Here is a 72,089-nt window from a genome sequence, read left to right as displayed (position 1 = left end):
TCGGATAGCTTCGTTAGGTGATTTGGGACTTAGGAGTGTGTCCGAAATATTTTTGTGATTACCGGTGTAGAATTAAGCTTGAATTGGCAAAGTTAGTATTTTGGCGAATTCCGGTTGATAGGTGAGATTTTGATTCGAGGGTCGGAATGGAATTTTGAGAGTTGTTGTAGCTTCGTTATGTCATTTTGGACTTGTCTGCAAAATTTGAGGTCATTCGGACGTGGTTTGGTTGGGTTTTGTTTTTATCAAAAATGGAATTTGGAAGTTCGTGAGATTCATAGGCTTGAATCCGATGATGATTTGATGTTTTGATGTTATTTTTGTAAGATAGTTTGTTATTGGCAAGTTGGAAGTGGGATTCTTCCCACATCGGAAGAAAGAAGTTCCGTGCCTGTTATGTGAAACACCTTCGAGACCGACCTTACTCGTACCGTGCCTGTTAGCCTCGGAACTGATCATTATGAAATAGCACTCAACAGGCACGAGATTGACACAACAGGCACGAGATTGACTCAACAGGCACGAGACTGACTCAACAGGCACGAGATTGACTCAACAGGCACGAGATCCTAAAGTTAATTATTTTTAACAGAAAAATCAAATTTATTTGAATTTTAAATTCAAAGTTCGAATAAATAGTCGTGTCTGTTTGTGAAACAAGACATCTTTTCTGAAAGGGTCTGTTGGTTGCCTATAAATACACAAGAATTCCAACGAAGTGGAAATAGAAAATCACAAGTGTTATTGCAGGCTTTGTTGTATCCTGAAGAGAATCGTTTTGTATTTTCCCTAAATTAGTATACAGGTGATAACTCTTTAAGGACAGTCAATTTTCACGCCTCAAAGCCAATTTTGTTTATATTTTCTAACAATCTTAAAGAGTTATTCTGCTATGGAGAAATTGATGTCTGTTGTTGAGAATCCGAAGGAGTTCATCAAACTTGATCGCTTTGATGGAACAAACTTTACTCGTTGGAGAGACAAGATGATATTCTTGTTGTCCGCTCTCAATATCTACTATGTTCTTGATTCTGCCTTGCCTCTGATGCCTGATCCCACAGCAGAAGATTCTGACGTAGTCAAGGAAGAAAGGAAGAAACGAGAACATGATGAACTGTTGTGTCGCGGCCATATTCTGAATACTTTGACAGATCGACTCTACGATCTTTACTGCAATCTGAAGTCGCCAAGAGAGATTCGGACTGCTCTACAAACTGCATACCAGAATGAAAAATGAGGTATTGACAAATTCCTGGCTCTACAGTACTTTGAATTTAAAATATTTGATACTAGGCCTATAATGGATCAGATTCATGAACTGCAAATCTTAGTATCAAAACTAAGTGATCTTGAAGTTAAAATTCCTGATGCACTTCAAATAGGTGCTATTCTTTCGAAATTGCCTTCCTCTTGGAATGACTATAGAAAGAAAATCCTACATTCTATGGATAAAATGACTGTGGAACAATTTCGTACTCACATTCAAATTGAAAGTGAGACTCGTGCTCGTGATGCTATTAGTCAGCCTTCGAGTTACGCAGTCAATTTTGTCAGTCAGAATGGTTCAGGAAGTGGGAACAAACATCTGAAAGTTTCCAAAAAGTCTTCTTTTAAAAAAAGAGAAAGAACTTTAGTTGTCAAAGAAAGGCTTCAAGATAGTTATTGAGTCTGATCATGTAATAGTGTCTAAGAATGGAGTTTTTGTTGGAAAAGGCTATAACTGTAACGGCATGTTCAAATTGAGTATTAATGAAATAAATTATGTTTCTGCTTACATCGTTGAGTCTGATTCTTGTTTATGGCATGCTAGACTAGGACATTTAAATTTTGGCTCCTTGAATTATATGTCCAAAAATGATTATATCTCATGTAAAACTCAACATATAAAATGTGAAATTTGCATACAAGCAAAGATGACAAAGAAACCATTTCGTAAAGTTGAAAGATCCACAAAACTATTAGATTTAATACATTCAGACTTGTGTGAATTAAATGGAGAATTAACTAGAGGAGGCAAAAGATATTTTATTACTTTTATAGATGACTTCTGTAGATTTACATATGTTTACCTACTTAGAACTAAGGACGAAGCTTTTCAAAAGTTTAAAGAATACAAGTCTGTTGTGGAAAATCAAAGGAGTAAGAAAATTAAAATTATTCGAAGTGATAGAGGCGGAGAATATTTTCCTAATGAATTTAATAAGTTCTGTGAAGAGCATGGCCTAATACATCAAATGAGTGCCCCTTATACCCCTCAACAAAATGGGTTAGCGGAAAGAAAAAAAATAGAACTTTGGTGGATATGGTTAATGCTATGTTACTTAATGCACATTTACCACATAATTTATGGGGTGAAGCACTACTAACTGCATGTTATATTTTAAATAGAGTGCCTTCAAAAAGTATGCATATTTCGCCTTATGAGCTTTGGAATGGTAGAAAACTAAATTTAAATTATTTTAAAGTGTGGGGGTGTATATTCTATTATAGAGTACTTGACCATCAAAGAACAAAATTGGGTCCTAGAGGAATTAAAAGTGTTTTTGTAGAATATGCACAACACTCCAAAGCTTATAGACTGCTAGATCTAGAATCTAATGTCATTATAGAATCTATACATGTTGAATTTATTGAAAATAGATTTATAAATGACAATGTTAATGAAATGACTGAAATAAATGGAAAAGAAGCACAATGGCTGAGGAATATGTTACTTGATATAAAGTTGTGGCCACAACCTATGCCAGCCATTTTCATATTCTGTGATAGTGAGACTACAATGTGTATTGCTCACAATAAAATATACAATGGGAAATCGAGACATATAAGCTTGAGACATTCTTATATAAGAGAATTAATTACAAATGGAGCTATAGCTATAATATATGTGAGATCAAATAAGAATTTGGCTGATCCACTTACGAAGCCATTAGGTAGAGATGTAGTACAACAAACTTGTGGAGGGATGGGGCTGAGACCCTTAAATTAAATACAAGGAATAGGAACCTCACTTTGAGTTAGTATACACTCTAACAATATAAGTTCAATAGGTAATAACAAGTTACTTGTATTGTTTAAGCACTGATCTCCTCTTTAGGAGCCCTAATTCTATTGTACTACTTACTGTTATGTGAGGAGTTAAGGAGTTGTTAAATGCTTGTTATAACAGGGGCATAAAGACAAACTCCAAAGTGCATACTGTTACATGAAGAGGTTGATTAATCTTAATGGAATTATTAATGTCTGGAGTAACATGGACATATTAACTAATTCCACCTATATGAATATTGAAGTGGTGCCATTTCTAGCAAGATTTAAAGGGTTGATCTTGCAAATATTCATGAATTCAGGATGAGCACATGGCCGTAAACGTGCTAAAGCGAATACTGGATTTTCTAAGCTACTAGATAACACTGTGTGTGTGGTACTTTTGGTTTTGGCACAAGGAGTTGTGGTTCAAATCTTAAGATACCATTAACTTCGTCAAAACTTTAATATACTTACACTAAAGGAAAGTTCAAATCTGTAAACGATACTTTCAATTATTCACAAGTGTTATGAAGCGAAATAACAAACTAGTAGGGGATTGTAAGATAGTTTGTTATTGGCAAGTTGGAAGTGTGATTTTTCCCACATTGGAAGAAAGACGTTTCGTGCATGTTATGTGAAACACCTTCGAGACCGACCTTACTCGTACCGTGCCTGTTAGTCTCGGAACTGATCATTATGAAATAGCACTCAACAGGCACGAGATTGACTCAACAGGCACGAGATTGACTCAACAGGCACGAGACTGACTCAACAGGCACGAGATTGACTCAACAGGCACGAGATCCTAAAGTTAATTATTTTTAACAGAAAAATCAAATTTATTTGAATTTTAAATTCAAAGTTCGAATAAATAGTCGTGTCTGTTTGTGAAACAAGACATCTTTTCTAAAAGGGTCTGTTGGTTGCCTATAAATACACAAGAATTCCAACGAAATGGAAATAGAAAATCACAAGTGTTATTGCAGGCTTTGTTGTATCCTGAAGAGAATCGTTTTGTATTTTCCCTAAATTAGTATACAGGCGATAACTCTTTAAGGACAGTCGATTTTCACACCTCAAAGCCAATTTTGTTTATTATTTTCTAACAATTTTGGGTGTTTCGAAGGTTGGGACAAGTTTGAATGATATTGTGAGACATGTTGATATAATTGGTTAAGGTCCCGAGGGACTCGGGTGGATTTCGGAAGGTTAACGGAATGAAATTCGGACAAAAAAGAAAAGAAAACGCTGCAGAAATTTCTGCTGCAATTTTCTGCAGAAGGTCTTTGGACTGCAATCGTGGAGCGTACTTCGGAGGCCTATATCTTTTAATCTCCAAGGAATTTTGAGATGGTTCAAAAACAAAAGTTGTAGCCCTTCATGTCTAGTTTCCAGAAAGCTAAAGAAATCATAATTTGGATATCTGTAGAGAATGTTACGGTCGATTGAATATGACTAGTGGAGCTCATTCTCCAGAATTTTCTGATTTCGAGGAGCCTACTTTAGAAGCTCATATCTCGGGATATATAAAGAGTTATATGGTGTACAACCTATCAAATTAAAGATCCTCGAGTCTAGTTTCTAAATTATCAAACCGTTTGTCATTTGGATATTTATACAAAACGTTATGGATGTTTAAACAGAAGGTATCCGACAAGGAAAATTTTTAATAGGATGTACAACTTGTATAGCAAAAGTGCAAGGTACAACTCGACGAAGCACAGACAGATTCTTTTAAACACGGATTTGGCTTATTTCTTTCATTTCTTTCATTTGGCTTGGATTATTTTGGAGAGAATTTCAAAGGGGATTTCATCAAGCATCAAAGGTGAGTTGTTTCTACTTATTTCCAAGTTAAATACATGGATTAGAGCTGAAAACTCAAGTAATTTATGGACAAAAATGGTGGTTTAGGGCTTGAAACTTAAGAGAATTAAATGGTGATTTGAGGGGTCAAATGAACTCCGATTTTTGTGAATTTGGTATGTATAGACTCGTGGAGAGATAAGGGTCGTATTGATGTAAAAATTTCTGAATTTCGAGACCTGGGCCCGGGGCTCGAGTTTTGCTAATTTCGTGATTTTTGACATTTTTCGAGTCTTTTCGATTGGGTTATATTCCCTTAGCCTATTGTAATGTATTCATTTTGGCTTTGACTAGATTCGACGCGCGAAGAGGTCAATTCAAGAGGAAAGGGCATTGCGGACTAGTCTACGGCAGGTTAGAGGTGAGTAATAGATGTAAATGTTGTTCTGAGGGTTTGAAACCCCGGACTTTCACATCGTAATGCTATATTTAGGCGTGACACGTACTCCATGGTGAGTGCGGGGTCGGATACTATTGGGGATTGTGACTTGGTCCATCCCGTGTGATGTTTATACTATACTGGTGATTGATACACACACTTTATTGATATTACTGGGCTTGATGCCATGTTTGGGGCCTTGTGCCGACTTGAAAAATCCTTCGAGGATTTACATTACTGCTTAGCATGATTTGCATATCATTTAATTTCAGTCCAAGGTTTTAAATGCTGCCTTGCAAACTCAGCCATAATTCTAAGTGTTGAAAACTTAAATGACATTTTAAATGTATTTCGGGCTGGGAACTTCTACTTTGTAAATGCCCAAGGGGCTTACTATATTATTTTCTGGACGGATTATAAAGTGACTTGAAATAGTGGAAACAATGACACTGTATGTTATACTTGAAACAATGGTAACAATGACATTGTAATATATACTTGGAACAATGGTAACAATGGCACTGTGTGATATAAATTGGTCAGGTAACAATGGCTGACCAGTCAGGTAACAATGACTGACCAAGATATTGCGCTTGGGCTGTAGGAGCCCCTCCGGAGTCTGTACACACCCCCAGTGAGCGCCGTCGACGATAAATAAATATGGATGGCTCGGGCTGCACGCCGCAGTAGGTACTGGAATGTACCATCATATGCATTGCATTGCATTCATCTATTTGCCTTTATACTGTTGTTTAGCTGTTCAGTTCCATATGTTGTTGTATATTTAGATTTTAGCTTACTTTGTGTATTTACTGGATTTTCTTATCTTCGGACTGTAGTTACTTTTACTACTCACTGGGTCGGAGTACTCACTTTACTCCCTGCACCTTGTGTGAAGATCCAGGGCAGTCTCAGGCATAGTAGATCCAGTTGATCAACGGATTCCAGCATTTCGGGAGTATCAAGGTAGCTGCACAGCGTTCACAGCATTGATTTCTTCCCTCCTATCCTATCCTTTTTATTTCTGCATTATCAGACTTTGGATACACTATGTATTAGGGTGATATTTTGTATTCTAGAGGCTCATATTCATGACACCGGGTCCTAGAGAGATCATGTCGTGTATTTTGTTAAACTCTTCAGTACTTTAATCGTGAATTAATTGATATTTCCATCCGCTATTTTTGACAAATTGGGTTAAGTATGACTGATAGTCGGGCTTGCCTAGTAGTGTGTTGGGCGCCATCACGACCGGGATTTGGGTCGTAACAGAGTTGGTATCAGAGCCTAGGTTACTTGGTCTCACGAGTCATGAGCCGGTTTAGTAGAGTCACGCGGATCGGTATGGAGACGTCTGTACTTATCCTCGGGAGGCTGCAGAACCTTTAGGAAAATTTCATATTCTTGGAATTCTTATCGTGCGACTTTGTTGATCCCAAAAAAACCTGAATTTTGCTGTTCTATTATCTCGCAGGTGGCGAGAACACGAGCTAATGGATAGGACAAACGACCACCATTGCCACCTACTGAGGCCACCAGAGGCCGTGGATGCGGTCGTGGTCGAGGCAGAGCCGCAGGGGCAGCACCTGTTGACCCACCAGTTGCCCCGACACAGGATCAGGCTCTAGCTGTAGAGACTCCAGCAGCACATGCTCAGGCACCAGCTGTGCCTATTATTATTTCGGGTCTTCAGGAGGCATTAGCACAGATCTTATCAGTTTGCACTAGCCTGGCTCAGGCAGTTTCAGCTACCACTGCAGCAGCTACTTCACAGGCAGGGGGAGGCAGTCAGACCCCCGCTGCTCGCACACCTGAGCCGGTAGTGCAGGGATTACAGACCCCAGAGGCACCACCAGTACATCAGGTTGCCCCAGTTCAGCCGGTTGCCCCGGTTCAGGAGGTTATGGTCCCAGTTATGCCAGACGATGAGCAGCGTCGTCTTGAGAGATTCAGCAGACTTGCACCTCCTCCTTTCAGTGGTGCTCAGGGCGAGTATGCCCAAGGTTTTCTTGACAAGTGTAGACGCATGCTGCGGATAGCAGGGATCTTGGAGACTAGCGGTGTATCCTTTACTACTTTTCAGTTCTCAAGTGCAGCCTTCACTTGGTGGGAAGCATATGAGCGGCGTAGGCCGGTAGGTTCAGCGCCCTTGTCATGGCAAGAGTTCTCCACTCTCTTTCTGGAGAAGTGGGTACCGCGATCTCAGAGAGAGGAGCGGCGCAGGCAGTTTGAGTATCTTCGTCAGGGAGATATGACCGTATCTCAGTACGAGGTGAGGTTTTCAGAGTTAGCTCGTTATGCTCCGTGGATAGTCCCGACTGATCGGGAAAGGATTAGGAGGTTCGTGGATGGGCTCATTTATCCCATCCGTATCCTGATGGCTCGAGAGAGGATTCTGAGCCATACTTTTGAGGATGCAGTCGATATTTCCCGAGATATTAAGGCAGATCGTCGTCAGGAGAGAGAGGAGCGGGAGGCTAAAAGGCCTCGTGGATCAGGTAGTTTTAGTGGTGCTCCGTCTAGGATCCAGTTTCAGCAGAGCAGGGGTCGTTCTTATAGGCCTCATCAGTCAGCTCGTTCCGAGTATCGAGGGGCATCTTCAGGTCGTGGTCATCATGGATTTCAGCAGGGTCAGTCTTCTTTGGGTGCCCTTCCAGCACAGAGTCCATCATATGCTCCTTCAGTCTAGGGTTCTTCGGCGCCGAGTGCATCAGCTAGTCACTTTGGTGCGAGGGGTTCCCATCAGTTCCCTTATCCAGCGTTGGGTAGTTGTTACGAGTGTGGAGAGTTTGGTCACATGAAGAGGCATTGTCCTCGGCTTCGTGGCAGTCAGGCTCAGCAGAGGGGCCAGTCCTCATCTTCTGCACCATTTACTTCAGCACCCACTCAGTCAGCTAGGGGTGAGGGTCAGGCAACTAGAGGTCGCCCCAGAGGGGGAGGTCGATCGGGCGGTGGTCAGGCTCGGTTTTATGCTATCCCAGATAGGACAGATGCTCTTGCGTCAGATGCTGTTATCACAGGTATTATCTCAATCTGCCACACAAATGCCTCTGTCTTATTTGATCCCGGATCCACATATTCTTATGTGTCTTTATATTTTGCTCGTCATTTGTGTATACACCGGGAGTCTCTTGCTTTACCTGTTCATATGTCTACCCCGGTGGGCGATACTGTTATTGTGGATCGTGTGTATCGGTCGTGTATTGTGACTATTAGGGGTCTAGAGACCCGAGTTGATCTATTGTTGTTGAGCATGGTAGATTTTGATGTTATTCTGGGCATGGATTGGCTATCTCCGTGTCATGCTATTCTAGACTGTCATGCTAAGACAGTTACTTTGGCTATTCCGGGTGTTCCGAGGATCGAGTGGCGTGGTATGACTGATTATGTTCCTAGTAGAGTAATTTCTTTCTTGAAAGACCAACGTATGGTTGGGAAAGGCTGTTTATCATATTTGGCCTTCGTGCGTGATGTGGGAGATGAGACTTCCAGTATTGATTCTGTCCCAGTTGTGAGGGACTTTCCTGATGTATTTCCTGCAGACCTGTCTGGCATGCCGCCGGACCGGGATATTGATTTTAGTATTGACCTGGTGCCGGGCACTAAGCCCATTTCTATTCCTCCATACCGCATGGCACCAGTGGAGCTAAAAGAATTGAAAGAGCAGCTTCAGGAACTCCTAGAAAAAGGGTTTATTCGGCCTAGTGTGTCCCCGTGGGGTGCACCTGTGTTATTTGTGAAAAAGAAAGATGGAACAATGAGAATGTGCATTGATTATAGGCAGTTGAACAAGGTAACAGTGAAAAACAAGTATCCTTTGCCTCGCATTGATGACTTATTTGATTAGCTTCAGGGAGCGAGGGTGTTTTCTAAGATCGACCTTTGTTCGGGTTATCACCAGTTGAAGATCAGGGATTCAGATATTCCTAAGACTGCCTTCAGGACTATATATGGCCACTATGAGTTTCTAGTCATGTCTTTTGGGCTGACCAATGCCCTAGCAACGTTCATGCATCTAATGAACAGTGTATTTCGGTCGTATCTGGATTCTTTGTCATTGTATTCATTGATGATATTCTGGTATACTCGCGTAGCCAAGAGGAGAACGCCCGGCATTTGCGTGTAGTGTTGCAGAGATTGAGCGAGGAGAAACTTTATGCTAAATTCTCCAAGTGTGAGTTTTGGCTAAGTTCTGTGGCATTCTTGGGACACATAGTGTCCAACGAGGGTATTCGGGTTGATCCAAGGAAGATAGAAGCAGTGCAGAGTTGGTCTAGACCGTCCTCAGCCATAGGGATCCGGAGTTTTCTTGGGCTGGCAGGCTATTATCGCCGGTTTGTTCAGGGGTTTTCATCCATCGCATCGCCCTTGACCAAGTTGACTCAGAAAGGTGCTCCATTTGTATGGTCAGACGAGTGCGAGGAGAGCTTTCAGAAGCTCAAGTCACTTTTGACCACAGCTCCAGTGTTGGTGTTACCATCAGCTGCAGGTTCAAACACGGTATATTGCGATGCTTCCAGAGTTGGGATTGATTGTGTGCTAATGCATGAGGGTAGAGTTATCGCTTATGCTTCTCGTCAGTTGAAGCCCCATGAGAAGAACTATCATGTTCATGATTTAGAGTTGACTACTATTGTTCATGCCTTGAAGATTTGGAGGCACTATTTGTACGACGTATCTTGTGAGGTATTCACTGATCATCGCAGTTTTCAGCATTTATTTAAGCAAAAAGATCTTAATTTGATGTAGCGGAGATGGCTTGAGTTGCTTAAAGACTATGATATTACTATTCTGTATCATCTGGGTAAGGCCAATGTAGTGGCCGATGCTTTGAGCCGAAAGACAATTAGTATGGGGAGTTTGGCTTACATTCCAGTTGGGGAGAGACCTCTTGCAGTTGATGTTCAGGCTTTGGCCAATCAGATGGTGCGGCTTGATATTTCTGAGCCTAGCCGAGTGTTGGCGAGTGTGATTTCTCGATCTTCCTTATATGATCGCATCAGAGAGCACCCGTATGATGATCCACATTTGCTTGACCTTAGATATCGGGTTCGGCGAGGTGATGCCAGAGATTTGGCTATAGGTGATGATGGTGTATTGAGGATGCAGGGCCGTATTTGTGTGCCCGATATTGATGGGCTTAGAGATTTGATTCTTGAGGAGGTCCACAGTTCGCAGTATTCCATCCATCCGGGTGCCGCGAAGATGTATCAGGACTTGAGACAGCATTACTGGTGGAGGAGAATGAAGAAAGACACTGTGGTATATGTGGCTCGGTGTCTCAACTGTCAGTAGGTGAAATATGAGCATCAGAGGCCGGGCGGTTTGCTACAGCAGATGGTTATTCCTAAGTGGAAATGGGAGAGAGTTACTATGGACTTCGTGACTGGTCTTCCTCGGACTTTGGAAGTTCGATTCGATTTGAGTCGTTGTGGATCGACTGACTAAGTCAGCGTATTTCATTCCAGTATGTACTACATACTCCTCGGAGCGGCTGGCGAGAATCTTTATTCAGGAGATTGTGCGGTTGCATGGTGTTCCAGTTTCCATCATTTCGGATAGAGGTACTCAGTTCACTTCTCAGTTTTGGAGGACTTTTCATCACGAGTTGGGTACTCAGGTGGAGCTGAGTTCAGCATTTCATCCTCAGACGGACGGACAGTCTGAGCGTACTATTCAGATATTGGAGGATATGTTGCGTTCTTGTGTGATTGATTTTGGAGGTTCTTGGGTTGAATTTTTACCACTTGCAGAGTTTGCCTACAACAACAGCTATCAGCCCAGTATTCAGATGGCACCGTATGAGGCCTTATATGGGAGGCGGTGTAGATCTCCAGTTGGTTGGTTCGAGCCCGGCGAGGCTAGGTTGTTGGGGACGGATTTGGTCCAGGATGCCTTAGAAAAGGTGAAGGTGATTCAGGAAAGACTTCGCATAGCTCAGTCGTGTCAGAAGAGTTATGCAGACCGGAAGGTCAGGGATGTGTCATTCAAGGCGGGTGAGAAGGTTTTGCTGAAGGTTTCACCCATGAAGGGTGTTATGAGATTTGGAAAGAAAGGAAAGCTAAGTCCGCGATTTATTGGACCTTTTGAAATACTTAGGAAGGTTGGAGAGGTGGCCTATATGCTTGCCTTGCCACCTAGTTTGTCGGGTGTTCACCCGGTATTCCATGTTTCTATGCACCGAAAGTATGTTGGGGACCCATCTCATATATTGGATTTCAGTACAGTACAACTAGGGGAAGATTTAACTTATGATGTGGAGCCAGTGGCTATTTTGGGTCGACAGGTTCGAAAATTGAGGTCGAAAGATATAGCATCAGTGAAAGTACAGTGGAGAGATCGGCCCGTGGAGGAGGCTACTTGGGAGACCGAGCAAGAGATGAGGAGCAGATACCCACACCTATTTGAAACTCCAGGTATGTTTCTTAACTCGCTCGAGGACGAGCGTTTGTTTTAGTTGTGGAGAATGTGACGACCCGACCCGTCGTCTCCTGTAATTCCGTCCCGTATTTCCCGTTATATGCTTATTCATGCTTCAATATGTGTACATGGTGAATTTAAGTCAATTCGGATCGAGTTTGGTAGAAATTGGGACAAATAGTCTCTTTAATGAAGAATTAGTTTGGAAAAGTCAACCGGAAGTTGACTTGTGAGTTAGAGGTCTCGGAATTGATTTCCGATGATTCGGTTAGTTTTGGGGGATGATTTAAGAATTGGTAGCGCGATCGGAAGTGAATTCGGATGTCCGGAGGTCATTTTGAAGTCATTTGGCTAAGTATAGAAATTTGAAGGTTTTTGAGAAAACTTCGACCGGAAGTGGAAATTTTGATATCGGAGTCAGAATGCGAATCCGAAAGTTGGGTCAAGTCCGTAATGTCGAATGTGACTTGTGTGCAAAATTTGAAGTCATTCCGGAATGATTTTGGTAAGGTTTGAGACACTTAGTCTCTTTTAATGAAGCTTAAGTTGGAAAAGTCAACCGAATATTGACTTATGTGTTAGAGAGCTCGAAATATGAATTTTATGGTTCGGATAGGTTCGTTAGGTGATTTGGGACTTAGGAGTGTGTCCGGAATATTTTTGTGATTACCGGTGTAGAATTAAGCTTGAATTGGCAAAGTTAGTATTTTGGCGAATTCCGGTTGATAGGTGAGATTTTGATCCGAGGGTCGGAATGGAATTTTGAGAGTTGTTGTAGCTTCGTTATGTCATTTTGGACTTGTATGCAAAATTTGAGGTCATTCGGACGTGGTTTGGTTGGGTTTTTGATCAAAAATGGAATTTGGAAGTTCGTGAGATTCATAGGCTTGAATCCGATGATGATTTGATGTTTTGATTTTATTTTGGGTGTTTCGAAGGTTGGGACAAGTTTGAATGATATTGTGGGACATGTTGATATAATTGGTTAAGGTCCCGAGGGCCTCGGGTGGATTTCGGAAGGTTAACGGAATGAAATTCGGACCAAAAAGAAAAGAAAAAGCTGCAGAAATTTCTGCTGCAATTTTCTGGTGAAGGTCTTTGGACTGCAATCGTGGAGCGTTCTTCGGAGGCCTATATCTTTTGATCTAGAAGGAATTTTGAGATGGTTCAAAAATGAAAGTGGTAGCCCTTCATGTCTAGTTTCCATAAAGCTAAAGAAATCGTAATTTGGACATCTGTAGAGAATGTTACTGTCAATTGAATATGACTGGTGGAGCTCGTTCTCCAGAATTTTCTGATTTCGGGGAGCCTACTTTAAAAACTCATATCTCGGGATATATAAAGAGTTATATGGTGTACAACCTATCAAATTAAAGATCTTCGAGTCTAGTTTCTAAATTATCAAACCGTTTGTCATTTGCATATTTATACAAGACGTTATGGGTGTTTAAATAGAAGGTGTCCGACAAGGAAATTTTTTAATAGGATGTACAACTTGTATAGCAAAAGTGCAAGGTACAACTCGACGAAGCACGGGCAGATTCTTTTAAACACGGATTTGGCTTATTTCTTTCATTTCTTTCATTTGGCTTGGATTATTTTGGAGAGAATTTCAAGAGGGATTTCATCAAGCATCAAAGGTGAGTTGTTTCTACTTATTTCCAAGTTAAATACATGGATTAGAGCTGAAAACTCAAGTAATTTATGGACAAAAATGGTGGTTTAGGGTTTGAAACTTAAGAGAATTAAATGGTGATTTGAGGGGTCAAATGAACTCCGATTTTTGTGAATTTGGTATGTATAGACTCGTGGCGAGATAAGGGTCGTATTGATGTAAAAATTTCTGAATTTCGAGACGTGGGCCCGGGGCTCGAGTTTTGCTAATTTCATGATTTTCGACATTTTTTCGAGTCTTTTCGATTGGGTTATATTCCCTTAGCCTATTGTAACGTATTTGTTGTGGTTTTGACTAGATTCGACGCGCGAAGAGGTCAATTCAAGAGGAAAGGGCATTGCGGACTAGTCTACGGCCGGTTAGAGGTGAGTAATAGATGTAAATGCTGTTCTGAGGGTTTGAAACCCCGGACTTTCACATCGTAACGCTATATTGAGGCGTGACACGCACTCCATGGTGAGTGCGGGGTCGGATACTATTGGGGATTGTGACTTGGTCCATCCCGTGTGATGTTTATACTATACTGGTGATTGATACACATACTTCATTGATATTACTGGGCTTGATGCCATGTTTGGGGCCTTGTGCCGATTTGTAAAATCCTTCGAGGATTTACATTACTGCTTAGCATGATTTGCATATCATTTAATTTCAGTCCAAGGTTTTAAATGCTGCCTTGCAAACTCAGCCATAATTCTAAGTGTTGAAAACTTAAATGACATTTTAAATGTATTTCGGGCTGGGAACTTCTACTTTGTAAATGCCCAAGGGGCTTACTATATTATTTTCTGGACGGATTATAAAGTGACTTGAAACAGTGGCAACAATGACACCGTATGTTATACTTGAAACAGTGGTAACAATGACACTGTAATATATACTTGGAACAGTGGTAACAATGACACTGTAATATATACTTGGAACAGTGGTAACAATGGCACTGTGTGATATAAATTGGTCAGGTAACAATGGCTGACCGGTCAGGTAACAATGACTAACCAAGATATTGCGCTTGGGCTGTAGGAGCCCCTCCGGAGTCTGTACACACCCCCAGTGATCGTCGTCGACGATAAATAGATTTGGATGGCTCGGGCTGCACGCCGCAGTGGGTACTGGAATGTACCATCATATGCATTGCATTGCATTCATGTATTTGCCTTTATACTTTTGTTTAGATGTTCAGTTCCATATGTTGTTGTATATTTAGATTTTAGCTTACTTTGTGTATTTACTGGATTTTCTTATCTTCGGACTGTAGTTACTTTTACTACTCACTGGGTCGGAGTACTCACTTTACTCCCTGCACCTTGTGTGCAGATCCAGGGCAGTCTCAGGCATAGTAGATCCAGTTGATCAACGGATTCCAACATTTCGGGAGTATCAAGGTAGCTGCACAGCGTTCACAGCATTGATTTCTTCCCTCATATCCTATCCTTTTTATTTCTGCATTATCAGACTTTGGATACACTATGTATTAGGGTGATATTTTGTATTCTAGAGGCACATATTCGTGACACCGGGTCCTAGAGAGATCATGTTGTGTATTTTGTTAAACTCTTCAGTACTTTGATCGTGAATTAATTGATATTTCCATCCGCTATTTTTGACAAATTGGGTTAAGTGTGACTAATAGTCGGGCTTGCATAGTAGTGTGTTGGGCGCCATCACGATCGGGATTTGGGTCGTGACACATATCTTTTCATCTTTTGGGACATCTCCGGCTGTAGAAGATTTCCTGATTATACGAGGCATACGGATAGCCATGGGCGTTTGGTTCAATATAGATGAGCAAAGAAGGAAAAGAAAAACAACTAATACCTCAAAAGCAGAAAAAAGCTTTGAATACTTTTAAAGTTTTGCTGAGAGCTATGGTGGTAGACACCTCTTTGAATGTGTTTATATAGGCCAACTAGCAACTCAAAGAATCATGCTGATAGTGAAGAGTTATTTAGTGGTCACCCCCGGAAGACAATAGCATCTGAAGTAACATGGTTTTGTCTTCCAACTATTTGTCAAATTATTCATATCTTTAGTCTATAATAGATCAAGACATCAGGCCCTACCTTTTGTCTGAAGTTGGAACATAGCATTCATCACAATCTAATTGCCAAATAAGAGATGTAACCTAGTTGTGACTATTCACTTCCAAATATATACGTACACATTTCTTGTCATTGACACGATGGAATAACCAATAGAACAAAGGAAAGTCGGATGTTTCACTTTCTTCCTAGCTCGATCATGAACCTAATCCAGAATATTTGGCTGCTCTCATTGTTGAGGGTCAAAATTGTCCCACATCAGTTGGGGAGTGAATTGGGTGGGAATTTCACCCTATAAAAGGAGGCCTAATGTTTAGGATTTAAACACACCTCTCATTTGCCTTCTTATCTTCTTAAGGCATTTGTATTTTCTCTCTTTAATATTATTTCACTTGTATTTTTGGAGTGGAATAAAATATTGGTTGTGTCCGAGGATATAAGCAAAATTGGCCGAACCTCGTAAATTCTGGTGTTCCTTTTATTGTTGCTTTATTGTCTTATTTATTATTTAGTGACTGCCATAATTTTTGTTATAGTAGTTGTGACTTATTCACACTATATATATTTGGCTTCCGCAACAATTGGTATCAGAGCCAAGGTAATGTCCAAGTATGCTCTGTGGTTGTAGCATAGTCTGATCTTCCACATCAGAAAAGATTTATCTTAGTAACTGAGTCAAGGTTCTATCTGAGTATGCTTTGTGGTTGCAGCTTAGTCTGATCTTCCACACCAGATAGGAAATAATTTTGATTTGTGTCGTCATCTATTAAATAATATTTGTGTCAAAGATGGGAGACAATAAATAAGAAGAATCTATATCAAGTACAACAATACGTCATCATTGGCATCTTCGCTTATGACAATAATTGTGTCAAATGCGAAATTTGCGGTAGAAATTTTTAACGGGTCAGGACATTTTGGGATGTGGCAAGATGAGGTTCTAGATGTCCTTTTTCAACAAGGGCTAGATCTTGCCATTGAAGAAAAAAGACCAGATATTATTGGAGAAGAAGATTGGAGAATTATCAACCATGTTGCTTGCGGTACCATTTGATCCTACCTTGCTAGAGAGCAGAAATATCCATACACAAAGGAAACTTCTGCAAGTAAATTATGGAAAGCATTGGAGGATAAATTTTTGAAGAAAAATAGTCAAAATAAATTGTATATGAAGAAGAAACTGTTTCGCTTCACCAATATTCCTGGTACCACGATGAATGAACATATCACCAGTTTCAATAAGTTGGTCACAAATTTGCAAAATATGGATGCAACTTTTAATGATGGTGTCTTGGCCTTGATGTTATTGAGGTCACTTCCTGATGAGTACGAGCACCTTGAAACTACTCTACTCCATGGGAATGACGAAATTTCTCTTAGAGAAGTATGTTCGACTTTGTACAGCTATGAACAAAGAAAGAGAGAAAAACAGAAGGGCGAAGAAGGAGAAGCACTGGTTGTGAAGGGTCGTCCTCAAAATCAAACGAGGACAAAGAAAGGAAGATCCAAGTCAAGATCTAGACCCAGCAAAGATGAATGTGCCTTTTGTCTAGAAAAAGGGCACTGGAAGAAAGACTGTCCGAAGTTAAAGAATAAGGCCAAACATAACAATGGAAAGGCCATTATGGATTCAAATGTATCTGATGATGATGATTCAGACTTCTCATTAGTTACAATAGATCCATCAACATCATTAGATATATGGTTAATGGACTCTGCTTGTAGCTATCATATATGTCCCAACAGGGACTGGTTCGTGGATTTTCAAGAAGGAGAATATGGAGTCATCCACACAGCGGATAACAACCCTCTTACCACATATGGCATTTGTTTAATATGGTTAAGGAACCATGATGGAATGATTAGAACATTAACAGATGTTCGATATGTACTGGGTATGAAGAAAAATCTCATATCTGTGGGAGCCCTAGAATCAAAAGGGTTCAAAATCATTGCAGAAAATGTAGTGATGAGAGTATGCTCCGGTGCACTAGTGGTAATGAAAGCCAATCAGAAGAACAATAACATGTACCATTATCGTAGTGGTACAGTTATTGGGATAACGACAGTAACATCCAGTGACGAAAAAGAGGCAGAAGCAACCAGGCTATGGCACAGGCGCTTGGGACATGCTGGAGGAAAATCCTTGAAAACTTTATTAGATCAAGGATTGTTAAAAGGAGTAAAGGTTTGCAACTTGGAGTTTTGCGAGCATTATGTCAAAGGGAAACAGACAAGGGTTAAATTTGGTACAGCGATCCATAATACTAAAGGCATATTAGATTATGTACACTCTAATGTTTGGGGTCCTTCCAAAACACCTTCATTGGGTGGGAAGCACTATTTTCTAACCTTTGTTGATGATTTTTTCCGAAGAGTGTGGGTGTATACAATGAAGAGCAAAGATGAAGTGTTGGAAATTTTTCTCAAATGGAAAATGACGGTGGAGAATCAAACAGGCAGGAGGATCAAGTGTATTCGCACAGACAATGGAGGTGAATACAAAAATGATCATTTTAATAAGGTCTAAAAATAATGGCATCGTCCGACACTTCACTGTCAGACATACACCACAACAGAATGGAGTGACAGAACGTATGAACCGGACCTTGCTGGAGAAGGTACGATGTATGTTGTCCAATGCTGGCTTGGGCAAAGAATTTTGGGCTGAGGCAGTTACATATGCATGCCACCTCATTAATCGCTTACCATCTGCTGTTATTGATGGCAAAACACCATTTGAAAAATGGTATGAAAAGCCTGCTGTAGATTTTGACTTTTTGCACGTGTTTGGCTCAACTGCATATTATCATGTGACAGAGTCAAAATTAGATCCAAGGGCAAAGAAAGCTATTTTTATGGTGATTACTTCTGGATTCAAAGGATATCGCTTATGGTGTCCTATGACAAAGAAAGTAATATTCAGTAGAGATGTTACCTTTGATGAATCTACTATGGTAAATAAGGTAACAGAAGATACCAAAAAAAATGAGGGTGTTTCTAAGCAGGTGGAGTTTGAGGGAAAATTTATTTTTCCTACACAAGAAGCAGAGGAGGAAACAAATGAAGATTATCCTCTGGAAGAAGATCCAGTAGAGAGGGAGATTCCAACTCAGGAACCTCAACAACAACTTGAATCAATTGCAACTAGCAGGCCAAAAAGGACAATAACAAAACTTGTTCGTCTTATAGAGACAGTTGATTGTGCCGCCTCAATTGTAGCTGATGATGTTCCTACCACTTATAAAGACGCAGTCCAAAGTTCAAAAGAAGATAAGTGAAGGATTTCCAAGAATGATGAAATACAATCCCTTCATCAGAATCATACATGGAGGTTGGCCAATCTCCCGAAGGGAAAGAAAGCAATTGGGTGCAAATGGGTATTTGCAAAGAAAGAAGGATTTCCTAACCAAGAAGTTGTTCGCTACAAAGCAAGATTGGTGGCCAAAGGATATGATCAAAAGGAGGAAATTTATTACAATGAAGTATTTTCTCCAGTTGTAAAACATTCCTCCATTAGAATTATGTTGGCTTTGGTAGCACAGTTGGATTTGGAACTAGTTTTGATGGATGTAAAAATTGCATTTTTACATAGAAACTTGGAGGAGGAAATCTACATGACTCAGCCAGAAGGATTCAAAGTTGCTGGAAAAGAAAATATGGTGTGCAAACTTGAAAAATTATTGTACGGATTGAAACAATCTTCTAGACAATGGTACAAGCGATTTGACGAGTTTATGTTGTGGTAAGGGTACAAGAGAAGAAAATACGATCATTGTGTGTATTTGCGCAAGCTTAAAGATGGTTCATTTGTATATATTCTCCTATATATTGATGATATATTGGTAGCTTAAGAATTTGGAAGAAATTGATAAGTTGAAGATTCAACTGAAAAAGGAGTTCGAGATGAAGGATCTGGGTGAGGCAAAGAAAATTCTTGGCATGGAGATAATAAGAGATAGACTTTCAAAGAAACTCTGTTAATCTCAAAAGGAATATTTGAAGAGAGTACTACAATGTTTTGGCATAGATGAGAAGACTAAGCCAGTTAGTACTCTACTTGTTCCCCATTTTAAGCTAAGTACTACTATGTCGCCAAAAGATGAAGCTGAACAGGAGTATATGTCAAGGTTACCATACGCAAATGTTGTTGGTAACTTGATGTATGCAATGGTCTGTACGAGACCTGACACTTCACAAGCTGTTAGAGTTATTAGCAGATATATGCATAATCCAGGAAAGGAGCATTGGCAAACTGTGAAGTGGATTCTATGGTATATTCATGATACTGTAGATGTTGGGTTAGTTTTTGAGCAGGAAGGCAATCAGTCCGTATTTGGATATTGTGACTCAGATTTTGCGGGTGATCTGGACAAACGAAGATCAACTACTGGTTATGTGTTTACTTTTGCAAAAGCACCAGTTAGTTGGAAGTCTACGTTGCAGTCAACAGTTGCTTTGTCTAACAGAGTCAGAGTACATGGCTATTACAGAGGCTGTAAAAGAGGCAATTTGGCTTCAGGGGTTTCTAAAAGAGCTTGGTATTGGACACAAAAGTATCACAATTTTTGGTTATAGTCAAAGTGCTATTCAATTAGCGAAGAACCAAGTTTATCATGCAAGGACGAAACAAATTGATGTTCGATATCATTTCGTCCGAGAAATCATAGAAGAAGGTGGAGTCACGGTGAAGAAAATTCATACTACGGAGAATCCTGCTGATATGCTGACAAAAGTGGTGACTGCGGTCAAGTTTCAACATTGTTTGGATTTGATCAACATTGTTGAACACTGAAGATTGAAGATGAAGACACAACCAAAATTTGTTATTAAGAGTAAATTGAAGATGTGGAATTTTGCCAAGGTGGAGATTTGTTGATTGCCAAAATTTGTCCCACATCGGTTGGGGATGAATTATTTCACCCTATAAAAGGAGGCCTAATGTTTAGGATTTAAAAACACCTGTCATTTGCCTTCTTATCTTCTTAAGGCATTTGTATCTTCTCTCTTTAGTGTTATTTCACTTGTATTTTTGGAGTGGAATAAAATATTGGTTGTGTCCGAGGAAGTAGGCAAAATTAGCCGAACCTCTTAAATTCTGGTGTTCCTTTTATTGTTACTTTATTGTCTTATTTATTATTTAGTAGCTGTCATAATTTTTGGTATAATAATTGTGACTCTTTCACACTATATACATTTGGCTTCCGTAGCACTCATAACATCTATTAAAAATATCACAATTCTTAGTGGATTTGATATACAAAAATTCTATTATGAGGTAGACTTTGGAGAAAGAACTTATACGGTACAAAAAAACTTTTGTTGAAGTATTTAAAACACATATAGTTATGGGTATGGATTCAATAACATACAAACAAGCAACAAGCAACTTTAGTTACTTCTGGGTAGCCACTATTTAGGGAACCATAGAGTAAATACAGCTGTACCAATTGATACTTTTAGAAATACGTTGACCTAGATAAATACAAGTTTTGTTTCTGATATCAGAAGTTGTCTAATGTGATGCTTTAATCAACTTTGCAGATCAGAATTATCCCAAGTTATTCAGCTGATAGAGAGAACTTCTAATAAATCAAGCCAGATGTTGTTCTAAAAAGAGCAGAGAACACAAAATGTCTGATGGAGTGTGATATTCTAATGTCATTCTTTCCTATTTTCAAACTCATGTTGCAGATATAAAGTTTTGTTTACTGTCATTACCAAAGATAATTCAGTGTTCAGGATAAGGTCACATATATAAGGTGTCTTCTTCAGAAGCTCCAATTCTCTTGTTATGGATAAATGTAGTCATGTAAAATTAATCCAACAAGAACAGTGAAAAACCAGCTAAAGAATGGATCTAAACAGATTTCATTTGCTAAAGAATATTATGCTTATCTCTTTACAAAATTACATTCAATCGGGATCTACTGTTGCAGCTAACAGTAACCCCCTCTATCTAATTATCAGTGGTATCATATAAATGATGTGTCTTTTTTTAACTCTTCTAATGTACAACTAGAGTCCATGTTAGTTCTTTACAAAATTGTAAAAGGAAAAGCCTCAGATCCTACACAAGCTAGAAGTAAGATCAACGAACACATCCTCGCTACAGGGAATTGTAAGACCACCCATTGGATGATCAAATCCAAATTCTTCCTCAGCTTGGCTAAGCAAGTCTTGAAATGTCGGTTGACTCAAGAATGATAATGGGATCACAAATCTCTTCTTTTGCTTCTCTCCAACATAAACAGCAAAATGTCCCTTTGGAACATCTCCAGTTGTAGAAGACTTCTTGATTATATGAGGCATACGGATAGCCATGGTTGTTTAGTTCAATACAAATGAGCAAATAAGGAAGGGAATAATTAGTAATGACCCTGAAAGCAGAGAAAAGCTTTGTATGGTTGCAAGTTTTGCTGAGAGCTGTTATGCTAAATCCTTCTTTCTATGTGTTTAAATAGGCCAAGGACAAGTTGTATAATCCTACTGATGTGCATTGAATGGGCATTTTGTGGGCACCAGCTAAAGACAATAGAACCTGAAGTATCACATGGTTTTGGGTTCCAACTCATTGTTATACTACTATTATACATTGAGACTCGTCTAAAAGCAGAAGGTTCCACTGATTTTCACAACAGCAGACAGATGGAAACCTCCTCATCTTATTGAAAATGGTATACTTAGGGACCATCCGGAGCCATTTCTTGATGTTTAATTAACAAGTTTTGGTCACTATTCCAATGACTGATCATGAAATCTGAATCTATGAGGGGCATATCCTATGAATTTTAGACAAAATCTGATCGTCCACAGTGCTAAAGTGATGGCTCAAGATACAAGTTGTTTCTTATGACAAAAACTACATACTTATGGTTCCAAGTGGTGCTGCAGTTGAAGACTTCCACTTTATCTATAAAATGGTCAAATTAGGATCATTATCTTTTGAATAATAGGGATTTGGATAAGTTGGAATATTTCTCCTGTTTCACTTATCAATAAGAAGGTCGTCATAGGTAATGTTCCTGGTCAAAGAAGAGCAAAACCAACCAGTGTCTACTTTGTGTTGTGCCACTGCTAAGCATGTGTGGACCTCAACACTGATTATCTAGGAAACAACCAAGAAAAGTAATGTCTGAAGAATATAAAAAATTTATCTCTAATGTGGTGAGCAATTATGATAATGAATGAGTTGACTTTAACAACACTTTTTTTAATACATGGTTCCATATGCAGTATCTCAAAGGAGAAGAAGCTTTCTCCAGAAATAAGCCTTGAATACTCCGACTAATTCTGGTAAAGATTAAAGCATATCTAGAGTACTTAGAACATAGTATATATGGGGGATAACTCTGTTTCAGTACATATTAAAAGGTTCAGTTAATTAACAGATATGATATCTAAAGTTCATAATGTTAAGGGTTTGGATTCAATAACTTGAAAAGAAGCAACATTACTTAATGACACATATTTTAAAAGGGGGTCAACTATTTTTATTTATAATCATACCCACAATGCACTTAATTTTGTGACTTGGTCAAAATTACTCTTTTGTAATTCCCGGCTTGGAGGATAGTTTAGCGCAGATAGTCCCGAGTAACTATAATTCATATGAGCTATACTAATCGATGTTTTCAGAAATAAGTTGACTATAATAAGTACGATTTTAGTTCCTCATATAATAATTTGCTTTAATATGATAGATTTGATCAAATTTAAGATCATAATTATCCTACGTTTTATAGGTGATCAAGAGAAATTCTAATAAACCAAGCAGAGAGTTGTTTTAAGAAGAGCAGAGAACGAAATTGTCTAATGGAGTGTGATCTATTAAATTTCACTTCATTGATATATAGAAATTTCTGTTGCAGATATAAAGGGCTATTTGTCGTCATTGCCAAAAATTATTTCAGTGATCAGGATAAAGTTACAGAGAAGGTATCCTCTTTAGAAGCTCCATTTACATTGTTATGAAGAAAATGAAGTCATGTAAAGAAATTTGTTAAACAAGAATATTGATAAATCAATTGTAGTCTATTCCTTTAAATATTTTCTATGAGTACATACGGATTACAAAGACAAGTATAAACGGGAGTAGACTTTGAAGGATCCCGTAGCTAACGACGGGTTCGTTAGACCTGGTGCACCTTGTAATTACAGATCACTGTTATAGCCCTCGTTAGTGGGAAGGTAGAACTAGCATACCGTTACCGGTTTCCCTCAAGTAGGGACTACCGTTATATATGACTTTTTGCAAAGAAGTCCACAGTTATACCGATTACATGATCCGTTCATTGAAACCTCCCAAAATATGAATATTAATATTATACAGTGATTACTGAGCTTATTACTGAATTGTATTTGTATTATACTACAAGAAAAGTATGATGAGACTGAAAATTATTTATTGTTTCTGAAAGGGCATTTTTATGTTGTTTTATGTTTGATATACTAGCATGTTTTCTGAATTGTCCCCAAATTAAAAACGGTTGTGGTTAAGTGTTATTACTCACTAAGCTAGTGACTCATTCCCCGCTAATTTTTTTATAGAGACAACAGTTGAGACAGGTGAGAATTTCATTAATTAGAGCGCACAGGTTGAGAATTCTTGATGAGCCTAGCACTTGTTTGCGTGGGCGGAGATTTTTATCAATTGTTATGGTCTTTTCTTTGAATTTTTAGAGTCACTCCATAGTCATTCTTTTAGTGTCATGAGTATTATTTTTCTATTAGTCTTATGTCGAGTATCGTTCTTTATTATCAAAGTCGGAGATAAATTAGTATTTCTGGTTGTTAGTGGGTTGATTAGTAATGGTGAAGACTATTTTGGTTAATTGATAAGTGGTCAATTGTTTGAATTGCTATTAGGATGTTTGGTTGCTGATTTGAGACAGGGAAATTTTTTGGGATAGTCCAAAAACACGGAAAACTCTGTCCGATTTTTTGTAAAATACTGATGAGGCTTACTTAGGAGCACTTGCTCCTAAGCGCTGGTCACGATCCTAAATTGGGTGGTGACAAAGTTGGTATCAGAGCTTAGGCTTTAAGTCCCGAGTCATGGAGCAATGTTTAGTAGAGTCTTGTTCATGGGTATGTATGCGCCCATACTTATGATCTTGAGGCTACTGAACATTTAGGAATGTTTTCCCTTATTTCATTCTTTGATCGTGCGTTGAGATAACTTGAGATTGACTTTGGAATATTTATTTCGCAGATGGCTAGGACACGCACACCTTCATCTGCTGGACGTGGTGCTGGACATGGTGCTACCCGGGGTGGCGGTCAAGTTGGGGTTCATCAAACTAGAAGACAGACTGCCCCTCAACCTCTAGTTGGGAACATGGGTCAAACCCAAGCTGTTATGCCATATCAAGTGCAAGAGAAGGGAGTTCAGAATGCTCCACCACCAGTACCAACTGGTGTACCTACTGTTACCTTACCTGCAGATGCAGTGGCAAGGTTGTTGAATGTGTTAGAGGCATTGGTGCCTACTCAGGGCAGAAGTTCAGCTCCTCAGGCTACTTTACAGACACAAGCACCTGCATAGACTCAGCCTTTCGGGAATAAGGAAGTATCCTTACACGAGTTCCTGAAATTGAAATCACCAAAATTCACAGGTTTCGATAATTCAACAGATCCTCGAGGTTTCTTGGATGGGATACTCAAGGCATTACATGCTCTTGGATGTTCTAGTGATAGAGCTGTGGAGCTCGCAACATACAAACTAGAGGATATGGCCAACACATGGTATGCAACTGTATTGCTATGAAGGCCAGCAGGAGCAGCACCACTGACATGGGACGAGTTCACTAAGTTGTTCAAGAAGCATTTTCTTCTAGACAGTCGGATGCAAAAATATGCTAGAGACTTTGAGAGATTGGTTCAGACTCCTGATATGGATGTGTCAACATATAACACTAAGTTCGGTAAGCTAGCTATATATGCTCCTCACTTAGTGCCTACCGAAGAAGCTCGAGTTCAGAGGTTTATTGATGGATTGGTTGGTCGTCTATACACTGCAATAGACCCATAGATGAAGACTTTATCCTACTCTAATGTAGTCAACCTTGCTAGAAATATTGAAAACAAGGGACGTGAGGAGCGTGCAGCTAGTGATTTACGTAAGAAGGCCAAGACATGAGGCATTTTCAATGGTGGTATTAGTGAAAATAGAAGAGCAGGAAATCAGGGACAACAACAACAACAACAGGGTTCTCAGACAGGGACACACATGTCTTCACAGTCCACATACAGACCACATTACAGATAATGTAATAGAGGACCATCATCTTCTGGACATCGTAATTCTGGGCTGATATATGCCACTACTCCAGCCTGCCAGACTTGTGGTAGATCACATTTGGGCCAATGTCGTGTTCTAACTGGAGAGAGATTTCGGTGTGGCCAGTTGGGACATCACTTGAGGGATTGCCCTCAGCCTCCGAGAAATTTCAACCAGGCTTCTATTCAGTCAGCTACACCGACTCAGACTACTCGTAATACTTCAGGTGCTACAGGTACATGAAATAGAGGTCGAGGTGTTGGAGACTGTGCTACTGTGAATCAAGGACAAGGCAATGCTGGTAGAGGTCAGGCGAGAGTTTTTGCATTTACTAGACAGGATGCTCAAGCCTCGAATGTAGTGGTTACAAGTATTCTTTCTGTCTGTTCATTTGATGCACTTGCGTTGATTGATACGGGATCTACTCACTCCTATGTGTCCTCATACTTTGCTTTGAGATTTAGTAGACAACCCGAGCTATTGAATGATCATTTTCTAGGTGCTACTCATGTTGGAGAGTCTTTGTTAGCTGAATACACGTATTGTTGCTTGTCAGATTCGGGTTGAGGGTAGAGATACTCTAGCTAACCTTATTGTACTTGATATGATTGACTTTGACATACTGATGGGAATGGATTGGTTATCTTCTTGCTATGCTAAAGTCGATTGTCATGCAAAGATAGTTAAGTCTGAGATACCAAATGAACCCAGTTTTATTCTAAGAGGGAGTTAGGTTCCAGAGACTTGCAAAATTGTATCTTTTATGAAGGCTCAACGACTTCTGAAGAAAGGTTTCTTGGGTGTCTTAGCTATTGTAAATGATACAAGAAAGGAAATAGTTAGTATAGAGAATGTACCAGTAGTGAGAGAATTTTCTGATGTATTTCCTGAGGATTTACCAGGATTGCCTCCAATACGAGAAATAGACTTTGGTATTGATTTGCTACCTGACACACAACCCATATCGAATGGCACCAGCAGAGTTGAGGGACCAATAGAGTTGAGGGAGCTAAAGCAACAGTTACAAGATTTGTTAGATAAGAGTTTTATTAGACCTAGTGTGTCACCATGGGGTGCACCAGTACTATTCGTAAAGAAGAAAGACGGATCCCTGAGAATGTGCATTGACTACAGGCAGTTGAACAAGATAACAATACGTAATAAATATCCTTTGCCTCGTATAGATGACATGTTTGATCAATTACAAGGAGCTGCCCACTTTTCAAAGATTGACCTCCGTTCTGGTTATCATCAACTTAGGATCAAAGATGAAGATATTTCAAAGACTTCTTTCAGAACTCGATACGGGCATTATGAGTTTCTTGTGATGCCTTTCGGACTGACTAATGCTCCATCTACATTCATGGATTTAATGAGTAGGGTGTTCAAGCCGTTTCTGGATAGATTTTTAATAGTATTTATTAATGATATCCTGATATATTCTCGTAGCCAAGGAGAATACGAGAATCATCTCAGAACTGTGTTGCAGACACTGCGAGAACATCGGCTTTATGCTAAGTTCTCAAAGTGTGAATTCTAGCTAGACTCGGTATCATTTCTAAGGCATGTTGTATCCAAAGATGGAATTATGGTAGATCCTAAGAAGATCGAAGCTGTGCAGAAATGGCACAGGCCTACTTCTCCTACAGAGATTCGCAGCTTTTTAGGCTTAGCAGGCTATTACAGGCATTTTGTGTAGGATTTCTCCAGAATAGCAGCGCCACTAACCAAGCTAACACAAAAAATGCAAAGTTTTAATGGACGGAGGAATGTGAGTAGAGCTTTCAGAAACTCAAAACGTGTCCAACAACTGCACCAATATTAGCCTTACCATCAGGTTCCGGAGGATTTACAGTATTCTGTGACGCTTTGAGGGTGGGATTATGATGTGTTCTCATGCAAAATGATCGCATTATTGCTTATGCTTCGAGACAATTGAAAAAGCACGAGCAAAACTACCTTACACATGATTTGGAGATGGCTGTAGTGGTATTTGCTCTAAAAATTTAGAGACATTATCTATATAACGAAACTTGTGAGATTTATACTGATCATAAAAGTCTGAAGTATATCTTTCAACAGAGAGATCTAAATCTTCGGCAACGTCGTTGGATGGAACTACTCAAAGACTATGATTGTTCTATTTTGTATCATCTTGGAAAAACCAATGTGGTGGTTGATGCATTGAGCAGAAAATCTATGGGGAGTTTGGCGCATATAGCTCCTACAAAGAGACTTTTGGCCAAAGATATTCAGAGACTAGAAGATACAAGTATCAGATTTAGTGTCGGAAATTCAGAGGCATTATTGGCTTGTACTCAATCTAAGTCTTCATTAGTTGAGTGCATTAAGACCACCCAATATAAGGATGAACGATTATGCAAATATAGATACGAGGCCTTAGCTGGTAAAAGCAAGGATATGATTGTTGAAAGTGATGGTGTTCTTCAAATGGGTGACAAGCTATGTGTAGCAGACGTAGATGGGTTGAGACATGCTATTCTTGAAGAAGCCCACAACTCTAAATACACTATACAACGTGGATCCACAAAAATGTACCATGACCTGAAACAATTTTATTGGTGGGAAGGTATGAAGAAAGATGTTGCTAACTTTGTTTCTAGTTGTTTGACTTGTCAGCAGGTCAAGGCTGAGCATCAGCTACCCACAGGACTACTACAATAAATTGAAATTCCAGAGTGGAAATAGGAAAGAATTACTATGGATTTTGTCATCGGGCTACCACGAATCCTTAGAGGTTATGACTCGGTATGGGTGATTGTAGATCGACTGACGAAATCAACACACTTTTTATCGATGAAGACTACATATGGTGGAGTCAGGTATGCACAGATATTTATGAACGAAATTGTCCGACTTCACGGAGTTCCAATATCCATCATCTCTGATAGAGGATCACAATTCACTTTACGCTTTTGGAAATCTTTTCAAGAAGCACTGGGTACGCGAGTAGATCTTAGTACTGCATTTCATCCACAGATAGACGGGCCGTCTGAACGTACTATACAGATCTTGGAGGATATATTGAGAGCTTGCATTGTCGAGTTTGGAGGTAGTTGGGACACTTACCTACCTTTAGCTGAGTTTGCTTACAACAATAGCTTCCAGTCTAATATTCAAATGGCACCGTACGAAGCATTATATGGTAGAAGATGTCGTTCTCCTATCGGATGGTTTGAAGTTGGTGAGACTAACTTATTGGGACCTGACTTAGTACAAGAAGCTATGGACAAAGTCCAGTTGATCAGACAGAGATTGCTTACAGCTCAAAGCAGACAAAAGTCTTATGCTGATAAGAGAAGAAGAGACATAGTGTTCACAATTAGAGACAAAGTGTTCCTACGAGTCTCCCCTATGAAAGGTGTGATGCGGTTTGGGAAAAGAGGCAAGTTGAGCCCCAGGTTTATAGGACCGTATGAGATACTAGACCGAGTGGGAGCAGTGACTTATCGTTTGGCACTTCCTCCTGAGTTGTCCTTTATCCATCCAATATTTCACGTCTCAATGCTAAGAAAATGTATATCTGACTCATCTCAGGTGATTGAAGCACCTTCTATACCACTTGATGAGAAGTTGTCTTACGAGAAAGAGTCGATGGCAATTGTTGATAGACAAGTAAGAAAGCTACGGTCAAAAGAAATTGTGTTCGTTAAAGTCTTATAGAGAAATCATACCGTTGAAGAAGCCACTTGGGAAATAGAAACAGATATGCAAGCGAAGTATCCCCATTTATTTCAGTCTGGAGGTACGTACTTGTTATAAATTCGGGGACCGAATTTCATAAGGTGGGAAGAATATAATACCCTATATTTTAAATAAGGGTGTATTGGTCATTAGCCAAAAAAGGGAAGCAAAACAAATAAAATAAGATCAAAAGAATAAAATATATATAAAAGAAGGGAAATAGGCTAAAGCCCATCAGATTGTGGCGTTCAATAAGGGATTGAAAACCCTTAGCCACTAAAGCATCAAACTTAGAAAAGTTTCGCTGCTTATAGCAGCAACACCGTGATTCATCAAAAAGGAAATTTGCATATATTTTCGAGCCTCAACAATAGAGTTCCAGGTAACCACAAGCCAACTTCCATCTACTGTGGCGATATTGATTTTTGATATGGAATTTTTGGTAATTTTGGGTAATTACAAAGGTGTGATTTGTTTGAGAATTGGGGAAAAACAACTGGAGGTTTTAGAATAAAGGAAGAAGATGAAGATAGCAATGTATTTTAGTTAAACTAGTATCTTTATATACAGAAACTAGACCATGTTTAGTGAAATTTAATATTAGGATTGAGTTTGGAACTCGATTTTGGTGGGTACCAGTAACATGAATTTCCATGTGAAACAAATTAGTTCCTGAATAACTATGAACCTAGAATGAAGCAACTGTTGAGAATTTATTTTAATAGTATTATGATTGTTGAACAGACAATGTCCTTAAGTGACGCTAAGATGTGGGTTACAAAACTTGTAATTCGCTATCACTTAAATTTAGTGAATTTTGGGGTCAATTGATGGTAACACTAAACTTGTATGATTTATAGATTGCACACAAATTGAGCAATTGGATCAATAAGAAGTCGAGCTTTGGTTAGTTGGCTTTGAGAGGTGAGTAGTAACCTTACCTCAATTTGTATTTCTACAACTAGCATGATGTACATATGATTTTAATATGAGCATGTTACTGACTGAATTGAATCTGCATGTGACAAGTCTTTTACTCGATATGATACCGAAATAGTTATATGAGATGAATACCGTGGTTTTAAATATTTTCTACGAGTACATACGGATTACAGAGACAAGTATAAATGGGAGTATACTTTGAAGGATCCCATAGCTAACGGCGGGTTCATTAGACCTGGTGCACCTTGTAATTACAGATCACCGTTATAGCCCTCGCTAGTGGGAAGGTAGAACTAGCATACCGTTACCGGTTTCCCTCGAGTAGGGACTACCGTTATATATGACTTTTTGCAAAGAAGTCCACAATTATACCGATTACATGATCCGTTCATTGAAACCTCCCAAATATGAATATTAATATTATACAGTGGTTACCGAGCTTATTACTGAATTGTATTTGTATTATACTACAAGAAAAGTATGATGAGACTGAAAATTATTTATTGTTTCTGAAAGGGCATTTTTATGTTGTTTTCTGTTTGATATACTAGCATGTTTTCTGAATTGTCCCCAAATTAAAAACGGTTGTGGTTAAGTGTTATTACTCACTAAGCTAGCGACTCATTCCCCGCTAATTTTTTTACTGACAACAATTGACACAGGTGAGAATTTCGTTAATTAGAGCGCACAGGTTGAGAATTCTTGATGAGCCTAGCACTTGTTTGCGTGGGCGGAGATCTTTATCAATTGTTATGGTCTTTTCTTTGAATTTTTAGAGTCACTCCATAGTCATTCTTTTAGTGTCATGAGTATTATTTTGCTATTAGTCTTATGTCGAGTATCGTTCTTTATTATCAAAGTCGGAGATAAATTAGTATTTCTGGTTGTTAGTAGGTTGATTAGTAATGGTGAAGACTATTTTGGTTAATTGATAAGTGGTCGATTGTTTGAATTGCTATTAGGATGTTTGGTTGCTGATTTGAGACAGGGAAAATTTTTGGGATAGTCCAAAAATAGGGGAAACTCTGTCCGATTTTCTGTAAAATACCGATGAGGCTTACTTAGGAGCACTTGCTCCTAAGTGCCGGTCACGATCCTAAATTGAGTCGTGACAGGTGGAAACCTTCTTCCTTATTTCCTCAGCTAGTCCTTCATTGTAGTAATTAGGGAACCCTCTGACTCTTGTAAAGGTGCGAGCTTATTACATCATATACCCGACGGAATTTTTTATGTTCTTACTCGCCTATAATTATCCTTAATTACTTATTTCCACGCCCTTGTGCTCGTAGGGTTGCTTCCGAAATTTTGACTATCTTCCCGGTGACACTTTTTTTTATTTTCGTAACACTTATACGGTACCTTTAACTACCCCAACTCATATTTGAATGTTTCTCAAGGATTACGACGTCATATCTGCGATACTGAATTCATTATGTTGGGTTTCACTACGTTTATCTTGCACAATATGCATGATTTGTCTGTATCCTCTTGCCTAGCCATAACTAAGCTCTTCCCTAATTAACTTCTAACTAGGGGTGGGCGTTCGATATTTCGGTTCGGTATTTAAGAATTTCATTTCGGTATTCAGTTTATCAATTGTGTATACCAAATACCATACCAAAATATTTCGGTACGGTTCGGTATTTCTTATTTTGGTTCGGTACGGTTTCGGTTTAACAATCAATGAATAATCAATGCTAACAGTGCACATGCACAATTGAAATTTTCACTCTGAAAGAATTTGTTTTCCGATATATAACAGTGCACATGGCTGATGGCACATGCACAATTGAATAAGTGAAAAGCAAAAGCTGAACAAGACAACAAGTTCTTTACAATCTGCACGCCAGTATATCATACTATACAATATTACAATCTGCATTCTGCACACCAGTATACAAGTGAAAAGCAAAAGCTGGCCAACTGCACAATGCACATTACACAACTATATTAAACAACTTAAACACAATGCAATACTGCAATCAACTGGCCAATTGCACATTACACAACTTAACACTTAACACAGTACACAACTACACAACTACACAACACATTACACAACTTAACACTTAACACAGTTCACAGTTGAATCTGTACACAACTACACATTACACAACTTAACACTTAACACTTAAACACAGTGCAATAAAAACACAGTGCAACAAAAACAGTCTTAACACTTAAACACAGTGCAACTGGCCAACTACAACAGTCTTAACAGTCTTAACACTTAAACAGTTAAACATAGTGCAACAAAAACAGAGAGGGCATCCCTCAACAAACAGTCTTAATTCTTAAACATGAATTCCAGGAAGACGTGCAAGACAACGCTTAATATGCTTCCTTAAACCAATTGTTCCATTCCTCTTTGGATTAACATTATATACTTGACCACAATGTTTGCACTCTACTTTGCGAACTTCTCCGTTATCTTCTTTCACCACAAAGTATTCCCAAATATCGGAGCGTTGAGCAGTAGCACGGGGCATGATTGCACTTGAACCTAAAAAAAATATAAATCATAAGTTAGAATATTATATTTTGATGATAATAAAACAAAACTACAAAATATTAAGTATATCATTATCACCAAACAAATAGAGTATTAAACTTACCACTCAAGATGCAAGTTGCAACTATACATCAAACCATGCTAGTAGTGCTTCCATTATTTTCCATATCTAAAGATAATACGACCAAATATATCATACAAATGAAAAAGCATGATATATTATTTTGAATTAAAATACACACAAAATATTAAAGCTTACCAAGCTCGAGTTCCTCAAGATACTTCAAGTCTTTTTCAACACTAATAGGATTCTTCTCTTCTCTAAGCCAATCTTGAACACAAATAAGAGCTTGCACACATTTAGGAGTCAATGAACTTCTAAATGAATCAAGAATACGGCCACCAGTGCTAAACGCGCATTCCGACGCCACACTAGAAATTGGAATTGCCAACACATCACGAGCCAACTCCGAAAGAATAGGAAATCTAGGAGCATGTGTTTTCCACCAACTCAAGATATCAAATTCTTCACTAAAAGGCTCTTGTTCTTCATTAATGTATTTATCCAACTCCGATTTAGCACCCCCACTTCCATTGTCTTCCTTTTGTTTCTTCAAGCTAAGCTTAGTCCTTATTTTTGATGCACTTATAACACTCCCACTAGGTGTATTAGATGTGTTGTTAGATGAAGTAGAACTAGATGGAGATTGAGGACAAGATTCGGTTGAATACTTTTTTAGATACTCTCCAAACAAAGAATTTATATAAGCATACACCTCAGCATTTATTTTCTTCCCTTTTTCCTCCCCAAAAAGTTCTTCAAGTGCTCCCTCAACATATTCAAATTTGTTACGTGGATCCAAGACGGAAGCAATAAAAATCATTTTATTCATCTTTTCAGGCTCACCCCAATACTTCTTGAACTTTTCTTACATTTGCTGAGCCATTTTTCTCAAATGCTCATCCTCACTAGCTAAACACATTTTCAAATGACAATAAAGTTCAGATACATCCTCAAAATGAGAATTACAAGTGATATAACGTGAACCTGAAACTTTTTTAGTTAGCTCGTGAAATCTTGCAAGAAACTCTATCACATTCCTCACATTCACCCAATCATCAGATTCAAGAGGACCTGCATTACCACCATCTTCACAAAGATGAGAACATTGATAAGCAGAAAATCCATCATAAAAAAGATGCAACTTGTCAAAGGCCTTTTCAAAGTGTTGTGCTGTATCCAACATCAAATAGGTGGAATTCCACCTGGTAGGAACATCCAAACACAACGTTTTGGTACAAACCTTTACATGTGCACAACACTATTTAAACTTTAAGGTCCTTGCAGGCGAAGATCTCACATACCTCACAATATTTCTAACACGTGTCACAGAAGCATCAAGTTCTTTCAAACCATCTTGCACAATTAGATTTAGTATATGAGCCATGCATCTCACATGAAGATGTTTACCAATCATCATATTAGTTTTCCACATATCTAACTGTTTAGACAATTCATTGACAGTGACATCATTTGAAGAAGCATTGTCCACAGTAATAGTGAAAACCTTGTCTAATTTCCATTCAAGCAAACAATACCTAATAGCTTTAGCCATCTCTTCACCCTTATGACTAGTGATAGGGCAAAAATGTAGTATTCTTTTATGCAACTTCCAATCCCTATCAATGAAGTGGGCGGTCAAACACATATAATTTATTCTTTGTAATGAAGTCCAAGTGTCTGTTGTTAGGCAAATTTTTGGTTGTGCTTCTCTAAAAGAACTTCTTAGATTTTGCCTCAATTCACCGTAAACTTCATAACAATTCCTTGTTATTGTTCTACGAGAAGGAAGACGAAATAGTGGTTGAGTTTTCTCATAAACTTCATAAAGCCTTCATTTTCTACAAAGCTAAATGGTAGTTCATTAGTAACTATCATCTCAATTAAGGCCCTCCTAACCACTTTTTGATCAAATTTCCAAATTGATCCTTCATCATTTTGGCAAGATTGAAAATTTATCTTTGTTTGACTATTATCTTTGGCAATGTTAAGTGGGTATTCTTTGCATCTAAGCAAATGATTCTTCAATCCTGTTGTTCCATTCTTAGATGAATTAGCAGCATAAGCTTGTTTACAATATCGACACCGTGCTTTCCCAACCCATTAACCTCAAATTTATCAAAATGGTTCCAAACGTCAGACCTAGGTTGCATGGCTTTCCTTTTCTTGGAATCTTGAGTATCAATGGTGTTGGTGTTACTATCTACCGTAATAGGTAAACTTTCACTAGAACCAACATCACTTACTTTACTTGTATCTTCCATCTATACAAAATTAAACAAATATAAACATAAATTAACAATCAACAAATTAACTATAAGTATGAGAGTGCACTTTTAGATTTTAGTTATTTCAAACTAGCTATAAGTAGCTTCAACTACCATGTTTCTGCTATAACAAATTAACAATATCTTTCCAACAGATGCAACAGCAGTCTAATGTAACTGCAGCTAAGCAAAAGCTAAAAAGGCTAAAGAAGCCATTAACAATATCCTTTTCTAGCCATCTATAAATAAATAAAATACCATGGCCATTACTACTCAAGTGACAAGTCCACAATTATTTAAATCTTTCCAAACCAGCAACCATAAGAATGTCACAACAAAGAAGACTAACAGTGAATTCACTCAACTGTCATCATCCTAAAGTGTCTATCACAAGAAAAATGCAAGGAAAGTTCTAAAAATCAGACCTAAACAAAGTAATCATATGGTAAGCCTAACACATAGTCGTGTACTCACAACTGTTATTATACAAGCAAATGAATTAAACAGCATGAACGTGATACAGATGATATTTGCCTACTAAAGGGAAAAGCTCGGAACAACAGTTCATTCAATCAGCAGTACAACCAAAAGAAAACGAAACGTACCTTTGAAATTGAAATTGAATCGAGCTCGGAACACTGGAACAGGACAACAGCGTCTTCGACACTTCGTTTGCCCAGAATTTGTGTGGAGTGAGGAATCGAATCGAGCTGGACATCGCCGCCTATAACCCTAAATTAGTTTGATGCAGAAAATCAGAAATTAAAAAAATTATGCGAACTGTGAACTCAAAAAGTTCAAAATTTAAAAATATAAAAACTCAGAAGAAACCTCAGAGAGTACTGGGATGAGATGAGATGAGACTTACAAAACTTACAAAAGTAGTGAAGTTAACCGGTGAAGATGAGATGAGACTCGAGCTTGACTGTCGACTGGTCGTAAGTCGTAACTCGTAGACTCGCAGTCGATTCTCGATTCAGATGATATCCTAAGCCCTAATGCCCTAATTTGATTCAGATGGTCTAAGAGAAGAGAAGAGAAGAGATTAGAGAGGAAGTGTAATGGGCTTGGGGCTTGGGGCTTGGGTAATTGGGCTTAGGGGAGCTGGGAGTGGGTGGGACGGTATGGCCGTATGGGGCTATGGGCTTAGATATAGTCATATATATTATATATGTAATTGGGCTTAGATAATAGATATAGTCATATATATTATATAGGTTCACCAAATTCTCGGTATTTCGGTTTACCGAAATTGTAAAATTATAATAACGAGAACCGAACCGAAATATCGAAAATCCAGTACCGAATTAGACCGAAATATCGAAAAAACCGAAACCGAAATACCAAATTAATTTGGTTCGGTTCGGAATTCGATTTTTCAGATTTTATGCCCACCCCTAAGGTAATGGAGGTGCTTGACAGCTAACAAAAACGTGTTGCTTAACAACTATTTTGTTCATTTTTCTCGTTTTCAAACACATTAATTCCATTTCTCTCTTCTTCTTTTTTCTTGTTTATTAGAATTGCAATTGTTGGGCTTAAAAGTTTTAGCATTTAGTGGAATATTTCTGGTAAAAATTGTGTGGGTAGCCACTTTTTAAAGTGGTATTTACTTTTTATTCAGCATTTGCAATGCTTAGCAATAGTAGCCACTAATCTATTAAAATTAATATGAAAAGACCGTGTTACCCTTTCTCCTATCTCTTTCATGTTAGGAAGAAAGAACTATGCCGCCGTCTGTGAGGAGTTTATTGTTTTCAGAAGAAAAGCAATACAAAAAACAAAACTTGCATTTTCTTTTTCCAGAAAAGTGAACCCCGCATCAAAATATTCAGTCAGAACTACAAACATATTTGTAAACTACTATTCTCCACATCAATATACGTTCACGAAAAAACAAAACGAAATTAAACAAAAACAAAAAAGGAAAACCTTTTGTAGTCCATTTCAGCTAGTGAAGGAATTGGAGATAACCGCCATAGACATAACCAACACCCTTGAACATAGAATTACAAGTTCAAAAGTTAAGGACACTTGGTCCTGAACTTAGACTAACAAGCTCAAAAGTTAAAGAAAATAGGTCCTGAACTTACCGTTACAAGTTCAAAAGTTAAGGACAATAGGTCCTAAAGTCCTGAACTTAGACTAACAAGCTCAAAAGTTAAGGACAATAGGTCCTGAAATCCTGAACTTAGACTAACAAGCTCAAAAGTTAAGGATAATAGGTCCTGAACTTAGACTTACAAGTTCAAAAGTTAAGGACAGGTAGTCCTTAACTTAGAGTTACAAGCACAAAACTTAAGGAAATGTGGTCCTGAACTTCGAGTTCAAAGTTCAAAAGTTAAGGACATGTAGTCCTGAACTTAGAGTTGCACATTCAAAAGTTAAGGACATGTAGTCCTGAACTTAGAGTTGTAAGTTCAAAAATTAAGGACATTTGGTCCTGAACTTTATGAGCAGAAGAGTGTTTTCGTCCGGGCAGGTAAAGTTTATTGAAGCAGTGGCTAAAGGCTAAAGACATTTTAAACAATGGCTTAAAAGTAATTACATACTCCCTCTGTTCCAGTTTATGTGAACCTATTTCCTTTTTGGTCCGTTCCAAAAAGAATGAACCCTTTCGAAATTTGGTAACAATTTAGCTTAAAGTTACAACTTTACCCTTAATGAGAAGCTTTTATAACCACACAAATACTCTGGGCCCCATTTGAACTTGTTTAGGACCACAAATTCCAAAAGTCTTCATTTTTTACTTAAACTCCGTGCCCAGTCAAACAGGTTCACATAAATTGAAACGGAGGGAGTATGTTATTAGTGGCTAACCAACCGTGCACTTCCCCATAGCCGGCTCAAAAGTGGCTATCCCACCCACTTTTCCCTGTCCTGTGGTGTATGGGCTCAATTTAGAAGTGAGCGGTGGCCCATTGACAGCTCGTTTTCCTCTTATTCATAATCCAGTAATCCACCATAACAGATAAGTTCTGAGCACTCACTCGCACCCCGCACATCTCTCACTCTTTCTCTATGCCTTCAACTAGGTATTTAATCCTTCTTTCTGTTTCGAATGTTTTTTTTTCCGCCTTTGTGTTTTTGCGGAAGTAGGGCTATTTTTGAAGCATAAATGGGTGCATTTGTTATTATTCAATTTTATGGTCTTCGCCTTTACAACTATTTGTCGACTTCCACAATGTAATAATCTTGTAACATTGGAATTTAGGGGGTTTAAATATGATAGTTGTGAAAGTAATGTTGTTGAATCTGCCATTTTGAAGCATTTATGGGGTCAAATTTAAGTTTATTCTAAATTTTGAATAACAAAAGTTTAGATTTTAAAAAATTCAATTAGTTTCGATTCAATTGCTTCTTATTAGTTTTATGCATCTTAATGTAATGTAATATCCAAACCATTCAGTTATTTCAAGCTCAACATTTGAAATACACTCACCTGACAGAATAAATTGAGTGTTTCTGGCCTTATTTTGTTATTGAAGTTTTTCTGGCTTGAGGGCCTTGGACAACTTCACCTTTTTTCCCCTTTCTTTTTGGTTACTAAGTAGAGTAGGGGCTATTTGAATGTACAATTTGAATGAGTACAATTGATAGGAAGGTGTATAGGTCGAGAATTAGGGTAGAAGGTTAGTACGTAATCGAGAGTGTTTCTTCCCCATACCAGTAGTATTAGTAGTTAGTCTTCTATTCTATTATTGTTATATCTTTATTACTACATCTTTTGCTTTGTTTTCTTATTATATTGATGCTGTTACTGTTTGTTGGTAGTGCTTTCTTTTTATCTTTCCTTGAGCTGGGGCTCTATCGGAAACAACCTCTTTACCCTCAAGGTAGGGGTAAGGTCTGCGTACACGCTACCCTCCTCCCACTTGTAGGATTATACTGGGTTTATTGTTGTTGTTGTTGTTGTTGTTGTTGTTTTCCCCCTTTCTTTTTGGTTACTAAATAGCGTAGGGGCTATTTGAATGTAAAATCAATTTGAATGGGTACAAAATAACTGTAGTTTATAGTATTTGAAACCACGAGGAGCATTACTAATGGTTTGTGTTGGCCGTAAATTCATATAGTTGTACTGCAGGGTTACGGAGAAAGGAAAGTATTTCTTTCCATGCATAAAGACAAACTTCTATTGTATTGGGGATTTGCCATATTATTTACTAATTACTGATGGTAGAATACTTCCAGCGTCTGCATCTGATATTCAATCAGTTGTATATGCATTTGCTTTGTTTAGGCTACGTTTGTTTCTAATACTTCTCCATAGAGTTTGTGGATTTTTCGTCTGCTTGGTCTTTAACCCCCATTCCCTGTGGTTCTGTCCGATTTTCTTTTATGTAGAACATCTCCAAGGGCTTGAATATGATCCTAAATGGGTGCTCCTTAAGCCTCTCCAAGTCCTATGGATCTGCATCATCAAGCAGTTCACTGCTGCTGTCTTCTAAGGTTGTAACCTCATGTGTTAGACGTTCACCAGCACCTCATCGGTACTATCCGACATCCTGCTCCAAAGGTGTGTATGACATCTTTGTGCTGATCCTTTTGCCTGTCATTATTTCAGTATGTATTTATGATTTATAATAAATGTGTTATTGAAATGGTGGTTGCTGTTGCATCATATGCAATAACTGCAACAAAAAATAGAATGATATTTCGTCTCTTAATGAGGGGGCGAAGTCCTCAGCAGGCTATAGCTCTTTAGCTTGAGAAAGCTGATTTTTTCCAAAGAATAAATCTGATTTTTATGTTGGTTCTGTGTAGCTCGTTTTGTTTCTATTTAATGAAGGGTTCAATCATTGGGATCTCCGCTCATTAAGTGCATTTGTTTTTTTTTCCTTTTACAACCACTTCTTTTTTCTTAATTGGTATGATTCATTGACTTTCGATTAAAGATTCCTGTGAAGATGACATTTTATCACTACTCTATTCATTACCACCGCATGATCATTAAAGACATAGTTCAATTAAAGATCCCTGTGGCATTTTTCACTGCTCTATCAAACTACCACCGTAGGACCACCACAATCACGAACCTCCACCACATATCCATGACCGCCAACCACCACTAGTGAGTAGTGACAACCTTCACCGCTAGCCACCATGTCAACCACTACTACCACCAACTACCTCTATCACCAGACACTACCACCACCAACTACCACCACTTCATAAGTTCTTAAAATGCATGTAAGGAAGTTAGGAAGTGGATTTAGCTATGGTGATATGTCGTTATATTCTTAAAGGTGTATTCTTGTTTTTTCCGTCTTTAAGGAGAAATATGTAGTTGTTTTTTCCTCAAAGACTTCAAACTAAAAACTGAAATGGCTTGATTCCTTCTTGATGGTGTTGTTTATTAGAGATATGTATCCTTCCATTCACTTTTTCTACTGTTCTCATACACTTCAAACAGACCAATGTGCGAAGCTGGAATACTGTAAAAAAATTAGAGGACAAAAGTTGTATGGTAAGTCAAATGTAGTTCTTTTAGCATTCCGATTATAAGAAGCATGATAGAGAGAACAAAGCGGTCGACAGATGCTTAAGTATTATATCTCAGCTCTACAACCTCATAGTATAATTGATTTTCGCTAGCTCTAGTAGTTGAAAGAATTTAAAGCTAGTTACACTTTTAAAGTTGAGTTGTCGGTGCAGGATTCAGCTTCCTTGATCTTTCTTCTGCATCATCACCTCTTTTCAGTGGTGAATATGGTGGCCTTTCGCACGCTGTACCCCAGTTACCAAGGCGAAGCCAATTTTCCCTTGCCCCTAGAGCGTCAAAAGATGTCCCGTATAGTTACAGATTCCCTGCGATGACCACAAAGCCAAAGTGGTGGTGGAGAACCTTAGCATGCCTCCCTTATTTGATGCCTCTTCACGAGACTTGGATGTATGCTGAGACGGCATATCATCTCCACCCCTTTTTGGAAGATCTTGAGTTTCTGACATACCCTTTCCTGGGAGCAATTGGAAGATTACCAAGCTGGTTTCTAATGGCATACTTCTTTGTTGCTTATCTTGGTGTAGTGAGGAGAAAGGAATGGCCTCATTTCTTTAGATTCCATGTGGTGATGGGGATGCTTCTTGAGATTGCCCTGCAGGTTATCGGGACTATAAGCCGTTGGATGCCACTTGCTGTGTACTGGGGCAAAGTTGGCATGCATTTTTGGACTGCCGTCGCATTTGCCTATCTGTTCACTGTTTTAGAGTGCATAAGATGCGCCCTCGCAGGGATGTATGCAGACATTCCATTTGTCTGTGATGCAGCTTATATTCAAATACCTTATGATTAATGGCTGCCAACATATGTTTCTTATGCCTTTTAGATAGAACATTGAGGCTGGATGGAAGTGCAAATGATCAGTCTGTTTTGGATTGTAAAACTTAAATCTTTTATATAATGGACCTGTAAAACTAAACTTATGCGAGTGTTGTTCTGTCCTCTTCCATTTTCTCATTGCTGTCAAATTGGTTTTTTGTTTGTTTTCTTAATCTCAATTGCATTTATTCCGAGCATTCTAAATCCCTTTTACTCTTTCTTTCTCTTATCTTTGCCTGCTTTCCGCTCTCTCTTCACTTGTTCACTATCGAAGAAGCTTGTAATCAAACAAGATCTCATAGAAAAGCAGCTTAAATCCTTTATAAATTGACTCAAGTAGTTCTTTCATTAGTACAATAGAACTCTAGCCAATAATATAATCCTTAAAGTAAATATGCAACTCGCCAACTATTGTCAACATTAAAATCTCATTTGGCTTTAACAAAATTTTGCTAAATAATGAAGGATAATTTCCAAAGAATTGACATTATATTTGCAAAAAACTGATGCAGAAACCGAGATCAACTTCTAAGGTAACTGGCTGTATTGTGCTAAAACTGATTCGAAATGGAACAACATTTGTAATTAACTAACATGCCCTTCAACTTTGTGAGTAATTCGTGAGTGATCTTTATTTCATGGGGAAAATGATGATGCGAATCTAAAATACGGAAGACAAGAAATTTGAGAATAGACCCAACAAAGTATTAGTTGCAAAACAATTGATAAAAATCAATCACCCAATAATTACATAACAAAGTGAATCTAAACTATAGGAATACCTTCAAGTGGAAGTGTGATTCCACTTGAAGAATATACCTTGAATAAATTGTCATCAACAATGGCAAACCACCATTACACCTCTCAAAAGAATATTCATCATTCATCAAAGTTAGTCTCTATAAAATAAAAGCCTTAAGGGTTATTTATACTAGATTGAGTACTTGACTTCAAATGACCCAAATACCCCTAAGCTAATTTTAAGGAACTAAGTGTAGTCACTTATTACAAGTATAGCCTCCAATTACATGCAGTCTTCAATTGATGACAAATTACACAAATAACCTTCAATTGCGAAAGTAGCCATCAATTGACATCTAAGGAGCACATTGGCTATCTTAGATCGTATCATCCTCCCCTTCTTGAAAAGAATTTGTCCTCGAATTCGAACCTTGCAAACATGGAAAGGACTGGGGAAAAGTATAAACTCATGAAGAGGCAAATATATGCATGGTAATGATAAAACAAGAAAGTGCCCATGCATTCCTTTGACCCAATTCTTCCTAATAGGCACAAAGACTCCTCTAAGAATCATGTAAAAAAATCATCACATAGAGTCATAAAATCTCCCAAGTAAGCACAAAGTATGACTCTTATGAACTTAATAAATAAAGAAAATGAATTAGGTAGTCCAAACATAGAACCATACCACATGTATAGAGCATATTTAGATCTACCAACTTTCTTATCATTCAAAGTCACTTCATGCCAAGAGTCAAAATAATCAAGCTCAAATTTCCATAGAGACCTTTTAATGCCTCCCTTATTTGATGCCTCTTCACGAGACTTGGATGTATGCTGAGACGGCATATCATCTCCACCCCTTTTTAGAAACAAAACATCAAGCATTTCATGCTTACAAACAATTGTGCATAGTAAAGACACTTCACAATTAGACTCATGCACCATTTTAAACCAAAGACCTCTACCACATGTATAAAAGTGAACACTCTTGAAGTATAAACAAACATCCTTAAGATCAACAAAGAACACATTTTCAAACAATATAATATGCACTTGGCTCAAACGCAAACCACAATCATAGAGTGAATCACTAGGATCAAGCACAAATGTTCTTCCCACATCATCTCTATGTTGACCATTTGGAAACTCACAACATGAATATAATAGCAAAATCAACAAATCATAGTCAATAAATACAAGGTTGCTACTATAAAAGTCAAGGGTATAGCCAATTACCACCATGACTTTAGAAAACCCAAAAATAAGTACTAACCAATCAAACGTACCATTATTGCCTTGGATAAGTATTGAAGTTTCAAAATCTTTTGTTGTCCCAAATGGTAGCGCCAAACATCTATCTCTCTTATGGTACCTCGTTTGATAATCCTTCACAAAGAAGTTCAATATATTAGTGAAGTCACCACAAGAAGATTTATCACATGTAAAATCAAAGAAGTTATTTCATGCTTCAAATTGATCATTTTTGCATTTCATCCTAGAAACATTTACAAAGCTTGACCAAAATGTATCCTCAGAGCGTAAAGCAGAGAAAGTAAAGAAGTTAGTACTAAAGCTAGCATCATTTAGCTCACTCCCTTTTTTTATCAAAAACCTCTTCATCCTTGGGCATATCATTAGGAATTGTCTTCTCAATTGCACCAAGTAGATATAAGCAAGAATCATTCACATTAAACTTTAAAGATTCAAATTCACTCTCAAACAAATAAGGTTTTTGACTTACTTGCAAACAAGAACAACTATCCAAGATGGATCCACAAAACTCATCAATTCACTTTCACTAACCAAGAGACTTTCATCCTCTCTCAAATTTTTACTCGCATAAGTGTTTCTTGTAGTAAAGGAAGAAATAAATTCATTTTCATTGCAAACATTCAAGAAAACACCTTCGAAATCATGATTCCCAACCAAACACACAACACTAGTTTGAAGCTTTAAAGTTCACAATCAATAACAAATTTAGCTCTCAAATCATATTCAACTAGTGTATTATCACAAATTTCCTTTTGCATTTCAACACAAAGTAAAGAATTATTAATATTACAAGTCGTATGACTACCACTCACAATCAAGTTATTAACAATGTCATTTGAAGTAATTAGAGAGTTAGAACTAGCCATTTTACCTTGAGAAGCAACTACAGAAACTTCCTTACCTTGATCGTTCAAATTTAAGCTCACTTGCTTACTTGAAGTAGGAGTTTCAATTTCCTTTTGTTCCTCTAATTCTTGAAGTCTTTCCCATTTTGAGTCATTTTCGTGCTCATTATAGGCATATAAATTTTATGATAATTAAATTCATAAAATTATTTGAACTATATTTTAAATTAAAGATATGTTAGTCCAAATAAATAATATGGGGTAATTATTTAAGTTCAATAAATACAGATTTAATAAATAGTCAAAATGCATTGGGCTAACCCATTCGGTTGGGCTATAAATGATGAGCCCACTTCATTAGGCCCAACATATCATCTTTCTAGTGGCTAATTTGGTGCCACGTGTTAAATAACATGGCACGCCAAATCAAACGGAAGAGCCAATAGGATCATGCCACATGTCAAAATGACAAGGCATGCTAAGACACATTAAAAGACCAATAAAACTATGCCACGTGTGCAAGGGACATGTTCTGACCAATCAAATGCGGCCTTGTCACACTTTAATTTGATTGGTCGATAAGAGTTTATTCTTATCATAACTCTTCCTTTCCACAACTATAAATAAAAGTCTACATAACTCAGAAAAGGGACCAGAAGTTATAATAAGAAGCAAGAGAGAGTTCGTGGATCACACGCCCCAAATTTCTCTACAAGTTTCAAGCTTCAAGCAATCAAGTTCAAGTTCAAGAAATCAAGTTCAAGCTCAAGAACGAAGAACAAATCAAGATTCAAGGAGTACAAGTTCAAATCAAAGTTCATACTAGTTGAATGCAAGATCATTATTCTTGTCAACAACTACATATTCAAGATCAAGCTCAACAGCCCTTGAATTTCATTAATATTGGAAAGAAGAATCAGAGGATTCATAGAGATTGTACACTCATATTATTTGAATCAAATACTACGATTATTGCGATATTTTTGGTCTCGATTATTTTCTCGATGCAATTTATTGTCTACAAATTCTGGCATGCTTAGTGGGACAATCTCTACCTCTCATCTCAACTTTTCAATCACCAAAGTCCAAAAACGTCCAAATGGCTTGAAAGAAAATCAACTCCAGATCAACATCCACCAAGGCTGCTAACTCCAAGTTCTATGCTGATGTGGAAAGTATCTTTGATGTTACCTTTGGAAGCTTTGGACCAGTTACGAGGAGAAAAGCAAGCTCTTTAGGAAAACAAGCACTCCAAGTGCCGTCCGCTTCAACCCCTATTTTCGGATCTTCATCCTTAAAAGGAGAAAGATCCTCTACGAACGTACTCGAAGGAGGAAGCGATATTGTTGAAAAGATCAAGAAAACTCTAGCTCTGCTTGACCTCTCCGGATCCAAGAACTCTTTTGTGAAAGAAGATGATAATATTCAAGTGATGGATCTTCCCCACTTATACCACATAGCGTGAGCCATTCGAGAATCAATTTGTGTGACAATCCATGCTACTCCCCATCATCTACAACAATCATGCAAGCCATGGTGACAAACACTTCATCTGTGGAAGAGCAGTTGGCAAACTTGACGGAAGCAATCACTGGCTTGACCAAGTGTATGCAAAACCAAGATGCTAGAATTGACAAACTAACAGACAAGGTGGGAATCTTGAAGGAAGAAGAATCCACCCATGCACCTGACAAGCTCCTAGAGGTTCTATAGAGTAATTCTCCCCCAAGACAAGTAGCATCCACTAAGGCTATCCATGTCTCATCTGAAGGGATGATTCCAATCGATCAACTGAAAAAGTTCATTGAAGGAACTATTAAAAACAAGTACGAAATTTCTACCAAGTCCTCTCTTACATACGTAAAGCCATATACTGCAAGGATGGATATGTTGAAGATGCCTAACGAATTCCAACCTCCAAAGTTTCAACAGTTTGATGGAAAAGGCAATCCAAAGCAACACGTGGCACACTTCGTTGAGCCATGCAACATTGCTGAGACTTATAGAGATTACCTCGTCAAGTAGTTTGTTCGCTTGCTAAAAAGAAATGCTTTTGATTGGTACACTGTCACGACCCAAAAAAAATCACAACTCGTGATGACACCTAACTCAACCCGCTAGGTAAGCCAACTGACATGAAAAATACAATATGACTGAGATAATAAGAAAATAGAGAAGAACTAATTGAATCTTTACAAGTTTACCAAGATCTGGTAGTACGAATCCCGAGCTTCTAAGATTTGGAATTTCAAAACTGATACAAAAAAATACACGTTCTGTTTGAAGGTTACATAAACAGATTAGCAATAATCTAAACTACCAAGGACAAGTGGCGGATATCCAAACGCACGAAGATCTTCCGAATCAGCACCCGATGTCACCAACAACTCCATTCCAAAATCTGCACGGAACGTGCAGAAGTGCAGCATCAGTACAACCAATCCCATGTACTGGTAAGTATTCGTCGAAGTAGTGACGAGGCTTTTAGTTAAAAAGATGCTTATTGCAATAACCTGTACAATAGTTTAACAGTAAAGAATTTCAAAGTATAATGTATAAAAGTATCATATGCAACTCGGTGAGACAGTCAATAATTGCTAAAAAGAACCACAGTAGAATTTCATGATCTTTCCTTGTACGAGATATATGTCAAAAATGTCAAATATCAAATTACATGGCACGGTAACATCCTTCGTGCTTTTATCTCATCCTCACCATGTATAAATAAATTTATGTAACAATTCTATTAGCACGACAACACCCTTCGTGCGTTCAACTCATCTTTCCCAAGTGATCGTATAACAGAGCCAACCAAATCTCAAGAACACAATAATTGGAATTACTAAGTAGGGGATGCGCAAGTAACAACAATATACAAGGATACACATGTGGGTCACAATAAAGGACTAAATAGAAAGCACGTGAGTAACAACAACAATTGGAAAACAGGAGGTATCAACTTCAATTAACTACCATATTGGAAGCCTAAAATACAAATATAACAATTAAGAAGAAAACACATGTTCTTTACAAGTTAACAAGTAAGGGCATGAATGGCTAGCATGGTGGAATGCTTATACTAAAATGCAACAGAATAGATACAACATGAGTATAAATATAAAAGCAGGAATAGACATGGTAATTGCAAGTTAAGCAAGTAAAAGACATGGACAGTTCAACAACAATTGTGATAACGGTCAAATATAGGACAATAACAACAAGTCACTCCAAATATGTAAATACAACAACACAGCTCCGTATACACGGGAAACATATATCACATCATAATGCATGTCCCTCGTCCTCACCTGCACGGAAACACCCTTCGTGCCATGACCTCACCATAACATAGAAACATAAAAATATAAATGAAATGGCACGACATCACCCTTCATGCTTTACACTCTTCCTCACATGATAATGAATAAAAATGGCACCGCATCACCTTTCGTGCTTTACACTCTTCCTCACATGATAATGAATATAAAATGGCATGGTAACACCCTTCGTGCTATACACTCTTCCTCACATGATAATGAATATAAAATGGCACGCCAATGTATTCTTACAATTTTCATCTCGTTGATCAAGTTATAACAAACTAAGTCTTGATATCTATCATTTAATTTTATGTCCTCAGTATGTAAGAGTCAAGTAAGGTATTAAGCAGAATGTCACCAAAATTTTACAAATAGAATTATAACATAATACACCTCCCGAGCATGAAACCCTCGCACATACATATACGCTCGTCACCTCATATATGTATTACCCCCGCATGTAGCATACAAATGAAAACTAGGAGGAAAAATTCCCTCAACAAAGCTAGGCAAAATACTTACCTCAATTTGGCTAATCCAATACTAAATTTAGCCTTTTCCTCTACAAATTCGCCTCCGCTCGACTTAATCTAGCCAATGACGACTTGAATACACCACACAATACAAGAAAAAACAATTTTAATTAATAAAGCTATAATTTTTATTCAATTTCTAAAAAGTCAAACCCCGGGCCCGCCTGGTCAAAACCCGGGTCCAAAGGTAGGTATTGACTACCCATAGCCCCACGAATCCAAATATGTGTTTTGTTTTCAAATCTGAGTCTTATTCGACTCTCAAATCTCAAATTTTCATTTTCCAAAACTTTGACAAAATTCCCAAATTTTTCCATAGTTTTCCCATGAATTTGATGTTAAATATTGTATAAAATCATGAAATATAGTTGTAAGTTGATTAAAGATACTTACCTAATGATTTGGTATGAAAATCCTCTCTCAAAATTGCCTCGCCTCGAAGCTAGGGTTCAAAAATATGAAAAATGAAGCAAAAACTCGGAATTCTCAGCACTTAACAGGCTGCAGATGTCGCATTTGCGAACAAAACTTCGCATTTGCGAATGAATAGTATTTTCGCAATTGCCATAATAGATTGGCAATTGCGGATGAAAAATGTTTCCGAAATTACCATAAAAGGTTGGCAATTACGGATGAACAGTGTTTTCGTAGTTGCCATAAAATGTTCGCAATTGCGAATGAACAGTGTCACACCAGAAACCAGCAAAACCCAAACTTCTCCGAAATGATCCGAAACCACCCCGAAACTCATCCGGAACCTCTCGGACACAAACCATATATGAATTTCAATCATAAAACACGCTACCGACCTGCTCACGCACTCAAAACACTGAAAAGAGGTCGTCTTAACTCGATATTTACCATGGTCAAACTTTCAAATTTCTTAACTTTACTAGTCTCTCAACCAATGATCCAAAAATACACCCAAGCCCCTCGGGACTCCAAAACAAAAGTGCACACCAGTCTAAAAACATCATACGAATTAGTTCGCGTGATAAAATCACCAAAATAACACCTAGAACTACGAATTGGATACCAAATCAAATGACATTTTCAAAAAAGCTTTGAAATCTCTATTTTTACCACCGGACGTCCAAATCACGTCAAACCGACTCTGTTTCCCACCAAATTTCATAGATAAGTCAAAAATATTATATTGGACCTATACCGGGCTCTGAAACCAAAATACGGATCCGGTATCAGCAATGCCAAACATTCAATCAATTCTTAAAAATATTATTTTTCAGACTTTTAATTTTCAATAAAAATTCGTAACTCAAGTTAGGGACCTCAGAATTCGATTATGGGCATATGCCCAGATCCCATATTTCAATACGAACCCACCAGGACCATCAAAATACGGGTCCGAGTCCATTTACTCAAAACATTGACTGAAATCAACTAAAATTAACTTTTAGGCAAAAATTCTTATTTTTATCAGTTTTGCTTTAGCGTATAAGCCTCCCAGGTCAATACTCAAACTGCACACGCAAATCAAGAAAGTCTAGAATGAGGCTCTAAAGGCTTCGAAACACAGAGTTTGGTCCTAAATCACCGAGCGAAGTGCAAATACTCAAAAGGACCGGTCGGGTCGTTACATTCTACACTACTTAAACACACGTTCGTCCTCGAACATGCCAGGAGTCATTCCAAAGCTATCAAATCACGGTGTAACCTTACTATGCATAACCCCGGGGTGATCCCACATCACCCTGTTCCACATAAGCCCGCCAACACAACACAATTAGAGATCCTTATTTCAACCTTGGTCCTGAAACCTTAGAACTCAATCTCTATCATCTAGAATTCATTGCAAGACCCGAATCCCACATCTACACACTGTATAAGTCTGAACAAGCTGTATCAAGTCACAACCATAACCCAAGATGTAATCACATGATATACCCCATCACTTCGACACTCACAATAGAATCTACTGACCACCATTACTACCCAAAACAAATCCAAAATAAATCTAGTGCCGGTAGCAAACCTCATATCGATTAGAACCTCGTTCAAAACCTTCATACCCTACCGATGATGAAAGAAACACGCATAACCACTTAACCACTCATCTGATCAATAAGCCAAGAAACTCTTTCGCCTGACCAGGGCTATTGTCCACATCCTAAACAAAATATAGTGTTATTCTTCCAAACCTTCCTCATCCCAATACGATAGCGCAAATCTCAGGTCTAGAAACCTCATCTCAGCCAATACGAGCAGCCACACACAACCCGATTCTATACACTAACAAGTAATAATTCAGACATGACAGATAACAGTAAGAAAACTAAATAAGAAAACTACTAAGCAAGTTAAGCAAGCAGGGAAATTTTAGCATGTTACTAAGAACTATTTTCAACAGGGTGAAAGAAATATACACGAAATAGAAATAAGGAGCCACATTTCATCACTGTACTGTTGCAGCGTGCGACCCGATCCCATCATATCTATATATATAGGGTACCCTTCGAGCCATAATGCTCGGGTCACTGATCACATGTGCATCAATATCAAGCGCAACTGAGTGCAAAAAATATAACAGTGGGAAATATTATTGGGAACAAACAATACTGAGAAAGACAAGCACAACTATGGTGCAATAAGAAAATCATCATCACAAATGCTACCTCGCCCATAATGCCTTGAGGCCTAAACTGAATCGTAATACGTGTGTAAAGAATCACGTAACACTTACAACCCGTCATAGTATGAGAGAGAAATATATATCATAAACCAAGTGTTACATCTCGCGTTTTCATACGTTAAAAGTTTCGTCTTCAGTTAATTGACATAGACTCGGGGATGAGATCATCATGACGTTAAGGTATATATGCTATTTATAACAAGCGATAAAGAAGTGTCATGAAGGATAAAGGGTACACGAATTAAAGAAAACGAGTTTCATTGAAAGTGGCCAATTTGGGATAAAATACGGGTCAAGCGAAAATACCCGATAATTATTGAGTAGTACCATGCAAGGTACCATATGACTACGGTAGTATAATGTATAAAGTATATATGAAGTATATTAAAAATAAGTAGAATTTTAAGTAATTTTTGGCAATTTTTAAATTATACGGGTAATTGGTTAATTACCGGATAATGAAACATTACCCAGTTAACTAATAAGTGGATACAAATTAACAAAATTGCACCCCAAAAGAAACGTGGAAGCCAACCACCTTCCAAACAATGACTCATAGTCACATTTGGAGTAGGTGGCTACCTAAGGATTAATTAACATTTAATAAGTAGCTTACTACTTCCTTTTTGACAAGAGAACAAAAGATGTTCTTAATTAAAAAGTAAGAAACGTTAGTTCTTTGTTCTTAGTTATCTCATTTTAGGATCAGAACACACCATGAATCATTGATTGATATATTAATCTTAGATCAAAAGAAACATTTGAAGCAGAAGCAAAATTTCATTTAAAAAAAGCTTCATAGATCAGAAGCAATTTTCATTCAAAAATTCAAAGAAGCACAAGCTTAGTTTCGTTCAAAGTATTTCAGCATAATTCCATCAAAATTTTGCGGTTACAAAAGAGTACGGTGAAATATTCAAGAATATTATACGGAGTTTTCCTTACTCCAGGTATGTTTAGGTCATCCCTTCTTTCTTTTGGCATGATCCAAATTATACAGAAGAAACGAGAAAACACACAGTTTCCATAAATTACTCTATTCATAGAAATAGTAGGGGTGTCTATATTCTTGATTTCCCCATGAGAATTATTATTATCTTCTGTTCATGGGTCTCAGAATAATACGCAGTTGAAAAAGTTTACCCAGAAGGAATATTGAGATTATTATGTGTTTTTCATGCATTTCACCCATTTATATATGTGTATTGACCCATGACCAGATGACGTTATATACGCGTATATATGTAAATATATGTATATGGGATATGGGAAAAGGTTACGACGTTATATATGCACCACCACCTAATCAGTTGGTATATGTTGATCATGTTGCCCATAGTGGCCGAAACGATATGATGGGATGCCCTCGGTGGCTTGATGATATTATGTACACTCATACCTATGCATGACATGACATTTATACGCACGTGCATACCATTATGAATGTTTCAGAATTTACAAAGTTATTCAGATTTAAAGACGTGTTTCTTTATTCCATGTTTCATCTATGTCTTTTACGTACTAATTTTTATTCCTTACATACTCAGTACATTTTTCATACTGACTCCCTATTTCATGGGGCCTGTATTTCATGCCCACAGGTTCAGGTAGGTAAGCTGACGGTCCCCCTTTTTAGGATCCCTGATCAGCAAGAGTTGGCGTGCTCCTCTTAATCTGGAGCTGCTTTTGCTTTTGGTACGATACGTTTTTATATATACATGGGTATGATGTGGCTCAGTCCCATCTTTGTACAGTTATTTTTCTATTAAAGATCTGTAGATAGTATGTCTAGTTAGGTTGTATGTGGCCTTGTCGGCTTTCAGTTTTGGATGTATAGTTGTCTATAGCAGCCTTGCTGGCTCGCCCACTGTATTTTGCATGTATATGTACATATGCCTTATTGGCAGGTTTCCTTCATGTATGTTATTTTCATAATTCAGTAGATGTTATTCAGGTTCATGTCTTAGATGATTGCTTAGGGGTGTTTGATAGGTAGGACTCAAGCACCCATCGCGGCCCATCGGTTTGGGTCGTGACGAAAGTGGTATCAAAGCAGTTCTGTCCTAGGGTTATCTATAGACCGTGTCTAGTGGAGTCTTGTTTATGGGTGTGTTGTGCACCACACTTATAGACAGGAGGCTACAAGACATATATGATGTTATCCTCTCTTTCTATCTCAAATCATGCGATACAAGAATTCATGTTCCTAACGATATGTTATATTTTAGCGATGCCTCCAACGAGTACGGCCACCCAGAAGGGAAAGTCCGTGATTGGTGGGACTACTAGTCGAGCGCCACGAGTTACCAAGTCTCGGGGAGAGTCTCATGGTGAAGTTCCATCTCAGACTTCACATATTTTCCATTTCCAGAAGAGCTCCGAGGGGCACCAGCTCCAGTTCCCGTCCTTGTACATTCAGCAACTCAGCCAGATACACTGGGTCAGGGGATGAGAGATGTTATTCAGCTATTAACTCGATTAGTAGCCGTGCAGGCTCGACACCAGGAAATAGGTATTGGTCATGCAGATAGGTTTGTCAGTGCGAGGGTTCTGACTTCATTAATTTAGACCCTCCGGTATTCACTGGGGTAGATCCGAATAAGGACCCTCAGGTATTTATTGATAGTGTGCAAAGGACATTACGGGTAATGAAGGCCACTGCGACTGAGTTAGTTGAGCTGGCTTCCTATAGACTTCGAGATGTTGCAGTTAATTAGTACGAGTCTTGGGAATTGTCTAGAGGCGAGGATGCCTCTCCAGCAGTATGGTAGGAGTTTACAGAAGCTTTTCTTCGTCATTATCTGCCACCAGAGCTTAGGCGGGCCAGAGTTGATAGGTTCTTGACCCTTCGACAAGGTTACATGAGTGTTCGGGAGTACATTCTTCAGTTTGATTCATTGTCTAGGTATGCTCCCACTATTATATCTAAGATGGAGGATCGGATTCACCGGTTCGTGATGGGATTAGAACCTCACTTGCTTAACGATTATATGTCGGTCTCACTTTAGCCAGACATGGATATTTCTCATATTTAGGCATACACTCAGGGTGTAGACGAGCGTAAACAAAAATATAGGGCCGATCGTGAGCATGATAGATCCCAGAATAAGAGAGTGAGGTCTTCGCGTCCTTCAGCTAGCGCACCCCCTCAGTTTGGTGGTAAGAGATTTTATCATTCCACATATTCAGGGTCTGGTCAGAATTTCAGGGCCTCAGGTTCTCAGTATAGGGGTGAGCCAAATTAGATGAGGCCGCCTTTGCCACGATGTGCTCAATGTGGTAAGTAGCATATTGGGTAGTGCCATATGGGATTAGGTGTTTGTTATACTTGTGGTTATCCGGGCCACGTTATGAGGGATTGTCCGATGAGAGGTGATGCAAGCATAGCTCAGCCAGCAGGATCTGTAGCTAGTTTGTCATCATTAGTATGCCCCATGGGCAAGGTCCACAAGCACCAATGAGTTGTGGTAGAGGCACAGGCGGAGCATCTAGCTCGAGCAGTCCTCAGAACCATATTTATGCGTTGGCAGGATGATAGGACCAGGAGTCATCGCCTGATATTGTTACAGGTATATTATCAGTCTCCTCATATGATGTATATGCACTGATTGACTCAGGTTGCACCTTATCATACGTTACTCCGTTGGTTGCTAGTAAGTTTGAAATAAAACATGAATTGGTTAAACCTTTTGAGGTGTCTACACATGTTGGGGACTCAGTGATAGCTAAGTAAGTATATATGGGTTGTATAATAATAGTTCATGATCGATCTACCGTAGTAGACTTAATCTAGTTAGATATGGTAGAATTTGATGTTATAATGGGCATGGATTGGTTGGATTCTTATCATGCCAACGTTGATTGTAGAGCAAAGATAGTCCGATTTCAATTTCCAAGGGAGCCTATTTTGGAGTGGGAAGGTAATACGGCGTCGCCGAGAGGTAGATTTATTTCCTATCTCAAGGTGAGGAAGATGATCAGAAAGGCTATATTTATCACTTAGTTCGGGTTCAGGATATAGAAGTGGAGTCACCAACCATTCAGTCCATTCCTATGGTTAATGAATATCCCGATGAGCTCCCAGGTCTCCGCCAGAGCGAGAAATTGAGTTTGCTATTAACCTACTACCAGATACTCACCCAATATCTATTCCTCCCTATAGAATAGCCCCCACAAAGCTAAAAGAGTTGAACGAACAACTAAACGACTTGCTTGAAAAAGGCTTTATCAGACTAAGTACATCACTGTGAGGATCACCTGTGTTATTTGTAAGGAAGTGAGCATGGTTCCTTACGGATGTGTATTGATTATAGACAGTTGAATAAGGCGACGATAAAAAATAAGTACCCGCTCCCGAGGATTGATGATTTATTTGATCAGTTGCAAGGTGCCAAGTGTTTTTCAAAGATAGACTTGAGGTCCGGGTACCATCAGGTAAAGGTTAAGGATGAAGATATTCCAAAGACAACATTCAGGACCAGAAACGGGCACTTTGAGTTTTGTGTTATGTCATTCGGTTTGACCAATTCCCAATTGTATTCATGGATTTGATGAACCGTGTGTTCGGGCCCTTTTTAGATCTGTTCGTAATTGTATTTATCGATGATATATTGGTGTATTCTTGTTCAGAGGCTAAGCATGCAGTTCATCTGCGTACTGTGCTCAGAGTTCTACAAAAAGGGAAGTTGTATGCCAAATTCTCTAAGTGTGAATTCTGGTTAAACTCTGTAGCTTTCCTTGGGCATTTCGTTTCGAGTGAAGGCATCCGGGTGGAAACACAAAAAATTGAGGCAATAAAGACTTGGCCTAGACCCACGACACCGACGGAGGTTCATAGATTTCTTGGTTTGGCAGGTTATTACAGGAGATTTGTAGAGGGATTTTCTTCCCTTTCATCACCTTTGACAAAGTTGACTCAGAAGGGAGAAAAGTTTCAATGGACTGATGCTTGCGAACAGAGTTTCCAGACATTAAAGGACAAATTAACGTCAACACTAGTTCTAACGCTTCCAGAAGGGACCGATGGTTACGTTATCTATTGTGACACTTCAAGGGTTAGGTTGGGTTGTCTGCTGATGCAACATGGTAAGGTTGTGTCTTATGCTTCTAGGCAACTAAGAAAGCACGAGAAGAACTACCCGACCCACGATTTAGAGTTAGCTGCGGTGATTCATGCACTAAAGACATGGATGCACTACTTGTATGACATTCATATTGATATCTATACGGATCATAAGAGCCTCCAGTACATCTTCAAGCAAAAGGAATTGAATCTACATCAAAGAAGATGGTTGGAGCTATATAAAGACTATGACGTTGATATTTTATACCATCCAGGGAAGGCGAACGTAGTATCCGACGCCCTCAGCCGTAGATCTATGGGTAGCCTATCGCATTTATAGCCAAAAAAGAGGGGAATAGCCCATGAGGTTCATCAGCTAGCTAGTCTTGGAGTTTGGTTACTAGACTCAGGTGATATTGGAATTGCTGTTCAGGATACGACAACATCCTCTTTAGTAACTGAAGTAAAGGAACGCCAGTACGAGGATTCTATGTTAGTTCATTATAGGGATACCACCCCTCAAAAGGAGAAGACACCATTTGAAATTACAGAAGATGGGGTCCTCAAATATCGAGGAAGATTATGTGTGCCTAATGTAGCAGGGCTACGTCGGCAGGTTATGGGAGAAACTCACTATTCTCGTTGTTCTATCCATCCAGGAGCAACAAAGATGTATCATGATATCAGGGAAGTGTATTGGTGGGACGGAATGAAAAAAGATATAGCAGAATTTGTTGCTTAGTGTCCTAACTATCAGCAGGTCAAGATTGAGCATAAAAAACCCGGTGGGTTATTGCAAGCTATGGAGATTCCGACTTGGAAATAAGAAGTAATCAATATAGACTTCATCGTAGGTTTACCTCGTACCCAGCGTAAGTTCTACTTGATTTGGGTGATTGTTGATAGGCTTACAAAGTCAACCCATTTTTTGTCTGTTAGGACTACATATTCCTCAGAGGATTATGCAAGGCTTTATATAAGGAGATAGTACGACTGCATGGTGTCCCCATATCTATTATCTCGGATTGAGGAGCTCAATTTACAGCTAACTTCTAGAGGTCCTTCCAAAAAGGATTAGGGACTCAAGTAAGTCTTAGTACAACATTTCATCCCCAGACAGACGGATAGGCTAAGTGTATTATTCAGACATTGGAGAATATGTTACGAGCTTGTGTAATAGACTTCAAAGGTAGCTGGGATGATCATCTGCCACTTATTGAGTTCGCGTATAATAATAACTACCATTCCAACATTCAGATGGCTCCATACGAAGCTCTTTACGGAAGAAAGTGTAGGTCGCCTATAGGGTGGTTTGATGTTGGAGAATCTGAATTACATGGACCAGACCTGGTTCAGCGAGCCATAGAAAAAGTAAAGTTGATTCGAGATCAGCTATTGACAGCTTAGAGTCATCAGAAGTCATATTCTGATGTGCGGCGACAAGATTTAGAGTTCGGGATTGATGTTTGGGTATTCTTAAAGGTGTCACCTATGAAGGGTGTGATGAGATTTGGAAAAAAGGGCAAACTTAGCCCACAGTATGTTGGGCCTTATAGGATCATTCGGAGATTGGACCAAGTATCTTATGAGTTAGAATTACCCTCAGAATTGGAGTTTGTCCATTCGGTTTTTCATGTATCTATGTTACGGAAGTACATTGCCAATCCTACCTGAGTGGTGCCCACGGATGATGTACAAATTACAGAGGACTTGTCATACGAGGAAATTCTAGTTGCCATCTTAGACTGACAAATCTGCAAGCTACGGAATAAGGAGGTAGCCTCCGTGAAAGTACTTTGGAGGAACAACAATGTGAAAGAAATAACTTGGGAAGGCGAGGAAGACATAAAGTCTAGATATCCCTACTTATTTCCTCCTCTAGAGAAGGGTCCGACTGAGACGTCATAACCATAAGGTACGTGTATAAATTCTTGTGTTGGTTATTGTCATTGGTCGTGTGAGGCCATTGCCGTTTTTCATTATTATGGTCCTGTGTGGCGTTGGATTATTAAGCTTTAACGGTGAGAGTTGGTAGTAGTGTTGTTACAAAGGCGAACCTGCCAAAGTTATATAAATCACGTGGAGTTGAACATTCGAGGACGAATGTTTTTAAGGGGGAGGATGTTACATCTTACATTTTCGTACGTTAAATTTTTTGTCTTCAGTTAATTGACATAGACTCGGGGATGAGATCATCTTTACGTTAACATATTTATGCTATTTATAACAAGCGATAAATAAGTATCATGAAGGATAAAGGGTGCACGAATTAAAGAAAATGAGTTTCGTTGAAAGTGGCCAATTTGGGATAAAATACGGGTCAAGCGAAAATATCCGATAATTATTGAGTAGTACCATGCAAGGTACCATATGACCACAGTAGTATAATGTATAAAGCATATATGAAGTATATTAAAAATAAGTAGAATTTTAAATAATTTATGGAAAATTTTTAATTATGCGGGTAATTGGTTAATTACCGAATAACGAAACATTACCTAGTTAACTAATAAGTGGATAAAAATTAATAAAATTACACCCCAAAAGAAACGTGGCAGCCAACCACTTTCCAAACAATGACTCATGGTCACGTTTGGAGTAGGTGGCTACCTAAGGGTTAATTGACATTTAATAAGTAGCTTACTACTTCCTTTTTGACAAAAGAACAAAAGATGTTCTTAATTAAAAAGTGAAAAACGTTAGTTCTTAGTTCTTAGTTATCTCATTTTAGGATCAGATCACACCATGAATCATTGATTGATATATTAATCTTAGATCAAAAGACACATTTGAAGCAGAAGCAAAATTTCGTTTAAAAAAAGCTTCATAGATCAGAAGCAATTTTCGTTCAAAAATTTAAAGTAGCAGAAGCTTAGTTTCGTTCAAAGTATTTCAGCATAATTCCATCAAAGTTTTACGGTTACAAAAGAGTACGGTGCAATCTTCAAGAATATTATATGGAGTTTTCCTTACTCCAGGTATGTTTAGGCCATCCCTTCTTTCTTTTGGCATGGTCCAAATTATACAGAAGAAACGAGCAAACACACAATTTCCATAAATTACTCTTTTCATAGAAATAGTAGGGGTGTCTATATTCTTGATTTCCCCATGAGAATTATTATTATCTTCTGTTCATGAGTCTCAGAATAATACGCAGTTGAAAAAGTTTATCCGGAAGGAATATTGAGATTATTACGCATTTTTCATGTATTTCACCCATTTATACATGTGCATTGACCCCTGACCAGATGGCGTTATATACGTGTATATATGTAAATATATGTATGTCGCGCCCCTTTTTTTCCTTCTTGACGGGGAAGTCTGGGTTTCGACATTCATGGGGGAAATAACTCGTTTCCTTTTGAGAATTGGGTATTTGAAGAGTCTCTACCTAATGGATTATGGTGCGTTAGGGCACTTTGATCAATTAACTCATGGACTAGTTTGCATTACTAGATATTTAGGGTAATGGCTCAAAATAACCTTGAGGGGAAGGTGTTAGGCACTCCTCGCGGTCCACAACAGTGGGTCCCGTCCGAATTTAAACTATGTGAATTAGTCATTTTAGCAAATAAACAGTTTTAACACGTTCTTGCAAGTAAAGGCACGTTTTGACATCCTAAGTACATGTATGGTTCAAGTAATGAAAACAAGGGAAAAGGATTGAACATATGTAAAGAGAAGTAAATTCATCTAAAACATATAGGAATTGGGAAAAGAGGGGTCCTAGGTTGGTTAGCTTATAGGATCATACCCACACAATGCCCGGTAAACACTCTTCAACGAGGAGCTACACGTGACATTAGCGCGTAGTCATCATATCGTTACTACCCAATTCCCTCCGCTTAGTCATAACCTAAAGTGTTCTAGCAACCTTTAAAGATATCCTATCAGTGCACTACCCATCCCTTCCTTATGGCCCTGGAGGTAGTCGTGACCTCTAATTTAGGTAGTTTCTAGACCATCCTAAGGTACTTAAAGGAAAAAAATCTAGGCGTCAATCAAAATAGTTAGGACTGCATTTAAAGAGGGAACAATTAAAGGCTCACATTTACCTCCATAAATATAACAAGTAAGTACACGTCTCAAACAACAGTTTCAGGCACTTAAAAACCTTAGAACATGATATCTAGGTGAGCAGAAAGTATACAACATTGAATTAGGACCAGAGTGTCAAAGAATTGGATCCTACTGGACTACCGATTTTAGACCTGTTGATTATGAGCAATCACTGGTAACAGAACACAGTTTTGTAGTTTATAGAATTTTAATCGCCCTATAGGCTTGCCTAAGTGCGTAACAGTGATGTCCTAAGAGCATGATATCTATATTGATTAGGAATGCAGTAAAACAGTAAAACGATTTTTAAACGGCAATTTGGGATCCTATGGACATGTTTTCTAGCGGTATTAATTGAGGCAGCGTTTGAAAACCTTTTTAAGAAGCGACAGATTTATTTAATTAAACCACTTCAAAATATATAACCACGAATTGAACTGACTTTCTAACTAAACTGTTTAAGTCCTATAGGCATGATTTTTAGTTAAGCAAGGCAAAACAAACAACATTCATTTAACCAAAGCGAAACCCCTATAGGCAGCTGATTTTTAACCCTATAGGCATGATCTCTATTATTAAAGCCATTTTAGATCCTATAGGCGTGGTTTCTAATTGTGTGGAAGTAAAGAAAACATAACAAACACATTTGAATCAACATGGACCCTATAGGCATGGTATCTACCCAATTTACCCAATATATATAACTACCCTCCCTTTTTCACTAATCACCCCACTATTTATTTACAATAATTATTACAGACCAATGAATTGAATAAAAATTAAAGAACAGAAATTAATCTATAGGGAGCCTGAAGTAGGCCCAAATGATTTCCATGCCAATAGCCTAAAATGCCCAATGTTCATAGCCAATTCTATGTCTTGGTGTGTCAGAGTTCCCTAAGGACCTTAAGGATCCCGGGCAGTGCTCACACCTAGACCTTTCTCAAATAACAACTGATTTAAGTGCAGTGTGGAAATTCTAGCCCTGACATGCCAGAGTTCAGAGAGATCTCAAGGGTCTCAAGGCAATACACATATCAGAGGGACAGAACCTAGTATTTTAAGAGTAAGTGGAAGTGTATAGTAGTTTGAAAAAGTTTAATAGAAAGGTCTTAGGACTGAAAAAAACTTCTGAAAACCAATTAGTGCTAAAAAGTTTGAGGGAAAGTGTGAAGAAAACAATTCTCCATCAGAACACAAGTCATAAAACAAGTTTTAGGAACCACTTTCACACAAGGGGATATGTCACGACCCCAAAACCGACCCGATCGTGATGGCACCTATCGTGAAACTAGGCCAGCCGTCACAACTCCCGAATCAACCATTTTTCAATAAAAGTTATTTTTTTACCATTTATAAACAATAGTTCTCATAATGAAAATTTTTAAAGAAAAGTGCGAAATAATTACACAAGCCCGACATCGAGGTGTCACTAGTCATGAGCATCTACCAAGGTCTGAATACAACAAGAGTCTAAAAATGTACTAAATACAGTAATGAAAAATGAGGGAGGAAAGTAGTGCTGCGAACGTCGTGCAGCCACCTAGCTAACTCCGACGACTCCGCCTCCGAGCAATCAACACCCGCTACCGGGTTCCAAAATACTTGAATCTGTACACGAGGTGCAGGGACTAATGTGAGTACTCAAACCCAGTAAGTAATAAGAGTAAATAAAGACTGAGCAGTAGGAAACGATGAATCCACATTTATGATAAACTCAATAAGCACAACAGGCTTTCAAATAGAATATGAGTCAATCGTCTCATTTAAAATCCATCTTTTGGTAAAAATTATTTAAAAATGCTTTACAATAGTTTCAGTAAAGGTTCAATACCATATATAATAAAAGAGATAAAAATCATAATCTGCCCCTCGGGCAAACCATAGTTCGTATACAGCCCCTCGGGCAAAACAGAAATCATAAACACCTCATATCATAAAAGTCTTAGTGGAAATAACAAAGCCAAAATCAGTGATTAAATACCGAATATCTCATAAAAACTCCAGCTTAAATGAAAGTTGTTTGAAAGCATTTGTTCAACATTTTCAACAGAGGCTCAGTATAAAGAGGAGTGGAAACAACAATTTCATAAAAAAGCCCCTCGGGCAAAGCATCACTCATATATGTATACAGCCCCTCGGGCAAAGCATCACTCATATATGTATACAGCCCCTCGAGCAAGCCTCTCAGTCATTCGAGACTCAACTCTCATCAATCAGCGCTCACACTCAGCACTCATGCTCAATAGGTACCATATAATAACCGCTTCAGCATGCAACCCGATCCATATATATAGCCGATTGCGCTAACTGGGGGTGTGCAGATTCCGAAGGGGCTCCTACAGCCCAAACGCTACGTGCAGCCCGATCCATACACACACACACACAGATATATATATATATATATATATATATATATATATATATATATATATATATATATATATATATATATATAGGCATGCAGCCCGATCCATAAATATATAATCCTCACAACCAGGCCCTCGGCCTCTCTCAATCATTAACCTTACCATCAGACCCTCGGTCTATCTCAGTAAATACCCTCACAATCAGACCCTCGGTCTATCTCAGTCAATACCCTTACAATCAGACCCTCGATCTATCTCAGTAATCAACCTCACAATCACTCGGACCATCAATAAAACAGGGAACTCAACCCAAATAGTTTTCACATTTTTTAAGAATTAAAGTGATAAAACCAGGTTTAAACAATATACAGGTAAATCATGATTGAGGATATGCTTTCAAACATGGCATACAGCCCAAAATAAAGACTGAGGTCAGCACAAGGCCCCAAACATGGCATACAACCCAAAATATAATATCAATATCTAAAATATGGAATATCATAAGATTTAAAATCAAATACGCGACTTAACAGTCATACGGGACGGACCAAGTCACAATCCCCAACGGTGAATGACTTTACGCTCGTCATCTAGCGTATGCGTCACCTCAAGTAGCACAACGACGTGAAATCCAGGGGTTTCAAACCCTCAAGACAACATTTACAATTATTACTTACCTCGATCCGGTCCAAACTATAGCCCGCGATGCCTTTGCCCTCACGAATCAACCTCCGGATGCTCCAAATCCAACCACAACCAGTACATAACTATTAAAATATACTAAGGGAACAAAGCCCACTCAAAAATATCCAATTTACATCAAAAATCCCGAAAGTGCTCAAACTCGCCCCCGGGGCCCACGTCTCGGAATCTGGTAAAAGTCACATCAATAGAATCCTCTTCCTCTCACGAGTCTATACATACCAAGAACATCAAAATCGGACCTTAATTGCCCCTTCAAATTCCCAATTTACACTCTCCAAATCCAAGCCTTAATTCCCAATCTTTTAGGCTTTAATTTCCACATTTTTATGGTTAAACAAGTAAGAATCAACATAGGATCGAGTATTGAGTTCAAAAATCTTACCTCCAAGTGTTTCCCTTCGATTCCCTCTTCAATCTTTCTCAAAAGCTCCAAAAATTGCTCAACAATGGAGAAAATAGACCAAAAATCGCGAACTCACTTTTTAAACATTCTGCCCCAAGCCTGAAATCCTTCATCGCAATCGCGGAACTTCCTTCGCGATCACGAAGCACAATCTACCATGCCCTTAAATTTACTCTACGCGAATGCGATGCTCAAAACTTTAAACCTACACGAACGAGGATAGATCCACGCGAACGAGATGCACCACTTGCCCAACTCATGTGATCGTGACTCACACTACGCGATCAAGAAGAACAACCTAACCTGCCCTCATCACAGCCCTATGTGATCGTGAGACTCCCTACGCGATTGTGAAGGCGAAATCTCTGCAACAGCTGAAACTCAAAACCTGCAACTCCAAACAACAAGGAATGGTTCGATTGACCACCCGAAACTCACCCGAGGCCCTCGGAACCTCAACCAAACATGAAAACATATCCCATAACATCATTCAAACATGTTCCAACCTTCAGAATGCTCAAAACAACATCAAAACACCAAATCACATCAGATTCAAGCCTAAGAAAATTTCAAGAACTTCCAAATTCCGCTTTTGATCAGAAACCCAACCAAACCACGTCCGAACAACCTGAAATTTTGCACACACTTCATAAATGACACAACAGAGCTATTGCAACTTCCGGAATTCCATTCCGACCCCTATATCAAAATCTCATCTATCAACCAGAAAACGCCAAAATCTTAATTTCGCCAATTCTAGCCTAAACCTTCCACAGACTTCCAAAATGCATTTCGATCACGCTCCTAAGTCCCAATCACCTAGCAGAGCTAACCAAATCATAAAAACTCCGATCCGAGATCATATACCGACAAGTCAAATCTTGGTTAAACTTTTTCAAATTTCGAGCTTCAAATTGAGAACTGTTCTTCCAATTTTATTCTGATTACCCTAAAAACCAAAACCAACGATTTACATAAGTCATGATACATCACACGGAGCAAGTCATGCCCGAGAACTGGCCAGCAAAGTGCAAAATCTCAAAATGACCGGTTGGGACATTACATCCTCCCCCACTTAAACATACGTTCGTCCTCGAACGTGCCCAGAGTTGTTCCAAAAGCCCATCAATCGCTGAATAACCTTACCATGAACATACCCAGGGGAAATCCCACGTCACCCTATCTCATATAGGTCCGATAACACAATGTAACTGAAATTTCACCATCCAACCTAGCTTATAAACCCTAGGACCACATTTCCAATTCTGAAATCATCCACAAGATCAAAATCTCACATTTATACCCCGAATAGGCCCGAATAAGCTGTAATAACCCATACCTGCAACCTCAGTGCAATTACATGATATACCATATAACTCAAACGCTTGTAGCGATAACTTCTAGTCACAACAGCTATGCACAACAACGAAATATCGATAGGAAACCTCTTATCAACTAAAGTCTCATTCCAACACTTTCATATACTACCAATGATAAATGAAACACACAGTAAGCCATAACCGTTTTCTCAGATCAACCATTCATTAAGCCACTTCTCCTTTAGCAAGGACCATAGCAAATTTCTGCGTCGAACCTCAATGTTATCCTTTCAACATGCTGATATCAAATCTGTTTGAAGTCATTAAATATCCCGACGATCTCATCTAATCCAACATAACTACTCTGGTGACATTGACATATCAATACAGACTAAAGCCACGACTTGTACAATCCATGCACCAATAAGCCACAATCCGAACTTACTAAAATCATGAAAATGACTCAAATGAAAGAGCTGTGCCGCAAGCTCACTAGTACCACCACAATACAAGGCTTTGAATTCGCCACACATTGTAGAAACAAAACACATGAATCTAACCCCCAGGATCATACTTCCACAAAGCTTCACTCCAATGCGCGACCTCGTCCAAACACTGGTCCACATGAGATACCTTAAGTTACTATGCTCAAAATCGACAACCGTGAGCAATATGATGTCTAAAACCAAAGCAATCATCATAATCACCGCGAGGCAATTACATAACACCACACAACTCGAAATGAAATAACCGATACGCCATCTACCGAGCAATACCCAGTGCTCTTCCCGCTCGAATTCCACTTAGAGGCCCTAATAACAGCGCACCACATGAGCCTATAACCAACAAATCCTAACGTCTCGCATTCCAGAAAGATAACTCATAAATCCCCCTGATTACTAATGGCTCAATAACTAACACACATCCATACAGGTCTACCAATGAACCACACCTCAACTCTAGTTACCCATAACGGATAAAAAATCCTCCGAAGGTTCACAATGACTGAATCATAGCACATACTATCATCTGATTAACTTACCCACATCCTTGTCGTCCACAACCACGAGCTAACCTGTATATGAGAACTTCCAGTCTCCAAGTACATAAAGTACACAAATTACCATATCTGATCCCAATTCCGCCGCTCGCGTATACAACACACCTCTAGTACTCAATCATTCCACAAGAGATACTCTAAAATTCTTCTGTGCTGCCACACAAACTCGAATATCATCCGTCGATTAGACAATATAGTGCCGCAATACCAATAAAGCATCCGTAACTTAAACACATCGCCCTTTCTGAAATGTTACACCCTCATCAAACCACACCAATCAGTGATCTCATTTATCTAGTCACCTGAAGCTGCCTATGCTATCTAAGAATTTGTGACCTTCCTTTCAAATCTGAACCGTGTCCTTACACATGCAAATCTCAATCCTACACAACATACCACATAAACCGTACCATCCTAGGATAACCACGTGAACTTCATATCCCTTATGAGCCACAAGCAACTATGTACTCCACTAGCCAAAAACTTCCCATTGATCCCATCAAAATCACTATACATCCTATGCTCCTCATGCCAATAGGAAAAATATACCCCTCTAACTGTGGTGGAAACCATCTAGAACTCTCTGAATTCCTTTTGCACAACTCTAAATCGTTAGGGCTGAGTCCTTCTAACTCAACCGAGCTACACAGGCCACTAAAACACAAAAGAATTGCCGCAAAAACACCTATAGAAACTCATTACCTCGTAAGCATCCAAGAAGTAATCATATCCTTACCATACCGACTCGGCCTACTACCAAGCTATCCCATCTATCCGAGTTCCCTTCTAATTTACCTTCAACTTGATACTCCTTCTTGCTATAACATCATCATTCCTCAACCCAGACTCACCACACAAGACCTAAGCACAAAACCACACCGTCTAAGACTCATAAGCCGCTGAATACTCTCTTAAATATTCCCAAAAGCACCACATTCAAAATACTTTACTCTGAAGAGACTTCCTGCAAATCTAAATCCGTTAACTTTACCTTCCTGATACTGATACATAGAATCCCATAATTGATATAGAAATGCCATGAATCTTGACATCTTCCAATGAAAACTCAGTTTCTAGCCACACATACAACTTGAAAATACCCTTGATTAGCTGAACAAAACACCGACACAAATTTCTATCCTAGCTTTGCTGCAAAGTTCCGATGCACATAAGAATTCCTTGTTGAAGGTGCTGAGTGACGCATATGTACCAAGCAACATCACCAGAGGAGAAATGACAAACATGGTAGGGAAGGTATTGGAAAGTCACAAGATCACTTTTTATGAAGATTGGCTGCCACCAGAAGGGTTGAGTCACAACAAAGCATTGCACATAACCGTGCAATGCAAAGATTATTTTATCACTAGGATCCTGATTGATGGAGGGTCCAGTCTCAATATTTGTCCGTTGGTAGCATTCAGAACATTGGGAAAGGGGCTGCATGAGATCAAGGATGGGGCCATCAACGTCAAAGCTTTCAACGGTTCCCAAAGGTCCACTATTGGGTAAATTAGTTTGTGCTTGCAAATGGGACCTACTTGGTTTGATGTCGATTTCCAAGTAATAGATGTGACGACATCTTACAACTTACTGTTGGGACAATCGTGGATTCATGCTGCTGGGGCTGTAGCGTCAACACTACATCAGGCAGTGACGTTTGAGGGGAATCACCAAGAGGTGATCATTCACGGCGACGGTAGCAATCCCATATATAGTCGCCAAACCATCCCAGCGATCGGAGGAAGAAGAAAGATAGGCGGGGAAACCTATCACCACATCGAGCGAGTCAATGCCGTTGACAAAGAAAAATGGTGGGACAACAAAATTGAAAGCATATTGAACTGGAGAGGATATGAACCTGGCAAGGGACTTGGAAAGAACCTCCAAGGAATCGCCAAGCCTATCAAACTGAAGAAACATGGCACCACTTTCGGTCTGGGATACGAGTATACATGGGAGGAATTCAACAACTGGTCACTACCATGGTGTGGTCCACACTACATACTGGAGCAGCCAATACCATATTTGGAGCAGACTTTCTAGCCGGCCGATGTTATCTATGGGTCGAAAGAAGAGGAAGCACTGGCAGCAGTGAGGAATTTATGCCTAGAAGATGATAACATGGATTGTTGAGTCATCTTTGAGGAGGAGGGGGAGGAAGGCCCTTCCATATAGGCCGTAAGCCCAGGAACATGCCTCAACATTTGGACCATCAGAACCACCAGAACCTAGAAAGCGCCGGGGTAGCAAGGCTAAACAAAGCATCATGCACTATCTTTTATTTTTACTAGTTGATTTTCCTTTCGCATTTTGAATTTTCGCAATAAGATCTTCCAATGTTCAAAACAGTTATGAAATTTATCAAAGCATTTCGGTTTCCTTACAAATCTTACTCTTATTATTTTCTCTCATTACATTATTTATACAGTATTACTATTACCTATCTTGATGAACCAATGACTGTGATGTGCAACGAGATAATGCAACAAACGGACATAGATTCAGAGGAAGATAATATACCAGAAGAGATTGTTAAAGAAGTCGAGAATTTCGAAAACAGGCCTAAGTCCAACCTGGACGAAACAGAAGTTGTCAACCTGGGAGATGCAGAAAACGTCAAAGAAACAAGAATCAGCGTCCACTTATCACCATCAGAAAAAAGGAATACACAGAATTTCTAAGAGAATATGAGGACATATTTGTCTAGTCGTGTGATGACATGACTGGTCTAAGTACGTCTATTGTGGCTCACAAACTGCCAACTGATCCAACATATCCACCGGTAAAGAAGAAGCTTAGAAAATTCAAACCTGATATGAGTTTGAAGATCAAGGAAGAAGTCACCAAGCAGGTCAAATCCAAAGTTCTCAGGGTAGTGGAATACCCAACGTGGTTAGCCAACATTGTGCCAGTACCAAAGAAGGACGGAAAGGTCAGAGTCTGTGTTGACTACCGGGATCTCAACCGGGCCAGTCCGAAAGACGACTTCCCATTGTTGAACATACACATCCTGATCGACAATTGCGCCAAGCATGAGTTGCAATCATTTGTAGATTGTTTCACTAGATATCATCAGATCTGGATGGACGAAGAAGATGCTGAGAAAACAGCTTTCATTTGCCGTGGGGAATATACTGCTACAAGATGATGCCATTCGGGTTAAATTGCAAATCCTACTCAAAAACGCAGACTTCGGAGGTTGTCCAACAATTTCTTTTACAGCGGAGGAATCCTATATAGGAGGACTCTTGATTTAGGATTGCTAAGATGCGTCGACATAAAAGAAGCATCTAAACTACTAGAAGAAATCCATGTTGGGACCTACGGTCCACATATGAACCGACTTTGTCTTAGCCAAGAAGATACTCCGGGCTGGTTACTTCTGGATGACTATGGCAACGTACTGCATCCAGTATGTCTGAAAATGCCACCGTTGCCAGATACATGCAGACATGATCAAGGTGCCCCCAAATGAGCTTACTACAACAAGCTCACTATGGCCGTTCACCACATGGGGAATGGATGTTATTGGACCAATCGAACCCGCCGCATCAAACGGGCACAGGTTTATCCTAGTAGCAATTGATTATTTCACCAAATGGGTTAAAGTAGCATCTTACAGGGCAATGACTAAGAAAGTCATGGCGGATTTCGTCTATGACCGTATGGTGTGTCGGTTCGGAATTCCAGAGTCAATCATTACTATAATGGCTCCAACCTCAATAGTGATTTGATGAAATCCATGTGTGAAACCTTCAAGGTCAAACAAAAGAATCTACAGCCTACAGACCTCAGATGAATGGAGCCGTAGAGGCCGCCAGCAAGAATATCAAGAAGATACTATGGAAAATGATAGAGAAGCATAAGCAGTGGCACGAGAAGCTATCATTTGCTTTATTAGGATACCGCACCACAGTCCGTACATCAACTGGGGCAACCCCCTACATGTTGGTTTATGGTACAGAAGCAGTCATTCCCGCTGAAGTAGAAATTCGCTCCCTAAGGATCATACAGGAAGCTGAGCTCGATGATGCAGAATAGGTGAAGAGTCATTGTGAACAACTAGCTCTTATAGGCGGAAAGAGAATGAATGCAGTTTGCCATGGTCAGCTTTATCAGAACAGAATGTCCAGAGCCTTCAACAAAAGAGTCAAGCCAAGACAATTCACACCAGGGCAGCTGGTATTAAAGAAGATTTTCCCGCATCAAGATGAAGCCAAAGGGAAATTCTCTCCCAACTGGCAAGGTCCATACATGGTTCACCGGGTTCTAACAGGAGGAGCCCTCATACTTGCAGAAATGGACGGGGAAGTTTGGCCAAAACCGATCAATTCAGACGCAGTCAAGTGATACTATGTGTAACCTTTATGTTTTCTTTTTATGATGTAATATGAACTACGCCTGACCTAATTCCTGTTTAAGAGGGGTTACGTAGGCAGCCCTATGTCATGACCCAAACTGGAGGGTCATGACTAGCACCCGACCATACTTGTCGTGCACCAACATACATTTTATCTAACCTTCTTTATTATCTTTTAGGTTGACGAGATCAATATAAATGGTAGACATTGATCAAAGACAACCAACAATAAAATATGATGGCATGAACATATATAACATGGGATGACCAGACAATCAAGAAACTACATATAAGGTACGAGCTACCATGCTACCATGAAAGACTATACAACAAAAACCAGCCGACAAGGCATACCAAACTATACATGAGTCGACACCTGTCTATGAGCCTCTAAATGAACATAAGTGCTGCAACATAGCCGGAACAGGGCCCCGACATACCCATAATGTCAATAACAAAAATGCATACCAAGACCACGACAAGTCCGGAGAAGGGATCTCGCCAATTAATGCTGAACTGGACAACCTACTGTGGTGGGGGAGCTGCATCTGCATGTCTATCAGGGCCTGCAGCATGACATGCAGCGTCCATAATCAAAAGGACGTCAGTACGAATAAATTACTGAGTATGTAAGGCAGGGAATCATAAATACGAATAGTAATGTAAGCAGGGATAGAGAATATACAACCTGTAACATCTGAGTACCCTTGAGGGCTACTGACATGAAATGCATGATACATATATATAAATACATAAACTTTTAAATCATACGCCTCTGTGGGCATCATCATCATCATATCGTACCCGGCCGTAATAGGCTCGGTAAAAAAAAATGTACCCGGCCATTATAAGACTCGGTAGTATCGTACCCGGCCGCGTGGAACTCGGTAAAACCCAACTGATCAGTGGTTGCACAATAGGTGCCGCATCCGGCCGACTATAGCACGGCTCGGTAGAGTAAAATAGATACATATATATAATGCATGCTCGACTCATGGAATCACATTCTAAACCTTTCGGAGTGACGTAAGGTCGCTATCCTCTGTACACGTTATTAGGACTAACTCTTCACTATGAACCTTATAAGAATCAGGAAGTACCAACAACATTGATAACATAAGAATAAGAGAAGCAACATTAACATCAATCATTCCATAAGAGGGAAAACAATGTAAGTACTGCTAGCTTCTAAGAGTAGAGTATCTTTGGAAGCTCGTTCATTACATAATATACAATTGGAGTCGTGCAAAATAAGGAAAGGGATAGCCTCACATACCTTGTATATACTGCCCCAATCTCAAGCTATGCAATTGTCACAACTCCTTAGTCTACAATAAGAGAAAAGATACTATCGTTATCATTTAGGCGTCATAACTATTATGTATCGACCACAACCTATTTTTCGATGAAACGGACAACATCTCCCCTATATATATAACTTCACACAATTCCAAACAATCACCAAACAGCCCAAACAACATCAATAATAATCATATTGAGTCTCCCAGAACAGTCCACGCACAACCTAATCATTTAATACATACGACAGCCACCGTAGTCATGTCAAACGACCCGGAAATGTTACAAAGAACTGTCAGACCACAACCCTATATATATATGGTGTTTCTCCACCCCCTTCCACCTCCATAACTCCACAAAACAGTAGTAAACCACGCATCCCAACAGCAACACAAAACAGTCCACAAAACAGTCCGCTACAAGTGAATAACTCGAACTCACGGCTTCCGATCACCGTCCCGTGAGTTCTTACATGTATAGAACGAATTACCATGAATTCACAGAAGAAAAAATGTATGAAAGAGGGCAGTAACTTACCTTACTTGTTGGATAACTCATCCCTTCCCTTGGTTCTTCAAACTCTAGGTTT

General features: G+C 38.8%; 3 protein-coding genes across 4 annotated transcripts; 2 read left to right on the top strand and 1 right to left on the bottom strand.

Moving 5' to 3' along the window:
- Positions 1-27,317: 27,317 nt before the first annotated feature.
- On the top strand, positions 27,318-28,348 carry LOC142166062 (uncharacterized). Its single transcript, XM_075224475.1, has 3 exons — positions 27,318-27,380; positions 27,777-28,284; positions 28,338-28,348. Exons 1-3 carry the CDS (start codon positions 27,318-27,320, stop codon positions 28,346-28,348), a joined length of 582 nt encoding a protein of 193 aa, XP_075080576.1.
- Positions 28,349-33,101: 4,753 nt separating this feature from the next.
- On the bottom strand, positions 33,102-33,737 carry LOC142166061 (zinc finger BED domain-containing protein RICESLEEPER 2-like). The gene has a single exon (XM_075224474.1). The coding sequence runs from the start codon at positions 33,735-33,737 to the stop codon at positions 33,102-33,104; it is 636 nt and encodes a 211-aa protein (XP_075080575.1).
- Positions 33,738-37,994: 4,257 nt separating this feature from the next.
- LOC142166397 (protein TIC 20-I, chloroplastic-like) lies at positions 37,995-41,635 on the top strand. Of its 2 annotated transcripts, XM_075225573.1 has the most exons (4): positions 38,064-38,216; positions 39,526-39,697; positions 40,595-40,648; positions 40,837-41,635. In XM_075225573.1, the coding sequence occupies exons 2-4, from the start codon at positions 39,547-39,549 to the stop codon at positions 41,472-41,474; spliced, it is 843 nt and encodes a 280-aa protein (XP_075081674.1). In that variant the 5' UTR covers positions 38,064-38,216; positions 39,526-39,546; the 3' UTR covers positions 41,475-41,635. The 2 variants fall into 2 exon arrangements, with proteins under 2 accessions (XP_075081675.1, XP_075081674.1); XM_075225574.1 differs by lacking the exon at positions 40,595-40,648 and having other exon boundaries at positions 37,995-38,216.
- Positions 41,636-72,089: the final 30,454 nt, after the last annotated feature.

Source organism: Nicotiana tabacum, chromosome 11 (genome assembly GCF_000715075.1).
Source record: "Nicotiana tabacum cultivar K326 chromosome 11, ASM71507v2, whole genome shotgun sequence".
Classification (NCBI taxonomy): Eukaryota; Viridiplantae; Streptophyta; class Magnoliopsida; order Solanales; family Solanaceae; genus Nicotiana; species Nicotiana tabacum.
The sequence above is the reverse complement of the archived record's forward strand: the minus strand, read 5'-3'. Positions and strand labels throughout refer to the sequence as shown.

Bases quoted from the DNA above. Each gene is read 5' to 3' on its own strand.
- LOC142166062 (XM_075224475.1), top strand. From the start codon at position 27,318: ATGGCACAGGCCTACTTCTCCTACAGAGATTCGCAGCTTTTTAGGCTT. The intron at 27,381-27,776 runs GCATTTTGTGTA...ATCTTTCAACAG, and splicing joins GGCTTAGCAGGCTATTACAG to AGAGATCTAAATCTTCGGCA.
- LOC142166397 (XM_075225573.1), top strand. From the start codon at position 39,547: ATGATCCTAAATGGGTGCTCCTTAAGCCTCTCCAAGTCCTATGGATCT. The intron at 39,698-40,594 runs GTGTGTATGACA...CACTTCAAACAG, and splicing joins TCCGACATCCTGCTCCAAAG to ACCAATGTGCGAAGCTGGAA. The intron at 40,649-40,836 runs GTAAGTCAAATG...TTGTCGGTGCAG, and splicing joins TAGAGGACAAAAGTTGTATG to GATTCAGCTTCCTTGATCTT.
- LOC142166061 (XM_075224474.1), bottom strand. From the start codon at position 33,737: ATGATTTTTATTGCTTCCGTCTTGGATCCACGTAACAAATTTGAATAT.